The 71059-nt window shown below is 49.5% G+C and overlaps 4 protein-coding genes and 1 pseudogene across 4 annotated transcripts; all 5 read right to left on the reverse strand.

Moving 5' to 3' along the window:
* Positions 1-1490: 1490 nt before the first annotated feature.
* On the reverse strand, positions 1491-2456 carry LOC142002478 (olfactory receptor 52B2-like). The gene has a single exon (XM_074978626.1). The coding sequence runs from the start codon at positions 2454-2456 to the stop codon at positions 1491-1493; it is 966 nt and encodes a 321-aa protein (XP_074834727.1).
* A 10495-nt stretch (positions 2457-12951) lies between these two features.
* Positions 12952-24252, reverse strand: LOC142007602 (olfactory receptor 52B2-like; annotated as a pseudogene).
* Positions 24253-29026: 4774 nt separating this feature from the next.
* Positions 29027-29992, reverse strand: LOC142007603 (olfactory receptor 52B2-like). Its single transcript, XM_074984291.1, has one exon. It carries the CDS (start codon positions 29990-29992, stop codon positions 29027-29029), a length of 966 nt encoding a protein of 321 aa, XP_074840392.1.
* Positions 29993-52247: 22255 nt separating this feature from the next.
* On the reverse strand, positions 52248-53162 carry LOC142002486 (olfactory receptor 52B2-like). The gene has a single exon (XM_074978635.1). The coding sequence runs from the start codon at positions 53160-53162 to the stop codon at positions 52248-52250; it is 915 nt and encodes a 304-aa protein (XP_074834736.1).
* A 13351-nt stretch (positions 53163-66513) lies between these two features.
* Positions 66514-67476, reverse strand: LOC142007604 (olfactory receptor 52B2-like). Its single transcript, XM_074984292.1, has one exon. The coding sequence runs from the start codon at positions 67474-67476 to the stop codon at positions 66514-66516; it is 963 nt and encodes a 320-aa protein (XP_074840393.1).
* Between the last annotated feature and the right edge of the window lie 3583 nt (positions 67477-71059).

The following is a 71059-nucleotide window of genomic DNA, read 5'->3' on the forward strand; positions in this document are numbered from 1 at the left end:
CTATCACTGTCCTGGTTAGGTGGTCGGTAGTATATTCCTAATGCCATATTCATATTAGAGGAATGAATTGTTATCTATAATGATTCTATGGAACATTTTGATTCCTTTAGGATTTTTGCTTCATTTGATTCTATATTATCCTTCACATATAGTACCACTCCGCCACCCGCACGACCTGTTCTGTCTTTCCGATATAATTTATATCCCGGTCTGATAGTGTCCCACTGATTGTCCTCATTCCACCATGTTTCTGAGATGCCTATTATGTCAACTTCCTCCTTTGATATGAGGTACTCCAGTTCACCCATCTTATTAGACAGACTCCTAGCATTAGTGTAAAAGCACATTAAAAAACTACCACTATCTATATGTCCGCCTTTCACAGACGCGTTGGATTTTTTTATATGAGATTGTTTCACATCTGATCTTGCCCATATATTATTTCCCACGTTCCCTATCTGACTAACTTCTAGGGAATCCCTATCTATGGAGCCTCGTGTAAGAGAAGTCTCCGTCCGATCCAGGTGCTCCCCCGCACCAATCGGCTTTCCCCCACCTCTTAGTTTAAAAACTGCTCTCCATCAATCTGCATTGACAACTGTACGTTAGAGGTTGTCCACGAGTTTGTTTACCTCGGGTCCACCATCACTGACACCCTGTCGTTGGAGACTGAGCTAAATAGGAGGATCAGTAAAGCAGCCACAACTCTATCCAGACTCAGCGAAGGAGTGTGGAATAACAACAAGCTGTACACTCACACCAAAATGCAAGTGTACAGGGCCTGCATCCTCAGCACCCTCCTTTTCGGCAGTGAGACTTTGACCCTGTACTCCCACCAGGAAAAGAGGCTGAACGTCTTCCACTTGCGCTGCCTCAGGCGCATGCTTGGAATATCGTGGAAGGACAGAGTGTCCAACACTACCGTCCTTGAGCAAGCTGGAATCCCAACCATGCACACCCTCCTCAGGCAGCGTCAACTCCGCTGGCTTGGCCACGTCCACAGGATGAATGATGGAAGGATCCCAAAAGACATCCTGTATGGTGAGCTAGCCTCTGGCAAAAGACCTCCCGGATACCCCCAGCTGCACTACAGAGATGTTTGCAAGAGAGACCTCAGGGAAGCAGACATCAAGCCAGACAGCTGGGAGGAGCTGGCAGACGATTGCAGCAGATGGAGGCAGGAACTATACAAGGGCCTTCAGAAGGGTGAGTTGAGGATCACACAGTTAGCAAAGGAGAAGCGAGCGCACACAAAGCACAGCAAGGACCTGCCAGACACTCATTACATATGCAACAGATGCAGCAAGGACTGTCACTCTCGTGTGGGTCTTCACAGTCACAGCCGACGCTGCAAATGAGGATGCCAAATGGAGCTACGAAGGGCGCGTTCCATAGTCTATGTAGACTGAAGGATGCTACTACTACTACTAAACATCAAAGGGAAACATGGCTTTAAAGTCCAAATCCCAAAGCGTTTCCTGTTGTCTCCTCTAGCTCTGCAAAGAGCTTCTGCAACGGCAGTGATAAAACATGTTGATCACCCGAATCAGGATCTCTTTTGTTGCCACCCCATAAACAATGGGGTTTAACGTGGGTGGGATGAAAACATGGAGGTTGGCCAGTAGGTTGAGAATATAACCGGGAATGATGTGCCCGTACTGGTGTGCAAAAAAGGAGAAAGCAGCTGGGGTGTAGAACATCAGTATGACCCAGACGTGGGAACTGCAGGTACGCAAAGCCTTGAGCCGGGCCCCCGTTGATGACAGCTGGAAGACAGCTCTGAGAATCAGCATGTAAGATACAGCAATAAGTACAGCATCCAAGTCAACTGATAAAACACTCATAGCAACACCATACCAGATATTGACATTAATGTTCTCACAGGCCAGCCTGGCGATGGCCATGTGCTGACAATAGGTGTGTGGCAGAAGGTTGGTTCTGCAGAACTTTAGCCGTTTCACAAGAAAGATGAGAGGACATAGGAGACAGAAACTTCTTGTGACAATCACCAGCCCTATCTTCCCTATCACGGGCTTGGTTAGCACAGTGGTGTATCTCAGGGGATTGCAGATGGCAACATACCGATCAAACGCCATGGCCACCAGGATGGCCGACTCCGAAATAAAACTGACATGGACGAAGAACATCTGGGTGAGGCAGGCAGCAAAGGAAATTTCCCCATGTTTGAACCAAAATACGGCCAGCATCTTAGGCACTGTGGTAGTTGATAACAGTAGATCAACAGCCGCCAGCATGGAGAGGAAAAGGTACATGGGCTCATGGAGGCTTCGTTCTGTTACTATGATGAATAGGAGGAGAGAGTTCCCAAAAAGTGCCACAATGTACATCAGACAGAAGGGGATGGCGAGCCAGACTTGAGACCCTTCTGTACCAGGGATGCCGGTGAGGATGAAGGTGACAGGGACAAAAAAGGTGTGATTGTCAGCTGGCATCATGTACCATCCCTTGGAGCTCCTATTCGGTAGCCAGGGTCTAACAGCAAAAGAGAAAATCAGTGAGAATTGGCGTGTCAGCCAGGACTTGAACGTATTTGGTGAGAGAATCAGAGAAACATGCAAAAGCTTCCCTATGTGACAGCTGCATCTCGCATGGGACCATCAACCTCGAATCGCTCTCCTGCTGCAGAATATCTCCACTGCCACCTCTGGAAGTTGGGCGGGATGGCTCTGGCCCTGGGCTAAGCAGGACATCCTCCTGGTGTGCTTTTACAATCAGACCCAGCCAATATTCCAGCTCGCAAATAAACCCAGTGACGAGCAACCCTGACTGATTTTACTGGAAATACATGAGGAAAGCTGTGAATTTTTTCAGGATTTGGTCCTAAATATGTGGGCCAATCACAGGTAATGGATGGCCTGTTTCTGCAAAACCAACAGAGGGTCCTGGGGCACCCTAAGGACTAACACACTTACTTGGACACAAGCTTTCATGGGCCTCCAGTATGATTTAGATTTTATTGGATGTCAAAGCTCTCGTCATCAACATCGCACACACAAGTGGCCCACCAGATGTCAGGAACTGTGTCCCAGTGGTGTCCTGGCCCAGCCCGTTGAATTAGCTCATTCACACTTTTGTAACACTCTCATCTCTGCATGGATGTGGGAAACCCTGATACTGGACCCCTTCATTTCCTGCACCTGGCACAGTGAGCTGAAGCGCAGCTGCATATGAGTAGCGCCCAATCATCATGTAGTGACCATATTTTAAAAAATTACCGACAAGCACAATGACCCGACCAAAGAAGAACCCTTTTAAGAGCCCTTTAATAGCTACGCCAACACCTTTTCATTGAAAAACAGTATCTTTGCAGTCATACTACCAGCCCTAGTGACCAAGGCTGTTCCCAGAGGTAATGTGCTGAGGCGGGTGCATATAAATAGTCTCATGTGACTTTACTTGTGGCCAGCCAGCTAGGTAGGAGGGGAAACCCAGCATTTCAGCCAATGGCAGGAGACAAAGACTCATTATCTCTGTCTCAGGTAATTTGTCTGCTCTGGTGGGAGAAGCTGCAAGGTGGGTGGCTAGGGACGGGGCTCCCCATTCACTGTGGGACAGAAGCCCCCTGTAGAAGCCATATGGGAAGAGGGTGGGGCAGGCTGTGCTGGAAGAAGCTCAGGGAGGGTGGCTGAGGTTTCTGGGGGCTGAAGTAGTGCTTGTGTATTCTCTCTCTCTGTTGTGGCTGGGTGGGGTTTGGAGTGTGTGTGACTTCCCTCTATGTGCTGGCTGGCTGGCTGGGATTTGGAGTAGCCCTGGTTGTATGTTAGGGCGGAGGAGGTCTGGAGAAACCCCTCACCCCCTTTTCCTCCTAAGCCCAACTAGGGGACTGAGGAGGGGGACTGGGCTACAAACTGGGGATTTTGGGGTGGGAACCTTTTGATTGTGACCCTCCCCCATCAGCAGGTCATTCTCTTGTCTTCCTGCTTCCCTGGTTGGCTCAGAAGTTTCGCTCAGTTTTTTGGGGTGGATGAGGGGTTGCTGTGAGCAGGGTGAGTGGCTGAAGGGGAGATAACTATTAATGAAATCAGCCCTTCCAGGAGTCCCCTAGAAAAATGAGTCACAGGGGATGATGGCTGGCTGGACTGCTAAAACACATTTACCTTTCATTCCATTCTTGTTGACCTAGCCACCTCAGGTTTCGTTTATGTTCTCTCCACAAGCTGTACTTCTCCATAGGCTGACATATCTTGAGCAAAAGCCTCCTCACCTGAGAAAGTTCTGAGCGCAGTATTATTCTTGCATCAACATTAGGAATAAGGATTTTTCTTTGCTCCCATCTTAATCTGCAAACCTTCATTCTCTGGAAGGATGAGGTGTGGTTGTTGTGGCTTGCAATTTCAATGAGGCACTTAAACACAGCAGAATTTAGTGGAAATATAAGCTCTGCCACATCCCTCCCTCTCCTCTGCCGTGTTTCACCCCTGCTGTTCTAGCTCATGCAAAGGATTGGTGGAATTCACTTTTTATTTTTTATAACTTTTGTGGAATAAGTTTTATGTTTTTTGTCTTTTTATACCTTTCAAAGTTGCGGCAACTTATGGAGGGAGCTCTGATAATTTTTAACGACAGATGAAGTTGAGATTCAAAGAGTTCAAGCTTTAAAGCTGTTAAAACACAGAGACACAAGGTAGGAGAGGTAATACCTTTTTTTTTATTATTTTGAAATGGCTTTGGTTGGTGCAAGGTTAGCCTTTTTGAGCTACACAGACCAGGGGAAGAGCTCTGAGCAGTTCCAAAGGTTGTCTCACTCAGCAACCATTTTGGGCCAATTAAAGATATTACTTCAGTCATTTGTGGCTCTTATCAAGGCACCACTATGACAACAACAAAACAGCAAAATCCACTAGATAACGCATCAAGATATACACAATAAAAACCCTAATTCCAGACATGATTGGCTGATGTAACTATTCATTCACTCGGCCACTTGTAATAAGCCCAGTTCAGAAGTTTATATCATTGAATTTTAACTCTAACAAGTTCTCAAGCTGGATTTTTTGTGTTGTCCCAGTCTATAGATAATGTAATTATTACTGATGGCAATAGTCGGAATCGCTGTGTACTGTGAAATCAGCTAATTTCTGACTTATTTGGAACCCCTCCCCAAAATCCCCCTTCCAACTCTAGACATTTCAGGGGCCCAAGTATCCTCTGGAATGACTGTTAAAGTTGCCTTCCCCAGCCCCACCACAATCTGAAATGGCACCAGCAGTGAGTCAGGAGTGGTCAGAGGGCTGCAGGGGAACCATGGGCAAGTTTCAGCCCCCATCCAACAGCAAAGAGCTCACCATGAGCTGCAGGCCAAGCAGTAGGCATACGGGGTAAGGGAGCTGCCGCTGCTTTTTCTTAGCAGCTCAAACTGTGCAGGTGGACCCCATTGAAGGGTGAGTGACTGCCTCAGTTCTTTCCCATTGGTTCATTTCACAGTCTGATGCCTTTCAAAAACAGCAGCTGCCTTCTGGGTGTTACAGCTGGGGGGAAATATTTAATTCAGGGGCAGGGACTCTTTTGTGTCAAAGGTCACAGTCGAGGGTCACATACAAGTGAGAAGCAATAACCAAAACCAAAACAAAGAGAACCCTCACTGATGTGGTCCCCGACGGAGAAGAAGAAATACGTTCCCCTTGCACTAGCGCCTTGGAGGGCCCAGGGGAGTAGTTTTGTGTGCTCCAGCCCCATGTGGGCATGGCAGGAAGTTGGTGCTCCAGCATGGGCCCCTCAGTGTTGCGGGGTGGAAGCCTTGAGGCTCAGGGGACAGACCTGGGTAAGCCAGGGGCTGCATCCAGCCTTCAAGGCCGTGGGTTCCCCTACCCTGATTTAAGCTAAAATAATCCATTCCCCATGTAGCTCTTAAAGGAAGGTCTTGGCCAAGGAGGACTTAGACAACTCCTTCTGCAAAGGCAGAGAGACAATAGCCTGACAAGGGACTGAACGGCTTCCAGGGGAAGCTGGGGGGAGGCGAGGGGGTGCACCATGCCCAGGATGGGGGCAGGTGCACCAAAATGCAAGTTTGTCCAAGGCACCATTTTCCATAAGGAAGTACTCTGATCATTTTGAAAATCAACTGCTTTTAAGGTTGAACAAGTATTTTTGCAATTAATCATTACGATGCTAAAGTGCTAAAAAGCACGTTTGTGAATGTGGACAAAATAATCTCATTTCTGTACTCTGACTCCTGTATTGCATTTGGTCACTCTTCAGCTTTATAAATGAAGGCTACGACTACATTTAAACTCCAGATTTGAAATCTAAATGCATTGTACGTGTGTATATAATATGAATGCAGGTGTACACACACGTGTGTATGTGTGTGCATGTGTGCGCGTTATGAACTGGGTATACATATATGAAAAAGATAGTGGAGCTCTACGGTAATTCAGGTGGTCAACCATAGATTTCTCTGGGCTGGCTATTTTGTACTTCTAGTACTTTTACTCAGGTGACTTTTGGGGGTACTTTTCCCACCAGGCCAGCCACGGAACTGGAATTCTGCTTCACAGACAATTACCCTGGTCAAGTGCCTCACACATTAACAGTCTTTGCGGTCACTGGGCAGTTGCCTGAGGTCTCTGTGTTAGCTGGCTGTGAGGAGTTGGGGCAACACACAGAAAACACAGCACACAGCCCGACTTGTATATCAACACTCACTGCACACAGGACTGGCCTATACTGGGACAGCTACATGGCTCGGGGCATGTGTGTGAACATCTCACCTTCCTGAGTAGCAGGGTACCACCAGCCTACGTCTCTGTGTGGACACACCTATCACCTACGCTGTGTGGAGACACCTACCATGCTACGCTGAGGCAGAGTGTGATGCTCAGCCACGCCCACCGCACAGCTACAGAGAACTACAGCTGGAGGAGGGGGAACACTGCGCTAACACCAACCCTGGTAATCAGTTGCTCCCACGTTCCACAGTTCACCCAGTCACAGCTCTGCTTCTGGGCACCAGCCAATTTCTGCGACCGCGCTGGACCCAGCCCTGAGTCCCTTGTGGACCTGAGGGAAGTTTCCCTGAGTGCAGCCTGGGGATTTGGGGTGAGGATGTGACAGGACTGGGGGAGATTTCAAAGGAGGTTTTCTCTGAATTGTCCCTCTCACCAACAATGGCCCAGCCCAGAGCCGCTGAGTTCAACAGCCAGAGCCCCAGTGACCTGCGCGGGTGAGGGTCAGTGTAACCCGGCGCCCTCGTCCTGACACAGCCCCTCAGTGCAGGGCTGGGGGCATTGGCTCAGTGCCAGGGGCTGCCATGCTTCCCCCTGCAGTCAGAGTGAGGCAGCCCCAGTCTAGCTCACCCCCTTCCAACACTGCCTCGGTGTCAGGTGTGTGCAGCCGCCCCGGACAGATTCATTCCCTGCCAAGGACTCACCAGGCTCCTGCCCCAGCCGGGGATGAGCAGTCGCTGCCTGGGACTCAGCTGGGAGCTGCAGGTGGTGGGGAATCCGCACTGAGCGGGGCTGAGGTTCAGGGATGTTTATACAGCTGCCCTGGGACTCCCAGGTGGGCTCAGAGCCAGCAGGGAGCCCCAGGAACCTGGCCTGTGGGACTGGCTCAGGTGGGGAAGAGCAGCTGAGAATTAACCCTTTCCTCTCCCTTGTGGTATCTGATCCTTTCTTCATTTGCACATTATTTTAAAAGGCATTTATGACACTTGTGACAAAGTCCCCTGTCAGCCTCTGTGGGTCCCTGCGCTTCCTGGCAGATCTGTGCTGCCTCAGGGACTCACAGGGGCCCCCCTTTTGCCAGGCCCTTCCAAAGGCAGGAGTCTGTGCTTAGCAAGCCACCCTCATCATAGGCAGGACCTGTCCAGGGAGAATAATACCAGTCCCCTTGCAGGCCTGCGCCTGCTCCAGTAAAGTGATCCCTCGGGGAAAGGGTGGGGGGAGTCCAGACCCACCCGCTACCCTGGACTCCGGCCCAGGGCCCCTATGAGAACAAGAGGCAACCGGCAGGGCCTTTACCCCTGCCCCAAAGTAGTAGCATCACCCTGGGCCGCTTCGCCCACCACTTCCCCATGGTACCTTTTCACTGTGCTCCTGCTCCCGCTCTGCTCCTCTGGTGCACCTCCCAAAACCTTCCCCCCGTGACCAGATGGGGAGCCTTTTATAGGGAGCACAGGGACTATCTGACCAATGAAGGTCTGGGCCTAGACAGGGAACAGAAACCCTCTGTCCTCCAGGCTGTGGGGATTCCACCTGGGGAGCCCCACAGTTGGGAGGTGAGTACTGGGGGACAGGCAGCAGCTCTTCTGCCATGACTATACCCGGGGGGCCAGCCGGCGGCGGGATGCGTTGATAGGACAGCTGGAGGAGGAGGTTCTTGAGCTGGAGAGGCGCCTGGCCGCCAACCCCAGAGATCCATCCCTCTGTGGCATGTACCGGGAGAAGCGGGACGAGCTCAAAGCCCTCGATGCCCTTCGGGCACAGGGGGCCTTTGTGAGGTCGCGGATCCAGCTCCTTTGGGAGATGGACCGCGGCTCCCGCTTCTTCTGTGCCCTGGAGAAAAAGAGGGGTGCCAAGAAACATATCCTCTGCCTGCTTGCAGAGGATGGCACCCCTTTTATGGATCCAGTGGAGATGCACGAGAGGGCTCGCGCCTTCTACGCCACCCTTTTCTCCCCGGATCCGACCGATGCCGACGCCTGCAGAGTGCTTTGGGACCAACTCCCTTCAGTCAGCATGGGCGACTGGCACCGGCTACAGCTCCCTCTCACTCTGGCTGAGCTCTCAGAAGCCCTCTGTCTCATGCGCACCAACAAATCCCCAGGCATGGACGGGCTGACCGTGGAGTTCTACCACGTGTTTTGGGACGTCCTCGGTCCAGACCTGCTCAGCGTCTGGGCCGAGTCCTTGCAAAGTGGGGTCCTCCCCCTGCCGTGCAGGCAGGCCATCCTCACCCTGCTGCCCAAAAAGGGGGACCCCTGAGACCTTCGGAACTGGCATCCCATCTCGCTCCTCAGCACGGACTACAAGATTATCGCTAAAGCCATCTCCCGTCGCTTGGGGTCCGTGCCGCAGGACGTGGTCCACCCCGACCAGACCTACACCGTCCCGGGCCGCACCATTTTGGACAACCTATATCTGGTCCGGGATCTCTTGGAGCTCGTGTGTAGGGATGGTCTGTTGTTCGCCCTCCTGTCCCTGGATCAGGAGAAGGCATTCGACAGGGTGGACCACGGGTATCTCCTGGGCACTCTGCGGGCTTTCAGCTTCGAACCCCGTTTCATCGGGTTTCTCCGGGTGCTGTACACTGCCTCAGAGTGTTTGGTCAAGCTCATCTGGATCCTGACTGCTCCGATCAGCTTTGGGCGAGGGGTGCGTCAAGGCTGCCTGCTGTCGGGCCAGCTCTACGCTCTGGCCATCAAGCCCTTCCTCTGTCTCCTTCGATGAAGGTTGATGGGGTTGGTGCTCCATGAGCCAGAGCTGCGGCTGGTTCTGTCAGAGTACACCGACGATGTACTCCTTGTGATCCAGGACCCGGGAGACCTGGTGCGGTTGGAGGCCTGCCAAACCATTTACTCGGCAGCCTCCTCTGCTGGACCAACTGGCTCAAGAGCTCTGGCCTGGTGGTTGGGGCTGGGTGGAAGGCGGGCCACCTCCCACCCGTGCTTCAGGCCATTCGGTGGAGTGCGGGTCCGCTATCCTATCTAGGCGTCTTTCTATCTGCCACCCATCCCTCTCCGCCGGAAAACTGGCAGGGTTTAGAGGGCAGGGTGGCTGAGCGGTTGCGGAGGTGAGCAGGGCTGCTTCAGTGCCTTTCCCTACGGGGGAGGGCACTGGTGCTTAACTAAGTAGTCCTCTCCATGCTCTGGCACCGTCTGAACACCCTTGCCCCATCCCCCGGGTTTCCTGGCCGCCCTCCAGAAGGTAGTTCTGGAGTTCTTTTGGCCAGGACTGCACTGGGTCCCTGCAGGGGTTCTTCATCTCCCCCCGGAGGAGGGAGGGCAGGGCCTGACCTGCCTACGCACTCAGGTCCATGTCTTCTGCCTCCGGGCCCTGCAGGGACTCCTCAACACCAAGAGTGCAGATAGTCCAGCATTGAGGACGCTAGCGCACGCTTTCCTCTGTCGCTTCTGAGGGCTCCGATAACGACCAGCAGCTCCTTTATTTGCCTTTGAGAGGCCATCCACGAGACCTCCCAGAGCTGCCGGCCTTCCACCAGGACCTCCTCCGCACCTGGCGGCTGCTCGCAGTCTCCAGGTCTTTAGGGGCCACCACAGGGGAAGACCTCCTCGTGGAGCCACGCTACACAACCCGTACCTCCGTGTGCAGGTGGCAGAGTCCCCTGTGGTGTGCCAGAGGCTGGTCCTCGGTGGAATCACCAGGGTCGGAGACCTCCTGGACTACGACTGGGGAGACTGGATGGAGGCCCCGGCGCTCGCCCGGTGCATGGGGCTCTCCACCCTACATTCTCCCCGGCACGTACTCAAGGAGGTGAAAGCCACCTTGCCACCCACTGCTCTCGTCTACCTGCACCAGGTCTTGCGAGAGGGTGCACCCCGCCCCCTCTCACTCCTGGCCCTTCGGATCTCTCAGTGGGCCCCCAGCTCCATGAGCCTCCCCACCGCCCTCCCCTGCATCATCCCAGCTGGCTGCACACCTTGCAGCTGGTCCCCTTTCGAACTGCGCCCAGACATCATCTGTACACGCTCGTGCTTCACACGCTGCAATATCCCACCCTCATGTCCTGCCAAGACCACAAGTGGCAGGACCTTCTACCCTCTTCGGTGGGTGGGGAGCCCCGGTGGGCCAGCCTTTATTCTACCCTGGTCCCACGGCCCGCCAGGCACATCAGCTGCAGAATCCTGCATGGGGCGGTGAGCACGGTCTTGTACCTGGTGCGGTTCACTCCCCTCCCAGATACCTGTTTCTGTTGTGGCACGAGGGAGACCCTGGTGCACATTTACATCGAGTGTGTCAGGTTGCAGCCCCTCTTCCAGCTCCTCCAGAACCTTCTGCTGAGGTTCTGGCTGCACTTCTCCCCGCACTTCCTCATTCTAGCACACCCCATCCGTGGCCCCACTAAGTCGCGGGACCTCCTCGTCAGCCTCCTCCTGGCTATGGCCAAGGTAGCCATTTATAACACCCGGCAGAGGAGGCTGGCAGGGGGGAAGCCTGCAACTGTGGGGCCTATTTCTGCTCCTCTCTCCGCTCATGAATCCGGGCAGAGTTCCTTTGGGCGCCGTCCACTGGCTCTCTTGACACCTTCGAGGGACAGTGGGCGCTGTCCGGGGTTCTCTGCTCGGTGTCCCCTTCTGGTTCCCTCGTTTTAAACCTGCGACCTCCATTCCTGTCCCTGTCTTTTCTTCAGTTGTCCCCCGCACTCTGTTGGGGCCATGGTTTTTTTTAAAGGGATCCCCCTTCTATTACGAGTGGCCTTTTAGTCGTGGGCGAGCTGTGCCCGTGCACTCCCTGGTCTCCAAATAGACCCTGTGTCTCCTGTATCTGGGGAGACTCCTGCAGCCTGTCCCCATGGGCTGGGGAGCTGCCACACAGAGCCCATTAGGGCCCCTGTGTCTGGGAGGTCGGGTGCTGGGAGGTGGGCAGCCTTGGCTGCTGGCTTTGGCCACCTTGGGGCTGCTTTTGGCCCCTTCTCTTGGGCCAGCTTCTTCCCTGCCCTAGGCAGGCTGCTTCCTTCCCCCCACCCCCCCCAGCTAGTTCCCTAGAACTGCTGGGTGGGTGGTGTGTGGGGGGACTCCTGCTGCCCTGCATTTTGGTGGGGAGGAGGTACCCCCACTTTCCATCTTCTGGGGGGGAATCTGCTGGCCCCCACTTTGGGCCCACCTTGCCATCTGCTGGCTGCTGCATCCCCACTGCTTCAAAGGAGGTGAGGGGCTTTCTTGGGCGGTGGCCGGGTTTCCCCTCCACAGCTTGCTGTGGTGTGGCTTGGGGGAGGGGTGAATTTGGGTGGGGCCCCTCCCTACCAGGGCTCCACAGGGGTGGCTGCATAATTGGGCGTGGGCTGTAAGGGTGTGGTCTCTGCCCCATCCCTGCAGTCACTGCCTCCTTCCCCACCTCCCCCACCCACACACCCAGCTGCCACTGGGGCCCTCCCCAGTTGGGCCCCACCCAAACCAACTGCCCCTTCCTCCTCCTCCCCGCCCCGCTCTTGTGGGGCTGTACAGCAGGTGCTGTGGGCCCACCCTCAGGCACCCGTGGGCACACTCCTCCCTCTAACCCCCCCCTCCTTTGGCTGGTTCTTCCCCCTTCCTTTTTTGCCCCCCCCTTTTTGGGCCCATGCCCCTCCCCTTTATTTTCTGTTAGGTGCCTGAGCCCCTCCCCTTCCACTCACTCACCCCCCCCTTACATATATTGTACCCCCCACACACATCCCAGTGCCGTCGCAGGAGCCGTTTACCATCTTGTGCTGGGAGTTGTGGCTTCTTGCACCTCCCTTTCCTCCCTCTCTCCTCCTGCCCCACCCCCACCTGGCCAGGTCCTCAGCCTGGCCGGTGGGGGAGAAGTAGGCATCCGCTTCCTCCGTCCCTTCTCCTCCCCTCCCCCAATCTCTCTTAAAGTTCCCCACCCCAATAAAATTCCCTCACCCTTGCACCCCTCATCGTGGCCTCTACAGCCACTGGGGGGTCATCTGCTGATGCCCCCTCCCTCCTCCCTCCACTGGCACCCCCTCCACCCCCGAAATGGCAGCCTCCTTGTCCAGGACTGTGGGGGTCACTGCTTTATTATTGGCCCAGGGCACGGGCTCAGGCTATGGAGCTCCTGCCACCCCCGCCGCGGCGTCCTCCAGCGACCCCACCCCGAACCCAACCCCCCAAAAGGGTAGGAAGGGCCAGGGGAAAAAGAAAGGCAAGAACCCCACCCGGAAGGCCAAACTTCCCGTGGCGGAGACTCTCACCCCAGCTGCTGCAACATCTGGAGCAGCTGCCCCTTCTCCCTGCCCCCCTGTTCCCACCACAGCGCCTGGGGGTTCCTATTCTTTGGCCGCCAGGTCGTCTGCCCAGGCTGCAGCCGCCGCCTCGCACCCTGCTTCTTCCACCTCCACCAGGACTACCACCCCCGACGGTTGTGGCCCCTTCCCTGCGCTCAGCAGGAAGCACAGAGTCCGATGCCACCTGGTGGCTGCCTCACCCCATGTGGAAACCTACGTGCGGGCGTTGGCACGGGTGGTGGGGCCCACGGCCATGGTGGAGGCCTCCTGGATGTTTGGGAAGATCGTCTTCTTCCTGGCTTCAGAGGCCGCCGCCCAGGAGGCGGTGGAGAGGGGCTTGGCGGTAGGGGGCATGCCGTCCGGCGAGGATCCTCCCCAGCCCTCCAAATGGCGCCAATCATCTTTGCCTCATTAAATGCCAGGGGCTGCGGGTCGGGTCTCCGCAGGTGCCGAGTGCTCTCCTTCCTCTGGGAGGGGGGGTACTCGGTCACCTTCTTGCAGGAGACCCACACTACTCTGGCTGCCAAAGCCAGTTGGCGGCTGAAGTGGGGAGACGGGGTCCATCTTAGTCACCTCTAGGCCCGCCGGGCCGGGATGGCGACCCTGTTCTCCCCAGACCTGCAGCCCAGTGTTGTAGCTAAATTTGCCCCCATCACATTGTATGTGTAAGTGGGGTTATTTTTCCCAATGTGCATTACCTTACACTTACCCACATTAAATTTCATTTGCCATTTTGCTTCCCAATCACTCAGTTTGCTGAGATCTTTTTGAAGTTCTTCACAGTCTGCTTTGGTTTTGACTATCCTGAACAGTTTGGCGTCATCTGCAAACTTTGCCACCTCACTGCTCACCCCTTCCTCTAGATCATTGTTGAATAAGTTGAACAGGATTGGTCCCAGGACTGACCTTTGGGGAATGCCACTAGTTACCCCTTCCATTGTGAAAATTTACCATTTATTCCAACCCTTTGTTTCCTGTCTTTTAACCAGTTCCCAATCCATGAAAGGATCTTTCCTCCTATCCCATGACAACCTAATTTACATAAGAGCCTTCGGTGAGGGACCGTGTCAAAGGCTTTCTGGAAATCTAAGTGTATTATGTCTACTGGATCCCCCCATTTGCATGCTTGTTAACCCCTTCAAAGAACTTTAATAGAGTAGTAAGACACGACTTCCCTTTTCAGAAACCATGTTGACTTTTGCTAACAAATCATGTTCGTCTACGTGTCTGACAATTTTATTCTTTACTATTGTTTCAACTAATTTGCCCGGTACTGATGTTAGACTTACTGATCTATAATTGCTAGGGTCTCCTTTACAGCCCTTTTTAAATATTGGTGTTATATTAGCTGTCTTCCAATCATTGGGTACTGAAGCAGATTTAAAGGATAGATTACAAACAACTGTTAATGGTTCCACAATTTCACATTTGAGTTCTTTCAGAACCCTTGTGTGAATACCATCTGGTCCTGGAGACTTGTGACTGTTTAGCTTATCAATTAGTCCCAAAACCTCCTCTAATGACACTTCAATTTGGCACAGTTCCTCAGATTCATCACTTCTAAAGGACGGCTCAGATTTGGGAATCTCTCTAACATCCTCAGCCATGAAGAGTGAAGCAAAGAAATCATTTAGTTTTTCCGCAATAGCATTATCTTCCTTGATTGCTCCTTTTATGTCTCTATCGTCCAGGGGCCCCACTGCTTTTTTAGCAGGCTTCCTGCTTCTAATGTACTTAAAAAACTTTTTACTATTGTTTTTTGAATTTATTGTTAACTGTTCCTCAAAATCTTTTTTGGCTTTTCTTATGACATTTTTACATTTAATTCAGCAGTGTTTATATTCCTTTCTATTTTGATCATTAGGATTTGACTTCCACTTTTTGAAAGATGCCTTTTTATCTCTCACTGCCTCTTTTCCATAGTTGTTAAGTCATTGTGGCTCTTTTTTTATGTCTCTTCCTGTGTTTTTTAATTTGAGGTATACATTTACGTTGGGCCTCTAAAATGGTATCTTTGAAAAGTTTCCACGCAGCTTGCAGGGATTTTACTCTACCTTTTAATTTCTGCTTAACTAACCTCCTCATTATTGTGTAATTCCCCTTTTTGAAATTAAATACCAGAGTGTTGGGCTGTTGCGGTGTTCTTCCCAACACAGGAATATTAAATGTTATTATGTTATGGTCACTATTTCCAAGCGGTCCTGTAATAGTTACCTCTTGGACCAGATCCTGTGTTCCACTCGGTACTAAGTCAAGAATTGCCTCTCCCCTTGTGGGTTCCTGTAGCAGCTGCTCCAAGAAGCAGTCATTTAAGGCATCAAGAAATTTTCTCTCTGAATCCCTTCCTAAGGTGACATGTACCCAGTCAATATGGGGATAATTGAAATCCCCCATTATTAGTGAGTTTTTTATTTTGATAGCCTCTCTTATCTCCCTTAGCATTTCATCATCACTATCACTGCCCTGGTCAGGTGGTTGATAATATATCCCTAGTGCTATATTCCCATGAGAGGAAGGAATTACTATCCAGAGTGATTCTATGGCATTTTGATTCATTTAGGATTTGTATTTCATTTGATTCTATATTATCTTTCACATGCAGTACCACTCCGCCACCCGCTCGACCCATTCTGTCTTTCCGATATATTTTATATCCCGGTATGATAGTTGTAGCCCCACCTAGGGTTCAGGCGGTTTCCGGGAGGAGCCTGATAAGGAAGAGGCCTGTACCTTACAATCGGGGTTTCCAATGAATAAAATTGCACCCACCAAGAAAACCACGACTCCCTGAGGGGTTTCTAGGTCCCAATAATTATTTTAAAACAGTCCAGGCATTATGTTGCGTTGTACTCATTGACCCGTTACCCTTTTGTTTGATAATAAATTCTGATACTTTAAAGATGACAACTGTATTGTTTATTAAGTGAATAAACTACTTAAGATAATAAGCAAGCTTACAGCTATTGGTTGGCTATTACTACAAATATAGTTGGTTTCTCAGTTATTGAGTTTTACTTTCTATATTACTAAACAAGTTCTATGGTTACCAACTTACACTATTAGTATTACTAAACCCTTTCTGTGACTGTGAACTGAAACTTAGCACTCTATTAAATATATACTTATAACCTTATACTTACTAGTCCTATGCTAATTAGCAGAAACATCACACGTTGCAATGGATTCGGTTACGAGGCCTGAGTTGTGCCTGGAGTTCCAGGGGAGGTGGTCAGACAGGTGATCAGTCTGCTTGACCGGCGCTTGGGGATACGTGCGCTGCTACCTCCTCAAGCACCGATTGGGCGGGGTCTTTTATACACTTCCGAACCTCCCCCTCCCCTCATGAAAGTGGGGTGATTTTGATTGGCCAATGAGGGAAATAATTTAGGTGACGTGCTGGGTTGCTACCTAAGTTTGCTTTCCAAAGGTTGAAGCCTGAGATTTAGGCATGAGATTTTGACGCGAAGAACTTTGGTATTCTGCCTGAAAACAGGATGTGGTTTGAGGCCTAGACAGAGTGTGTGGCAATGCCTACCTCGCGAGCATGGCCAGGCCAAACACAGACACTTGTTTAACGATAGCATCCCCCCTGATTGTCCTTATTCCACCAGGTTTCCGTGATGCCTATTATGTCAATTTCCTCCTTTGATATGAGGTACTCTAGTTCACCCATCTTATTAGACAGACTTGTAGCATTTGTGTAAAAGCACTTTAAAAAACTACCACTATTCATATGCCTGCCCTTCCCTGACAAACTGGATTCTTTTACATGTGATTTTTTCTCATCTGATCTGGCCCGTACTCCATCATCTCTCTTCTTCTCTTTCTGACTGAATTCTAGAGAATCTCTATCCATGGAGTCTCGCCTAAGAGAGGTCTCCATCTGATCCACGTGCTTCTCCGCACCAATCGGCTTCCCCCCATCTCTTAGTTTAAACACTGCTCTACAACCTTTTTAATGTTTAATGCCAGCATCTCTTAAACTTATCAGAGAGACAGTTAATTTGGGATGTGGTGTAGATCTTTATAATATTCAGTAGTGGGGAGAAAATGAAAAGAGAAATGTTGTTTACTTGTTGACACAACACAAAACTAGGGGTTACATCGTGTAAACAATACGCAGCAGATTTAATACAAAAAGAGGATTTTTTTTTCTTCCAGTCAGAGCTTCACCTGTAGAATTCATTGCCAACAAACACTGTGAAGGAGAGAAGTATATAACTATGTTGAAAGAAGAACTAGGTGTGTGTATAACTGGGATGAAAAAAGAATAAGGTGACTTGATGGAGAAAAGGTGCCAGAATTACTATGAGTAAAATGATCAGGGACGCAACTCCATTCTACCAGGGTCTTTAAAAAGAAAGAAAAGGAAAACAAGGTGAATGCCAGAAGACAGGAGGAGAAGAGAGGGTGTGGATCACTTCATAGCTGTCCTGCTCTGTTCCTGATACTGACTAGATGAAGCATTGCACTGACCCAGCAAAAGCTGTTGTCTGCTCACTGGAGACATTTCTTATCAACAACTGGCAGCAGGGAAGGTGGGAATAAAGGGGAGAGAGACTCCTCCACCATTTCTGTGACATTAGTAGAAGATTAAACAATCCTCCGGGTCCCAGAAGGAATCAGCACATTATCCTCAGTTGCAAAACATTCTCAAGCTAAAACACAGGAAGTGCGCAGAGCCATTGCTGTTCTCCTCTCCCATGGCTGGGGGGAGTGTAGCCCATGTGCAAATGAGCCCCTCACCTGCTGCACCAGACCACATCTCTCCCAGCCGTTCACCCACAGAGCCCCCTGTGCAGAGAAGAGAGTGAGATCAGCCTTGGTCAGCTAGGCCCATCCATGCAAAATGGGCCATCAGGCAGCCACAAGCCAGGGCTGTGGGACACAGGCCATGACTACAGAACAGCAGGCTAAGGCTGACAGTCAGTGACCCTGAGAAATGCTCAGGACTCTGCATATTGCTGTGGATGGTGCTTTAGGGAAAAATGAGTTATTTGGCTCGGGGGTAAGCGGATGGAATTCTGGGTCCTGTGTCATGAGGGAAGTCACATGGTGGTCCCTTTGGTCTTTAAACGCTGTGAATCTTTTCCTGTGGGGTGGGTGTTACGTGGGGTGCTCTGGTGGGACCCCCCGAGAGAGGAGTTAACCCTCGAGTTAATGACTAACGGGGGAGGGGTGTTTGTTAATGACAAAAGTCCATTACATCTGAGGCTTTACTGTATTCACCACAGCACCTCCCCCGCGCATGGTTCCCCCAGCCCCGCCAAATGAATGATGGTGGCCCACCAGAGCTGCTGAACCTCCCACGAGTATGGGGCAAGTGCGTAAGTTCTGCCTGCCCATGTACAAGCCTCACCCACGGTGGGAGGAGCAAGTGGTGGTTCCAGAGGCAGTGGTGGTCCCAGGCATGGCAGGAGTCCCAGCTGTTGTGGTAGATCCTGCCACGGTAGCAGACCTGGCTGCAGTGGAAACCCTGACTGCCCCTCCAGCCCCAACGGAGGACCCAGACGCTCCGGCGGCCCCAGCTGCAGTGGCAATCCCAGCTGCTCTGCTGCCCCAGACGCTCTGGGGGATCAAGTGGTAGTGGCGGCTCTTATAAGTCACCTGCATTTACAGTACAGTATTTTCTTGGGGTAGCGGGGGCTGGCGGATGTCCATTGTTTCCAAAGTCTGAAAAAAACGAGTGTTTACTGTATTGGATTGACAGCAAACTGCTTTGAGATGGAGCCATAGCTCAGGCGCAGGCTTGTTGCCTTCCACGTTATCCCACACCAGAGCAAAAGGAACTTCTATATCATCCCCATGGCTAAAAGACATTCAAACAAGCATTGTCCTCAGCCTCTCCTGTTCCCTTGCCCTGCGCTGAAGAGCTCTCCTGATACAGGTGAGTGGTTATGAAAACTAATGTCATCCAGTGAAGGGTTCTTCCAAATCCAAAGGATCGGCCACATGCCCAGTTCCATTTATCACTTGAATCTTACTCCAAAACCACAGTTGCCAATCTGTGAGTATCTAAATCTAGAAGTTTATTAACAAAAAGAAAGGGGATAAAGTGAGAATTACATTTGGTTAAATTAACCAAACACATACAGCCATTGCCAACTTTTTGGTTCAGGCTTATAGCAGAGATGGAATAAACCGCAGGCTTAAGTCACGTCTTTGGAATACACTTCTGGCTTGGATGGATTATTCAGTCCTTGATTTAGAGCTTTAGTTTGTCACAGAGTTCCACCAAAGATAAAATGGAAAGGCTTCCGTGGCCTTTTGTATCTTCTGCCATTCAACGAGAACCCCATGGTTCTTGTGGAAAAGTATCGCAACAAGATGGAGTTTGGTGTCACATGGGCAAGTCAAATGTCCATTCCCAACTCAGTTCTTCACAAGTAGCAGCCATTGCTCCTATGCTAGTCTGCAGTACACTGGAAGGCTCATCAGATGTGGACTGGCCCCTCCCAGTGCAACTTCCTTTCTCCCTTGGCTGACCAAATGCTTCATAGGTGCTACTCAAAATCAAGCACATTGACATACAAGTGTATAGCCAAATCTCAGAACTTCATATACAAAAATGATACCTGTATACACATGGCATAATCGTAACCACCAGCTCTTTACAGACCCCTCACTTGACCTATTCTATATAGGATGTGTCACAACTATGTAACAGTGCTCTGTGTGTTCCCATGTCAGTCCAGCAGCATCACAGTGGGAAGGCGGGTCTCTGCTGACCCAGCCATGATCCTGAGGAGGATCTTGAGATTAGGGAGCCCCTGAGGGAGCAGTCACAGCTACCCCCTGTTGTGGTTCTGGACTGTGGGGAGGAGTGTTCCCTGAGGAGGCACTATGGTTACAATGAGTGTTCACTTTTCCAATGAAGGGGGAAAAAACTCACTCCAAGTGGCACAGCTAATACTTGTTAAAACAACCATGGCTATGCCATAGAAGAGGTTAGCTGTGATAATTTGGCAGGCCAGTCGGGATATGGCCATGTATTCACAGTAGGTGTGCGGCAGGAGGCTGGTTCTGCAGAACTTCAGCCGAGTTACGAGAAAGACAACAGGGAAAATAAGACAGAAACTTCTTGTGACAACTGCCAGTCCTATCTTCCCTACCACGGGCTTGGTTAACACGGTGGTGTATCTCAGGGGGTCACAGATGGCGACGTATCAATCAAATGCCATGGCCACCAGGATGGCCGACTCGGCAATAACACTGACATGGATGAAGAACATCTGGGTCAGGCAGGAAGCAAAAGAAATTTCCCCAGCTCTGAACCAGAATAGAGCCAGCATCTTGGGCACTGTCATGGTCGATAACAGCAGGTCATCTGTGGCCAGCATGGAGAGGAATAAGTACATGGGCTCATGGAGTCTTTGTTCTGTTATTATGATGAAGAGCAGGAGGGAGTTCCCGAAAAGTGCTGCAACATATATCAAACAGAAGGGGATGGAGAGCCAAACACAAGACTCTTCTGCACCAGGAATGCCAGTCAGGATGAAGCTTACAGGGACAAAGAACGTCTGATTGTGAGCTGTTGTCGTGTACCATCCTTTGGAGCTTCTATTCAGTTTTCTGGAAGAAAAAGCACATGAGAAAAACAGCGAGAATTGGAGATTCAGCGACAGCTCAGATGGTTATGGTGAAAGAATCAGAAACATCATCATCACTTCCTTGCCTGACAGACACTTGTTGGGTTGGACCTTCAATCTAGAAACATTCTCCTGCTATGGAACATCTCCAGTCCCCCGGAAGAAAGATGAGTTGAAAGGTCCTGTCCTGGGTTAAGCAGGACAAGCCCTCCTGGTGGTGCTGTCCACAGCAGAATCTCACCTCTTCACTTTTCCTTCATTCACTCTTAGGGCTCGAGCTGTGACTCTTTGAGCAAGTTAAAGCAGACAAGTATCAGAGAGGTAGCAGTGTAAGTCTGTAGCTTCAACAACAAGACGTTTTGTGGCACCTTATAGAGCAACAGATATTTTGGAGCATAAGCTTTCATAGGCAAAGACCAGCTTCATTAGATGCATGAGTGGGGGCATGTTTTCAGAGGGGTATTTAAAGAGCCGAGTCCCAGAAAAAGGGAGGACCAGAGCTGACAAGGTCTATTCAGCAAGGTGGAAATGGCCCATTATCAATAGTAGGTATCAAAAGAAGAAAAAACAAGTCAGATCAGACAGGGGGATATGAGCCATTGTCAGAGTCTAATGGGGAGATATTACCACCCAGAGCAGAGAAACTGCCTTTGTAAGCTGTGAGCCACTCCCAGTCTCTGTTTAATCTTTGGTTAATAGAGTCAAATTTGCAAATAAATTGCAACTCAGAGATTTCTCTCCCCATTTGATTTCTGAAATTTCTTTGTTTCAGGACTGCCACCCTTAAATCTGCTACTGGGTGTCCAGGGACATTGAAGTGTTCCCCCAAGGGCTACTGTACATTACCGTTCCTGATGTCTGATTCATCTCCATTTATTCTGGCGCTCCCTTTTTCTGGGACCCCACTCTTTAAATACCCCTCTGAACCCCTCCCCCAACTCATGCATCTGACGAAGCGGGTGTTTGCCCACAAAAGCTTCTGCTACAAAATATCTGTTAGTCTATCAGGTGCCATAAGACTTCTTGTTGTTCTTAAAGCAGACAAAGGTTCTTCATGCCCTTGCTTTGATCTCACACTTACTACTATTACTCAATTGTAAAAAAAAAAAGAGAAGCAGGTAGTCAGCTGGGTTCCCACAGCAGGGGCTTCCAGCGATGCTCCATGCCCCAGTCAGCTTCCAATACTGGGGCTGGTGTGGATCCCACAGCTGAGGCTGCCAAGGTGCTGGTACTCTGTACAGGCATGTACCAGCACTAAAAGCACTGCTTACTACGGTGGATACTGTAGTCTCACCAGCGTTGCTCAGGTTCTTAAGTCAATGTATGTTTAAAAGTAAAAGGAAAATGTACTTGCTTTATTTAAATTAAAGTACTTTAAAAACAATGTTTCATTTTTGGAAATTAATTTTTATTTTGGATTTCTTAAGAAGGGGATTGTTAACATTTTTCTGTTTAATATTTTTTAATGTGGAAATTCCATCAAGGGTATTTTTTTCTTCATTCCTATAAACTCTTATCATTTGCTGTGTTTTAACAAAACTGGCTTAGAGTCAGTTTGGTTTCCAATAATATTTCCTTGTTGTTTGCAAACCTTAAGCAATGATTTTGCTGTGCCAACACAGAGCACAACTGCAAATTTCTTCCGATATCTCTTTTCTGTAAGGTTTATAGAGAAGCAATCCTGTTCCATGTTCATCTTATTTTCCCTTTTTTTTTTAAATTTGGCTCATCTTGGTTCTAGCTCTTTCAACATTTGCTTAGTTATGTCAATTTTAAGGTCTGATTTGGTGATTCTCTCTCTTTTCTGTTTGGTTTTGAGATACAATCCCCTTCCAGGCATCTCCGGTTTCCCTAGCACAGCCAAACCCTTATGTTGCTTTAAGATATAGAGGTAGCAGTATACAGGTTGAATTTCTCTAGTCTAGCACTGTTGGGACCTGACCAGTGCCAGACAACAGGAGGTCAATATTGCCTACCACATAACCAAGGCTTCCACTGCTTACTGGGCTCTTAGAAGACTTTTAGGGGTAAACTACAGCGAAATAACAACCCAGAACATTGAGAACCAGGACAAGGGGCATAAACTAACTTTATGGGACTATGGGAAGCTTGGCTAGACCCATGAACCATGGTCATCCAGATACCTAACATTATGCCAGATTACAGAGTTTGCCACACAAGAGAGTTCCAGATTACAGAGGTTCAACCTGTACCAAATGTGGTAGTCCTGGCTCTTACCATGTCTGAGGAGTTTTTGATCAAACAAACAAACTCTCTAAGATATATACAGGAAAAGCTTTTCAGTCCATCACTTTAATATCCGGAAAATTTGGTTAACCTGCATTTGCCATAGATGGCAATACAATTCCCCCTTCAAGTAAGCGGGAAAATGTTGACAGCTATCCAGCATCATTTTGCAGTGTCTGCGAAAGACATTTGTTTGATGACCCTGAGGCAGGAGAGGAGCAGTCAAGTTCAACAATAGTGTTAAAAGGTGGAGTGTTAAGTGCGGTTATTTCATTTCTCAAACACTTTTTGAGCTGGATGAAATAGCTTGAGTACCTGGCATATTCATAAACCGGAAGCCCCCATTCCCCAGGCGTGCCGGAGAGCAAAGCTTTCACTGTATGAGATAAGCGTAGAGCAGTGGATTTTTTCAGGAGTTGTCCGATGCTCCTGTGGGTCAGTCTGAGATGTGGTCCGTTCTGCACTATACCCTCTATGGGGATAAGTACACTCTCATGGGAGACAAAAATTCACCCCCTTGACAATGCTGATACATGAGCCCTACCCCACAGTTCTAGCTACCTCATGTCAGAATTACAGCTCCTGTAGTGGGAGTGCAGGTCACAATGCAGCCCCCATAATCAGCTGCTTCTGGGCAGTTTGGACATTCATAGCTCTACTCCCTGAAACTGAGTTATTTCTGACAAGCAGCCCTCAGCTTCTTATGGGTATAAGGGAAGTTTCCCTGAGTGGAGCCGGGGATTTGCGGTGAGGATGTGACAAGACTGGAGGAGACTTCAAATGAGGTTTCCTTTGAATCGTCCTGTTCACCAACAACAGCCCAGCCCAGATCCACAGAGTTCAACAGCCAGAGCCCCAGTGACGTGTGCAGGTGGGGGTCAGTGTAACCCGGCGCCCTTGTCCTGACACGGCCCCTCAGCGCAGGGCCGGGGGCATTGGCTCAGTGCCAGGGGCTGCCGTCCTGCCCCTGCAGTCAGAGTGAGGCAGCCCCAGTCTAGCTCACCCCCTTCCAACACTGACTCGGTGTCAGGTGTGTGCGGCCGCCCCGGACAGATTCATTCCCTGCCAAGGACTCACCAGGCTCCTGCTCCAGCTGGGGATGAGCAATCGCTGCCTGGGACTCAGCCGGGAGCTGCAGGTGGTGGGGAATCCGCACTGAGCGGGGCTGAGGTTCAGGGATGTTTATACAGCTGCCCTGGGACTCCCAGGTGGGCTCAGAGCCAGCAGGGAGCCCCAGGGACCTGGCCTGTGGGTCTGGCTCAAGTGGGGAAGAGCAGCCGAGAATTAACCCGTGCCTCTTCTTGGTTGCATCTGAGCCTTCCTCCTTTTGTGGTTCATTTAGAAAGTTTGTTGTGACATGAGGCCTCCGGCAAAAAGTTCCCTGTTCTCTGACATCTGCCGGTAGGTCCAACAAACTCCCTACCCCATACAAGTCTGATGGAAACTTCACCCATACAGAGTAGCATGTCAGGTGCATGCCAACAGCTCGTAACTCATCAGGATTCATGACCAAATAACAGTTAAGCAAGAAGATGCAAATATTGTCTGTGTTATTTATGACCTGGAAGTTGGCCAGCAGGACACAGTGTGTGTGTTGGTGATGTCCATTCCAAGTGGGTGTTCCCACCACATTCTGGTCTAGACAGTACTTGGTCCTGACATGAGGGCAGAGGGCTGGACTCGATGACCTCTTAAGGTCCCTTCCAGTCCTAGCATTCTGTGATTCTATGAGTCTATGATTAGCTTCTATGATGAGGTAATTGGCTCTGTGCACATGAGGAAGTCAATGGGTGTGATATACGTTGACTTTAGCAAAGCTTTTGATACAGTTTCCCACAATATTCTTGCCCATAAATATGGATTGGATCCATGGACTATAAGATGGATAGGAAGCTGGCAAACGGTCAGCTCCAATGGGTAGTGATCAATGGCTCAATGTCTGGATGGTGGTCAGTTTCAAGTGGAGTGCCCCAAGGCTCAGTTGTAGGGCCAATTTTGTTTAACATCTTTAGTAATGACCTGGATGGGGGACTGGATTGCACCCTCAGCAAAGTTGCAGCTGACAGTAAGTAAGGGGGAAAGGTAGATATGTTGAGGGGTAGGGATAGCTTCCAGAGTGACCTAGATAAATTGGAGAATTGGGCGGAAAGAAATATGATGACGTTCAACAAGGACAACGGCAGAGTCCTGCACTTGGGATACAAGAATCCCAAGCTTTGTTGCAAGCTGGGGACTCACTGGCTAAGTGCAGTATAAGAGGTCCTGGAGATTACAGTGGGTGACAGCCTGGGTATGAGTCAGCAGTGTGCCCTTGTAGCCCAAAAGGCTCATGGCTTATTGGGGTATATTAGGAGAAGCATTTCCAGCATATCTAGAAAGGTTATTATTCTCCTCTACTTGGCACTGGTGAGTCCACATCCGGAGTGTTGCATCCAGTGCTGGGGCCCCCAGTATAGAAAGGATGTGGACGTATTGGAGCAGGTTCAGCGGAGAGCAGCAAAAATGATTATGGATCTGGAACATACAACCTTTAAGGTGAGGCTGAGGGATTTGGGGTTATTTCGTTTGCAAATGAGAAGACTGAGGAGCAGTTTGATAGCAGCCGTCAGTTTCCTGAAGGGGGACTCTAAAAAGGATGGAGAGAGGCTGTTCTCAGCGATGGCAGACGGCAGAACAAGAAGCAATGGTCTGAAGTTACAGAGTGGGAAGTGTAGATTGGATATTAGGCTAAACTATTTCTCCAGGAGGGTGGTGAGGCACTGGAATGCTTTACATAGAGAGCTGGTGGAATCTTCATCCCTAAAAGTTTTTAAATCCCAGGTTGACAAAGTCCTGGCTGGAATGATTTAGTGGGAGTTGATCCTGCTTTGTACAGAGGGCTGAACTAGATAACCTCCAAAGGTCCGTTCGAGCCTTAGGACTCTATAGCTGTGTCTACACGTGCACGCTACTTCGAAGTAGCGGCACTAACTTCAAAATAGCGCCCGTCGCGGCTACACGCATCGGGAGCTATTTCGAAGTTAACTTCAACGTTAGGCGGCGAGACGTCGAAGTCGCTAACCTCATGAGGGGATCGGAATAGCGCCCTACTTCGACGTTCAACGTCGAAGTAGGGACCGTGTAGACGATCCGCGTCCCGCAACGTCGAAATTGCTGGGTCCTCCATGGCGGCCATCAGCTGGGGGGTTGAGAGATGCTCTCTCTCCAGCCCCTGCGGGGCTCTATGGTCACCGTGGGCAGCAGCCCTTAGCCCAGGGCTTCTGGCTGCTTCTGCGGCAGCTGGGGATCCATGCTGCAGGCACAGGGTCTGCAACCAGTTGTCAGCTCCGTGTATCTTGTGTTGTTTAGTGCAACTGTGTCTGGGAGGGGCCCTTTAAGGGAGCGGCTTGCTGTTGAGTCCTCCCTGTGACCCTGTCTGCAGCTGTGCCTGGCACCCTTATTTCGATGTGTGCTACTTTGGCGTGTAGACGTACCCTCGCAGATCCTATTTCAATGTGGTGCCGCGCAATGTCGAAGTTGAACATCGACGTTGCCAGCCCTGGAGGACGTGTAGACGTTATTCATTGAAATAGCCTATTTCGATGTTGCTACATCGAAATAAACTATTTCGATATTGGCTTCACGTGTAGACGTAGCCTATGAGTCCCTCACCCTCTGAACAAGACAACCACACTCCGAAACTCTTGCTCAGGAAGTCACCTGCACTAAACCACCTGTGGAAGGAAGAGAGCGGGACCAGCAGGGGGAAGCTGGACCCACCTATGCCCGGCAAAGGAAATGTCATCTTATCTTAGATTTGGATGGTACCTGGAGAGATCAGCAAGTCCAGTCCCCTGCCCTCACAGCAGGAGCTATCACCATTCCTCCAAGATGTTGTTTTTTGTCATTATAAGTCTAACCTGCCCCAGACCCTTGAAAGTCCCTCTCAAGGGCTGAGTTTATAACCCTCCATTTATGAGCCCAATGTTCTAACCACTGAGGTTTTCCCTCCCCCAGTGACTCCAAGGCAGAGGCCATGGCTGTGGAACAGAGGGATGAGATACATTTTGGAGATGACACAGTCAGTCCAGGTGACACAGCAGGTGGGTAGTAGAAACAATCCATAACCCCTCCATCCTGGCATGCTGTGCTGTGCACTTTCCCTGGGACCATGACATGTCTATTGGCTGTTGCTTTGAAAACAACTTGCTCAAGATAGTAAAGAACAAAGCAGACCATGAAGATGTCAGAAAACTAAGTGGTTGGGCTACAAACCTGCAACTGAATTTTAATGTTGATAAATATAAAATAAAAATCCCAATTATACATGCAAAGTGATGTATAATTTAGCTACAATTAGTGATGACTCATTTAGCTACAACTACTCGAGAGAAATATTGAAATCGTTCTGGATAGTTCTCTGAAAACACCCACTCAGTGTCTTGCAGCAGTCAAACAAGCAATGAGAATGTTAGGAACCATGAAAAAGGGGACGGAAAATAAGACAGATATCTCATTGCCTCTATTTAAACCCTGGGTACATCCCTCTTGAATACTTCATGTGGATGTAGTCACCTCCTCTCACAAAAAAGGTGGATTGGCATTGGGAAAGGTTCAGAAAAGTGCAACAAAAATGATGAGGCGTTTGGAACAGCTGTTATATGAGGAAGGATTAAAAAGACTGAGTGTTTTCAGCTCCGGAAAAAGGATACAAAGGGGGGCTATGATAGAGGTTTATAAAATCATCACAGGTGTGGAGAACGTGAATAAGGAAAAGCCATTTACTTGTTGCCATAAGATAAGAACTAGGGATCACCAAGACTGGGTCTACATGTGCCCCTTCCTTTCAAATAGGGTATGTTAATGAGCGGGTTCAAAAGATGCTAATGAGGCTCTGCAATGAATATGCAACACTTCATTAGCATAATGGCGGCCGCGGCAATTCCAAAGTGCAGCTTTTCGAATTGTGCACCACCTGTGGAGACAGGACCTTCCGAAAGGACCCCCCCCAGTTTTTCAAAGCCCTCCTTCCTATCTGGTGATCAGAAGAAGGGCTTTTGAAAACTGGGGGGGGTCCTTTCAGAAGGTCCCGTCTCCTCGGGCTGCACGTGATTTAAAAAGCCACACTTGTGAATCACCGGAGGCACCATTATGCTAAGGAGGTGCTGCATATTCATTGCAGTGCCTTATTAGCATCTTTCAAACCCGATCTTTAACATGCCCCTTTCGAAAGGAAGGGGCACGTGTAGACCCAGAGCAAATGAAATTAATAGGTAGCAAGCTTCAGACTAACAAAAGGAACTTTTTTTTCACGCAGCACACGGATGGCCTGTGGAACTCTGCCAGAGGATGTCGTAAAGATTAGGAATTTGAAAGGTTTCAAATTTATGGTGGGTAGGTCCGTCAATGGCTATTAGCCAGGAGGGGTGGGAATGGTGTCCCTGGCCTCTGCTTGTCAGAGGCTGGAAATGGATGACAGGAGGAGGATCGCTTTGATGAGTACCTGTGCTGTTCACTCCCTCTGGGACATCTATGGGCCACTGTCGGAAGAGAGGATACTGGGCTAGATGGATCTTTGGTCTGACCCAGCATGGCTGTTCTTATGTTCTTAGGCTTTGTGTTGCCATAAAACAATCCAGTTCCGATGCGGCTTGCGCGGAGGAGTGTACGCACTGTGCTCTCTCATATGGTGATGTTTATCTTTCTTCTTTCTTGTTTCGTAGTTTCCCTTCAGATTCGAATGCGACTCGCTGGCTCTGGCTGCCTTTTCCGGCAGTGCGCAGAACTTGGGTGGTTATGTCCATTCCCTGACAGTAGTGAGACAAAGCGGGTGAGAAAATATCTTTCTTTGGACCAAATTCTGTTGGAGATTGAGACCAGATTTGCAGGTCCTGCAGTGGAAGTCCATAGTTAGAACACTCCTACATTCAGGCCCACTGAACAGACTGGAGGAGGAGGCGAAGGAGCAACTGCCTTGGGGCCCAGGGATTTACAGGGCCTGGGATTCTTGCTGCTTCCATGTTGGCGCTCAATGTGGCTCTTAGGGCTGCCTGGGGAGGTAGAGGTGCAGCAAGGCGCACTGCAGGAGGGCTAAGAGGTACACCATGGTCAGGAAGGTGCTTAGAGCTAGCTGCTCTTGGCCTTGCACCTTCCATCCTTTGTCCCACCCCTTCTGGGTTTGTGGAGCCGGGCTTCCTACCCTGATGTCAGGGGCCCAGTGTAGCAGTCCACTCCCCTGCCTACATTTCAAATGAAAACTTGGCTTCAGTTTCTAAACTCCAGGGCATTTTCTCTTGCTCGCTTTACTGCAGCATGAGGCTTTTGCTCCAGCATCGATAAAATACCTTCAGCATACATTTCAGGATCTCTTTTGTTGTCACCCCATAAATGATGGGGTTTAACATGGGCGGGATGAGCACATACAGGTTGGCCAATAGGATGAGAATATAACCTGGGATGATGTGCCCAAACCTGTGTGCAAAAGAGGAGAAAAAAGAAGGTGTGTAGAACATCAGTATAACACAGACGTGTGAGCCACAGGTGCGCAGAGCCTTCACCCGGGCGCCCTTGGATGGGAGCTGGAAAATGGCCTTTAGGATCAGCCCGTAAGACACAGCAATGAGCATAGCATCCAAGCCGATTGCTAAAACAGCCATTGCTACACCGTACCAGAGGTTGACGGTGACGTTGTCGCAGGCCAACCGGGATATGGCCATGTACTCACAGTATGTGTGTGGCAGGAGGTTGGTTCTGCAGAACTTCAGTCGCTTCACGAGAAAGACAACAGGGAAAATGAGACAGAAACTTCTTGTGACAACTGCCAGCCCTATCTTCCCAATCACAGGCTTGGTTAGCACAGTGGTGTATCTCAGGGGGTCGCAGATGGCAACGTACCGATCAAACGCCATAGCCACCAGGATGGCCGACTCAGCGATAAAACTGACATGGATGAAAAACATCTGGGTCAGGCAGGCATCAAAAGAAATTTCCCGTGCTCTGAACCAAAATACAGCCAGCATCTTGGGTACTGTCGTGGTGGATAACACAAGGTCATCTGTGGCCAGCATGGAGAGGAAAAGGTACATGGGCTCATGGAGGCTTCGTTCTGTTCCTATGATGAATAGGAGGAGAGAGTTCCCGAAAAGTGCTGCAATGTACATCAGACAGAAGGGGATGGTGATCCAGATGTTAGATTCCTCCGTCCCAGGAAGGCCTGTCAGAATGAAGGTTATAGGGGCATAAAACGTGTGATTGTCGACTGGCATCATGGCTTATGGCTTGGAGCTTCTATTCAGATTCTAGGAACTAACAGAAGAGGACAAAATCAGTGAGAACCTGGTTGTCAGATAAGACTAGAATATATTTACCATCCAAAACTTCCTTGTGTGACAGCTGCCTGTCAGGTGGGACTATAAACTGAGAAACACTCTCCTTATATGGAATAGCTCCATTCCCACAGAGGGAAGATGATGAGTTGTCCATCAGTGTTCCTGCTTGAAAAGGGAGGCCGTGCTGGTGTTGCTATCCACAGCAGAATTTTTGCTCCATATGCTTGCTACTGTCACTCTCAGAATGTGAGAACAGACAAAGACCGTAAATCTATCTAGCTCACTATCCTGTGTTCCAACGGTGGCCAATGCCAGGTGGCCCAGGGGCATGAGCAGAACAATCAATCTTCACTTGATCTATCCCTTATAACCGACTTCCGAGCTTCTGGTGAAGAGTCTAGGGACCATCCCTGCCCATCCTGGCCAATTGTCCTGTGAATTTACCTAGTTCTTTTCTGAACCCTGTTATTGCTTCATCCTTCACAAAATTCTCTGGTGAAGAATTCCACAGGTTGCCTGTACCTTGTGTGAAGAAATACTTCCTTTTGTTTGTTTTAAACTTGCTGCCGATTAATTTCATTGGGGGATAGTTCTTGTCTAAGAGAAAGGAGTAAATACACTTCTAGTTTTCAATTTCTTCACATTAGTCATGATTTCTTAGACCTGTATCATAACCCTACTTCACCGATTCTTTTCTGCAATAAAGATTCCCAGTTGTATTCATCTCTGCATATGGCAATTGTTCCATACCCCAAAAACATTTGCTACGACTGTCTGAACCTTTACCAATTCTAATATGTCTTTTTTGAACATAGAGAACACATCTGCCTCTGAGTGTATCAGGGATTTGTATGGGTAACATGATACTTTCTGAGTCATCAATCATTTTCTGAATGATTCTCAGCACTTTGTTTGCCTTTCTGACCACCGCTCCACACCGAGTGGATGTTTCCAGAGAACTATTCACAATGACCCAAAATCTCTCGCTTCAGTGGTAACAGCTAGTTTAGACCACATCATTTATTTATTTATTTATTTATTTATTTATTTATTTATTAAGATAAAATTGGGATTCAGTTGTTCCAATGCACATGCATTTGTATTTCTTAACCTTGAATTTCACCTTCCACTTTGTTGCCCATTCCCCCAGTTTAGTGACAAGCTTTTGAAGCTCTTCACAGTCTGCTTGGGATTGAACTATCCCCAGCAGTTTTGTAACACCTGCAAATTTTGAGACCTGAATCTTTACCCCTTTCTCCAGGCCTTCTTTTAATCTTGCTTTAACCCTTTATTCCTACCCTCCATTTTTACCTTTTTAACCAGTTACCAACCCATGCGAGGCAGGGTGACCATATTTCTCTATCCTGAATATGGGACGTCTGGTAAAATAAGTCCCATTCAAGTGAGTTCAATGGCAACCAAGCAGAACTATGTATTACAAACTTTAAAATACCATCAAGTTGGCTGAGATCCTGTTCAAAAGAAACACTGCATCCCTGGAGTCCTTTTATTTACCTTCTGGGCTGGCATGGGGACAGATGACACACACATTCTCATGAACCTCTCACACATGGCGTAGAGGTGAGTGATCACCCTGAGCCAGCCCTCCCTGCCCAGTGCTCTTCACCCTCCTTATCTGGCTGGGCCCCTGGGATGGACCCACCTTTCCTGCCATCTGGTCCCAGGTCTTCTCAAGGCAACATGCAGGGGAAGGGGCACACAGAGTCCCTACCCCAGATATCTCTCTGGATTCACACCAGAGCATGGCCAGCAGCAGCCTTTCAGCACTGTGTGGAAGGGAAGGGGTGGGAGCTGCTTCCAACCAAAGCGGGGTGAGGGTGGTAGTAGGGATGACCTGGTGTAGCCAGACAGCCAGCCCCCTCTCAGACCAGCATTGCTGGGAACACAAGGGAGACAAAACAACAGGGCACTTAACATAAATTCCAGCACAGCCTTTGAAGCTGTGAGAAGCACAGGTGTGCTGCTACAATGTGCCTCTGGGAACATATACAACGATTAGGCTCACAGCAGACAGAGAAGCTGTGACAGACATGGCTCTTAGCCCCTACTAAATAACGTGATGCACACACACCAACATCCTAGGTGGGAAAATATTTACCTTAATAAAAGGAATGTCCAGTAGTCAAAACTTATTGTTTCTCTCCCTTGCAAGTGTAAACTACTCTTGCGAGAGCTGGCGTCACCCAGACAGACCAGCCCCAATTTGGCATAAGAAAGGAGAAAGAGAATAAAGGAGTGCAGAGGTATAAGTATGGGACCTACAGCACCATGATTTTTGAGTGCTTTTCACTATCTATCTGCTGGTCAGATAAGTGACAGCCTCCCAAGGCTTCTGCAGCTAAAAGGGTCCCTAAGCCTTGTCCCTTATTTGTCTTTCCGCGGAATTGAGTGACCGATCCTGGCTTGGCACCGCTGGAATCGAGAGATGCAAGGAGGGTAAGAAGCACCCACACCTGATCTCCTATCTTTAGTGTACACATATTTTGACATAGAGCTCTATACTTTGTTTTCTTTCTTTGGGATCGTGGCTTCAGTTTTGTAACTTGTTTGTGTGTGTAACATCTATACATTTGAATAAGTGGGTACTAGCAATTTTGTAACCACATGATTAGAATCTAGTTTAATAAATTTTGGTAACCGTTTGTGCATAAGCCTGACTTGTTTCTCTGGGTTACTGTAAAGCAGCCAACACAATTAAAGAACCTCAGCCGTTTTGGCTATAAAGCCTGGCCATTAGGTGAGAGTACTAAGAGCCTAGCGTTGAGTTGTGCCGCCTCCATGGGGCAAACTCTTGGGGCGCCTGTCACTCAATCCTGACTGCCCACTGCGAAGGAGCTCTGAGCTCTAGCAGTTAAAGTCACGGGTGTGGAAAGGCTCTTAGTGCTGCCATTGGGGCACCTGTCAGTCAGTGTTGACTGCCCACTGCGAAAGGGCTCTGAGCTCTAGCAGTTAAAGTCACGGGTGTTTACGACCTTGGGGCATCCGTCAGCCTTGCCCGGGCTGCCCGCCGCAAAGGGACAGTGCGTCCTAGCGGTTAAAGTCACGGATGGTATAAAACGGGCATAGCTGGCACCTCACCAAACATCCTTGGCCATTGGCTAACACCTGGCCTCTGTTTTTGTAGAGGTCAACTCTTCCCCTCACCCCTCTCCCCTTGCCCTTCCAGTGACGTAAACCAACCACCTCCTCTCCCTGGCTAAGGTGTGGGCAGGAAGGGGTTCAACCCATTGCCCTCCAGAGCTCAGGAAATCTCTCTGCTGGGGCTTCAGTGTACCTGGCCAGAGAGGTGGCTTAGCAGGGGAAGGTGTCTCAAGGACGGGGGATAGGACCTCAGGTGGGGTCAGTGTGTAAAGAGGGTGCTATGCCCTTCCCAGGGGGCTGTGGGGTCAGGGCACAAAGAGGCTGGAAATAGGTCCCTCCCTGCCATGGTAGAGCCTAGCTGAGGGGCAGAGCAGGTTCCCCAGGCCAGCGCTGTGGGGTTTGGCATATTCCGGGCTTGGCTCCTCCTGACCGGTGCCCTGGGCTGGGGGGTTTGAGTTTTCCATGGACACCAGCCCAGCCAAAGGCAGGGGAGTGGGAGAAGGGATGGAGCACGCCAGCCAGGCTGCTGGTGAACTGAATGATCCAACTAGGGGCTGGTTCTCGGCACAGCACTGGGAGCAGGATGTGCCTCGCCAGGGGCTGGAAGAAGGAGCAGCTCCTGGGCTGGTGGAGTGAATGGGAACAGCACGGTGAGGACAGTAAGAGGGGAAGCACATGAAGGGCCAGTGGGTGGGCAGCAGAGGTCACCTCTAGTCAGCCATGGCCACCTCACACTCCCCAGCCACCACTGCAAGCAGACAGGTCTTCTTGCAATAGCAGGTGAGATGGGGTGACAGTCCATTGGCTGAGAGCCGGGTTGCACCAGAGACTGCACTCAGGGACTGGCTGGGGGAATCCCAGCCCTGCACACTGCAGCTTTGCCTGGTCAACACCCGTGCACTCCCACCCCACCATCAGCCACTGGACTCACTCACCACACATCGGAGAGCAGCTGGTGAGCAAGGAGCCAGCCAGCAGTAGGACCCAGAACTGATGAGAGGGGAGAGACACAAATACAGCATAACTGTCTCATTTAGCAAACAGGGAGACCTGCAGGAGGCTCAGATGCTGAATGATACCCTAGTGAGAGGGCCTTTCCTGTTATCCTGGGACAGTTTACTTTGCTTAGGGACTTGTCCAAGGCATTCTGGAAATCTCAGAACGCTATATCCACTGGACCCCCCTTGTCCACATGCTTGTTGGCTGCCGCAAAGAATTCCAGGAGATTGGTGAAGCATGATTGCCTTTGCCAAAACCATGTTGACTCTTCCTCACAAATGTTGTTCACCTCCGTGTCTCACATTTCTGTTCTTTATTATAGTTTCAACAAGTTTTCCCCATGCTGAGGTCAGGCCTACTGGCCTGTAATTGTCAGGGTCACATCTAGAGCCCTTTTTAAAAACTTAGTAATGCATGCACTGTAGAGCAAAGGCATAACTCTCTTCATATGTGACCTCAGTGCCACCAGATGAGATAGTACATCACACCCAGAATGCATCTGGATTTCACTTGCAGGGATTTCATATTAGGCAGTGGGCCTTTCAATTTCTGTGTAATTAGCCTCCTCATTATTTGGGCAGTCCCACATTCTGAAATTAACTGCAACAGTGCTGTGCTGTATCCAGTGAGCTGCTGGGGTGTTTTCCCCAACACGGGGTTTTTAAATCTAATTATATTATGTTCCCTATTTCCATGTAGTCCAGCTGCAGTCATCTGTTGGACCAGAGCCTATGTTCTAATTAGGATTACATCAAAAATTACTTCTCCCCTGGGGAGTTCCAGGACAACCTGTCCCTAGAAGCCGACATTTAAGGTGTGAAGAAACTATGCTTAAGAACATAAGAACATAAGAATGGCCATACTGGGTCAGACCCAAAGGTCCATCAAGCCCAGCATCCCATCTGCCGACGGTGGCCAATGCCAGGTGCCCCAGAGACGGAGAACAGAAGACAAGTGATTTATCTCCTGCCATCCATCTCCTGCCCTTGTTATGAAGGCTAGGGCACCATACTTTATCCCTGGCTAATAGCCATTTATGGACCTGACCTGCAAAAATTTATCAAGCTCTTTATCAAGCTCTTTATCAAGCTCATAATGCTTATGCCCATTATTGATGAGGTTTTTTTGTTTTGTTTTGTTTTTGTTTTTTTAAATTGTAGTAGCTTCTCTAATTTCCTGGTGCATTTCCTGTGGTCAGGAACTCAGTGGTCTAGCCCTACTTTTTATTCAAGTATGAAATTACCATCCATAAAGATTTGACAATGCAGTTTGGTTAATGTAAGATTTGTGTTTCATTTACTTCTACCCTTTCTTTCATATGCAGTGCAACTCCTGCACTAGCATGACTTGCTCTGTCCTTCTGATATATTTTTTACTCTGGTATTACTGTGTCGCATTGATTATTCTCACTCCAACAAATTTCTGTGATGTCTATTTTTCCAAATCCTCCTTTAATACAAGGAACTCTAGTTCACCCACCATCTGATCTGGACTCTTAGTATTTGTATGCAAGCACTTAAAAAGTGGTCATCTTGCCATTAGTAGTAGCATCCTTCAGTCTACGTAGACTATGGATCGCACCCTTCGTAGTTCCCTTTGGCATCCTCATTTGCAGCGTCGGCTGTGACTGTGAAGACCCACACGAGAGTGACAGTCCTTGCTGCATATGCAATGGGTGTCTGGCAGGTCCTTGCTGTGCTTTGTGTGGGCTTGCTTCTCCTTTGCTAGCTGTCTGATCCTCAACTCACCCTTCTGAAGGCCCTTGTGTAACCCCTGCCTCCATCTGCTGCGATCGTCTGCCAGCTCCTCCCAGCTGTCTGGCTTGATGTCTACTTCCCTGAGGTCTCTCTTGCAAATATCTTTGTAGTGGAGCTGGGGGCATCCGGGAGGTCTTTTGCCAGAGGCTAGCTCACCATATAGGATGTCTTTTGGAATCCCTCCATCATTCATCCTGCGGACGTGGCCAAGTCAGCGGAGCCGACGCTGCCTGAGGAGGGTGTGCATGGTTGGGATTCCAGCTTGCTCGAGGACGTCAGTGTTGGTCACTCTGTCCTTCCATGATATTCCAAGGGTGCACCTGAGGCAGCGCAAGTGGAAGACGTTCAGCCTCTTTTCCTGGTGGGCGTACACGGTCCAAGTCTCACTGCCATAAAGAAGGGTGCTGAGGATGCAGGCTCTGTAGACTTGCATTTTGGTGTGAGTGTACAGCTTGTTGTTATTCCACACTCTCTTGCTGAGTTTGAACAGAGTTGTGGCTGCTTTACCAATCCACCTATTTAGCTCAGTTTCCAAGGACAGGGTGTCAGTGATGGTGGACCCGAGGTAAACAAACTTGTGGATGACCTCTAACGTATAGTTGTCAATGCTGATTGATGGAGAATCAGCAACAACCTGAGCAAGTACATTTGTCTTCCTTAGGCTGATGGAGAGCTCAAAGTCATTGCATGCTTTGGAGAACCGATCCAGCAGCTTCTAGAACATAAGAACATAAGAACGGCCATACTGGGTCAGACCAAAGGTCCATCGAGCCCAGCATCCCATCTGCCGACGGTGGCCAATGCCAGGTGCCCCAGAGAAGGAGAACAGAAGACAATGATCAAGTGATTTATCTCCTGCCATCCATCTCCTGCCCTTGTTCTGAAGGCTAGGGCACCATACTTTATCCCTGGCTAATAGCCATTTATGGACCTAACCTGCAAAAATTTATCAAGCTCTTTTTTAAACCCTAATAGAGTCCTGGCCTTCACAGCCTCCTCGGGCAAGGAGTTCCACAGGTTGACTGTGCGCTCTGTGAAGAAAAATTTCCTTTTATTAGTTTTGAACCTACTACCCATCAATTTCATTTGGTGTCCCCTAGTTCTTGTATTATGGGAAAAGGTAAATAATTTTTCTATATTCACTTTCTCCACACCATTCATGATTTTATATACCTCTATCATATCGCCCCTCAATCGCCTTTTTTCCAAACTGAAAAGTTCCAGTCTCTCTAGCCTCTCCCCATATGGGACCCTTTCCAAGCCCCTAATCATCTTAGTCGCCCTTTTCTGAACCTTTTCTAATGCCAATATATCTTTTTTGAGGTGAGGAGACCACATCTGCACGCAGTACTCGAGATGTGGGCGTACCATAGTTTTATATAGGGGAAGTATGATCTCTTTTGTCTTATTATCGATCCCTTTTTTAATAATTCCTAACATCCTATTTGTCTTACTAACTGCCGCTGCACACTGTGTGGATGTCTTCAGAGAACTATCGACTATAACTCCAAGATCCCTTTCCTGATCTGTCGTAGCTAAATTTGACCCCATCATGTACGTGTAATTTGGGTTATTTTTTCCAACATGCATTACCTTACACTTACCCACATTAAATTTCATTTGCCATTTTGCTGCCCAATCACTCAGTTTGCTGAGATCTTTTTGTAGTTCTTCACAATCCCTTTTGGTTTTGACTGTCCTGAACAACTTGGTGTCATCTGCAAACTTTGCCACTTCACTGCTTACACCATTTTCTAGATCATTGATGAACAAGTTGAACAGGATCGGTCCCAGGACTGACCCCTGGGGAACACCACTAGTTACCCTCCTCCATTGTGAAAATTTACCATTTATTCCAACCCTTTGTTTTCTATCTTTTAACCAATTCCCGATCCATGAAAGGATCTTTCCTCCTATCCCATGACCGCCTAATTTACATAAAAGCCTTTGGTGTGGGACCGTGTCAAAGGCTTTCTGGAAATCTAGGTATATTATGTCCACTGGGTGCCCCTTGTCCGCATGTTTATTAACCCCTTCAAAGAATTCTAATAGATTAGTTAGACACGACTTCCCTCTGCAGAAACCATGATGACTTTTGCCCAACAATTCGTGCTCTTCTACGTGCCTTGCAATTTTATTCTTTACTAGTGTTTCTACTAATTTGCCTGGTACTGATGTTAAACTTATCGGTCTATAATTGCCAGGGTCTCCTCTAGAGCCTTTTTTAAATATTGGCGTTATATTGGCTGTCTTCCAGCCATTTGGTACCAAAGTGGATTTAAAGGATAGGTTACAAACCACTGTTAATAACTCCGCAATTTCACATTTGAGTTCTTTCAGAACCCTTGGGTGAATACCGTCTGGTCCTGGAGACTTGTTACTATTCAGCTTATCAATTAACTCCAAAACCTCCTCTAATGTCACTTCAATCTGAGAGAGTTCCTCAGATTTGTCACCTAAAAAGGCTGGCTCAGATTTAGGAACCTCTGTAACATCCTCAGCCGTGAAGACTGAAGCAAAGAAATCATTTAATCGCTCCGCAATGGCACTGTCTTCCCTGATCGCTCCTTTTATATCTTTATCGTCCAAGGGCCCCACTGCTTTTTTAGCGGGCTTCCTGCTTCTAATGTATTTAAAAAACATTTTACTATCATTTTTTGAATTTTTGGCTAGCTGTTCCTCAAACTCTTTTTTGGCTTTTCTTACTACATTATGACAGTTAATTTGGGAGTGTTTATGTTCCTTTCTATTTTCCTCACTAGGATTTGACTTCCACTTTTTAAAAGCTGCCCTTTTCTCTCTCACTGCCTTTTTAACATGGCTGTTTAGCCATGGTGGTTCTTTGTTAGGTCTCTTACTGTGTTTTTTTATTTGGGGTATACATTTAAGTTGGGCCTCTAGTATGGTGTCTTTAAACAGTTTCCATGCAGCTTCCAGGGATTTTAGTTTAATTACTCTACCTTTTAGTTTCTGTTTAACTAGCTTCCTCATTTTAATGTAATTCCCCTTTTTGAAATTAAATGCCAGAGTGTTTGACCGCTGCGGTGTTCTTCCCAACACAGGAATATTAAAAGTTATTATATTGTGGTCACTATTTCCAAGCGGTCCAGTAACAGTTACCTCTTGGACCAGATCCTGCGTTCCAGTCAAGACTAGATCGAGAATCGACTCTCCCCTTGTGGGTTCCTGTACTAGCTGCTCCAAGAAGCAGTCATTTAAGGCATCAAGAAATTTAATTTCTGAATCCCGTCCTGAGGTGACATGCACCCAATCAATATGGGGATAATTGACATCTCCTATTATTACTGTGTTTTTTATTTTGATAGCCTCTCTAATCTCCCTCATCATTTCAGCATCTCTATCACTGTCCTGGTTAGGTGGTCGGTAATATATTCCTAATGCCATATTCATATTAGAGGAATGAATTGTTATCCATAATGATTCTATGGAACATTTTGATTCCTTTAGGATTTTTACTTCATTTGATTCTATATTATCCTTCACATATAGTACCACTCCGCCACCCACACGACCTGTTCTGTCTTTCCGATATAATTTATATCGCGGTATGATAGTGTCCCACTGATTGTCCTCATTCCACCATGTTTCTGAGATGCCTATTATGTCAACTTCCTCCTTTGATATGAGGTACTCCAGTTCACCCATCTTATTAGACAGACTCCTAGCATTAGTGTAAAAGCACATTAAAAAACTACCACTATCTATATGTCCGCCTTTCACAGACGCGTTGGATTTTTTTATATGAGATTGTTTCACATCTGATCTTGCCCATATATTATTTCCCACGTTCCCTATCTGACTAACTTCTAGGGAATCCCTATCTATGGAGCCTCGTGTAAGCTGGTCTTCTGTGTGTGACACGACAGCAGCGTCTTCTGCGAACAGCATGTCTCTGATGAGGACTTCCCGCACCTTAGATTTAGCTTTCAGCCTTGCAAGATTAAACAGTTTCCTGTCAGACTGTGTGCAAAAAGGTGCCCTCTGTTGAAGATCCAAAGGCATGTTTAAGGAGGAGAGCGAAGAAGATCCCGAACAATGTTGGAGCAAGGACGCATCCTTGTTTGACGCCGCTCCTGATGCTGAAAGCATCTGATAATGTGCCATCATATAGGACGGTTCCTCTCATGTCTTGGGGGAAAGACTGGATCATCTTGAGTAACCGTGGCGGACAACCTATCTTGTGGAGCAGTTTGAAAAGTCCATCCCTGCTGACCAAGTCGAAGGCCTTGGTTAGGTCGAGGAAGGCTATGTAGAGTGGCTTCCTCTGCTCCCTGCATTTCTCCTGCAGTTGCCTCAGAGAGAAGATCATGTCGATGGTCGATCTCTATGCGCGGAATCTGCACTGTTATTCAGGATACACCCTCTCAGCAATCTTTTGGAGTCTGCCGAGGATGACGCGAGCGAACAGTTTACCAGTGATGCTTAGGAGGGAGATTCCACAGTAATTGTTGCAGTCGCTTCTGTCTCCTTTGTTCTTATACAAGGTTATGATGTCAGCGTCACGCATGTCCTGTGGAACCTCTCCCTCTCTCCAGCACAGGCACAGTAGCTCATGTAGGGGTTCCAGGAGAGAGTCTGTGGCACACTTGATTACTTCTGGTGATATACCATCCTGGCCCGGGGCCTTTCCTACTGCAGTGTTGTCAATGGCTTTCTTCAGTTCATCCACAGTTGGTTCCTGATCCAGTTCATCCATTACTTATAGGAGTTGGATGGCATCGAGGGCTGAGTCGACCACAATGTTCTCGTGTGAGTATAGCTCGGAGTAGCGCTTGACCCAGAGCTCCATCTGTTTGGCTTTGTCAGTGATGACATCACCATATTTGAATTTCAGAGGTGCCATCTTGTTCTGGGTGGGTCCTAATGCCTTCTTGATGCCCTCGTACATTCATCTGAGTTTAGCAAAGTCAGCACTACTCTGGATGCTGCTGCATAGCTCGAGCCAGTAGTTGTTGGCACAGTGCCTGGCCATCTGCTGTACTGTTTTTCTGGCTGCTCTGAGCGCTTGCAGGGTATTCTGGCTTGGTGAATGTTTGTACTCCAGGAGTGCAGTACACTTTTTTTTGATGGCTGGAATCATCTCATCGGAATTAGCTTTGAACCAGTCATTTGTGCTTCTAGCTCTTCTTCAAAACAACAACAAGGCCGTGTTTTACATTGTATGCCTCAGATGCTGCCATCTGGATGTCACATCGGCAACCCCAGGGTTGCTGTGCAGATTCTCCTCGAGGGTCGCTCTGAACTTTTCAGCTCTCTCTAAGTTAGCTGTCTTTCTGGCATCAATGCGGGGCCTTCCAGTTGGTTTAGAGCGGTGCAGCTTCTTGGGAATCACCTTGAGTTTGGAGCAAACAAACTAGTGATCTGTATAGCAGTCAGCACTATGATAGCTGCGTGTCAGAAGGACGTTTTTGAGGTTATCACGTCTGGCAATGACCACGTCTAGTTGTTGCCTGTGTTTTGAGCGTGGGTGTCTCCATGACACTCTGTGCTGTGGCTTGATTTGGAAAAAATTGTTTGTGATGCACAGATTGTGGTACGTGCAAAGTTCGAGAAGACGCTGACCATTTTCATTCATTTTTCCCACACCGAAGTGGCCTAAGCAGGAAGGCCATGAGTCACGATCGGCTCCAACTCTCGCATTGAAGTCACCAAAGATGTACAGTTGTTCGCGAGCAGGTATTTGCGCTATGGCAGCACTAAGCACATCATAAAACTTGTCTTTTACTTCCGGTGTGGCGTACAGGGTTGGGGCATAAACGCTGATCAGATGGACAGGACTGGTGAAAGTTTGAAGTATGACCTGAAGGAGTCTTTCTGATCCATCCTTGACTAATTCCACCATTTGTGGAAGGGTGTTTCTGATGGCGAAGCCAACACCATGCTCCCTGGGTTCTTCTCAGGCTTTACCCTGCCAGAAAAAGGTGTAGCCCTTTTCCTTTAGAGATCCTGAATCTGCGAGACGTGTCTCTTGCAGAGCAGCAATGTCTACTTGGAGCCTCTTCAGTTCCTCATCGATGACAGCGGTCTTGCGGGTGTCGCTGATGTCCTGAAGATCTTCAGTCAGACCTGTCAGCATGGTCCGCACATTCCAGCAAGCAAGCTTAAAACTTTGATGGTTTCATTTTCTTGTTGGCTTTCTTATTGGTTTGCCTGGTGCTCAGCTTTCAGGTCACTTGTCAGGTTTGGGAACCTTAAGCCTCACGCAGCCAGTGAGGCAGGTGAATGATTGGCTGAGCAGCAGTCAGAGGGAGGGGCTCTCTCAGGTAGGCCAGAGCTCTAAAGCCCGACTGGCAAGCGACCAGGGAGCATGCGACTGGGTGCATGCGAACAGGGTGCTTGCTAACAGGAGGGAGTTTTGAGAGGGGCTCTCCTGGGGAAGGAGGGAGCAAACTACAGCACCTTTTACATAATCTTGCCAATATGTGGTGTAATTCAATTAGACTCTTTCCCGTTAGACTCTATTTCACCTTCCACCCTCTCCTCCCTACTAAGTCAGAGAAAGTCCATAAATAGATCTTCGCCTTAAGGACGTCTCTGTCTTAACCACGTGCCCCTCTGCACCTGTTGGCTTTCCCCCAGCCCTTAGTTTAAAAACTGCTCTAAGACCTTCTTAATTTTAAGTGCCCCCTTTTCCCAGAGTTTACCCAGTTCCTAATACATCTAATCCCTTCCTCTCTATCGACTCATCTCATTCAGCATTGAGACCATGGAGCTCTGACATCCTCTGTGCACGAGGATACCAAGACTTCATCCAGTAGGAGGGTCTCAAGTATGGGACGATGTCCCTCCACTCCAGCTGGGTTTTCTTCCCTGAGACATTTCCCCTCTTCAACAGCACACAGGTATCTAACCACACTTGAGTCCTTCTACTGTGTCACAGAATTTCTCATTTATGTACCTCTCCTGTTGCCCTTAGTTCCTCCAGTTCAGCTCCCCTGCTGTACAAAACCACGACATAGTTGTTGAGGAGCAGGAGATCTTTTCACTAAGTGCACAGCTATACCACCTGCCCATGCATAGAAAAACCACCTACATGGGGTACTGGGTGCAATAACCTCAAACTCCCTCTCTAAACTCCCATGAAAACTTCCTTGTTAGCTGCTCCTGTTCACTAGCTTGGGGCTTAAATAGTGACTGTGAAAGTGAGTTAAAACAGCCACTTGACAGGTTCTTCTTGCCTTTATGCTGATTTTACAGTCACTATTCTGGAGTCACTCTTACAACCGTGTGAGCACAAAACCTCTTTCTTTCACCAGCCTCCCGCTGACCCCTTCAGGTTTCCAGGGAACCAGCACTCAAGCACATGAGTAAACACAAGCACAAGCAACCCCCAACCGCCATTGACTTTGTGAAAATACTAACAGGAGTAAACTAACAATTTCTTCTGGGTTGGCTCCTGCATATGTGGGACAGTCTGAAGTAAGCTTGGGTCTGTGCTACATCTTGGCTGTCACTCAATGATGAATCATAGAATGCTAGGACTGAAAGGAAACTTGAGAGGTCATCGATTCCAGCCCCCTGCCCTCATGGCAGGACCAAGTACTGTATCGACCATCCAGAGATGGAGATTCCACAACCTCCCTAGGTAATTCATTCCAGTGTTTGACCACCCTGACAGTTAGGAACTTTTTCCTAATGTCCTGCCTAAACCTCCCTTGCTGCAGTTTAAACCTATTGCTTCTCTTTCTATCCTCAGAGGCCAAGAAGAAAAAGTTTTCTCCCTCAAACTTATGACAGCCTTTTAGATACTTGAATTCTGCTATCATGTCCCCACTTAATCTTTTTTCGAAACTAAAAGAAAGTTTTATAATTGGTGATACACATCTCCTGGAGCTGGAAGGGACCTCAGGAGCTCATCTAGTCTAGGCCCTTCTCCTCTTGGCAGGGGTGAAGTACCATCCTGGACAGCTATTTGCTCCCTTCCCCAAATGGCCTTGTCACGGTTTGAGCTCACAGCTGTGGATTTAGCAGGCCGATGCTCAAACCACTGAGCTATCCCTCCCTGAAGCGAGAGTCTTCCTGTCACCTTCCTATCCTGTGACAGTGCTCATGGACGACCAGCCCAATTCTGGAGCGAAGGTGTCTTGCAGAAGGGGCAGGTGTTGGTAGTTGTTGGAGGGGTGCAGGGCAGTTTTTTCTGCTCTTTTCTTTTTCTAAGCCTCTCCTTGCCAGCGCTGCAGTGGGACGTCTCAAACTGCACCACCCCCTCACGCAGTACTGTTCTCCTCTGGGGATGGTCTTCTCCAAGGTCCTCCCAATTGTCAGTACCAATACTGCTCTTTTGCATGTGTGCCTTCAGCATCTCCTTATCCACAGGAAGGCCTGCAGCACCTGAGACGCTAACAGATAATTAGAGCATAAGCTTTCATGGGGAAGCCCTGCTTTGTCAGACGCATCTGATGAAGCGCGTCTTTGCCCATGAAAGCTGAAGCTCGAACTATCTCTTAGTCTATAAGGTGCCATAGGACTTCTTCCTGTTTTTGACAGGAAAAAGAGTTAAGGAACAGACTAACTCAGCTACCCCTTTGATACATGTCCCTATATTGCTTCCTCTGGCCTCCAGCTCTCCTCTCTCCTTCCCCCAACTCAGAAAGCAGAATATGTTTTGGGAGGTGCTGATCAGACATCCAAACGATCTGACCTGTCCTGCACTACATACCTATAGCAGCATAACTATGTTTCTCAGAAGTGTAAACCACCCCCCACTCCGAGACATGGAGTTAGAACAGCCTCACCCTCGTATAGAAACAGCTCCTGCCTCCTGGTGAGCAGGATTAATTATGCAAACAGGAGATGTCTCTCCCATCAGCATAAAGAACCTTCATGAATGCATCTCAGCTGTGCAGCTGCAACAACACAATATTTGAAGCTTACCCCTGCTCAAAGTCACGGCACAGAGAACTACAGCTGCAGGAGAGGGAACATGGGGCTTACACAGCCGTGGTTATCGGTTGCTCCCAGGCTGCAAAATTTGCACAGTCACAGCTCTGCTCCTGGGCACAGCCAATTTCTGCGACCGCGCTGGACCCAGCCCTGAGCCCCTTGTGGATCTGAGGGAAGTTTCGCTGAGTGCAGCCTGGGGATTTGGGGTGAGGATGTGACAGGACTGGGGGAGATTTCAAAGGAGGTTTCCTCTGAATTGTCCCTCTAACCAACAACGGCCCAGCCTAGAGCCACTGAGTTCAACAGCCAGAGCCCCAGTGACGTGCGCAGGTGAGGGTCAGTGTAACCTGGCGCCCTCGTCCTGACACAGCCCCTCAGCGCAGGGCCAGGGGCATTGGCTCAGTGCCAGGGGCTGCCGTCCTGCCCCTGCAGTCAGAGTGAGGCAGCCCCAGTCTAGCTCACCCCCTTCCAACACTGCCTCGGTGTCAGGTGTGTGCGGCCGCCCCGGACAGATTCATTCCCTGCCAAGGACTCACCAGGCTCCTGCCCCAGCCGGAGATGAGCAGTCGCTGCCTGGGACTCAGTCGGGAGCTGCAGGTGGTGGGGAATCTGCACTGAGCGGGGCTGAGGTTCAGGGATGTTTATACAGCTGCCCTGGGACTCCCAGGGGGCTCAGAGCCAGCAGGGAGCCCCAGGGACCTGGCCTGTGGGACTGGCACAGGTGGGGAAGAGCAGCCAAGAATTAACTCTTTCCTCTCCCCTGTTTCATGTGATCTTTTGTTCTTTTGAACATTGTTTCGAAAGTTGATTTTGTCACAGAGGCTCCTTGCAAACAGCTCCCAGTTCTTTGTCGACAACGGCCACCTCAGACCTTACAGTCCCACTACACCCCACACGCGTCGTGTGGAATATTCACCCAGAAAGAGGAACATGTAAGCGATGGGAGGGAGCGGGGGGGAGGGGACTGAAGGGGGGTGTTTGGATCATGGCTGCAGGGTTTTGTGGCGGCCGAGACCTGAGCGACATGGGGAAAGGGGCTGGAGGCCCATCCAGGCGCCCAGAGCGCCCAGCATGACGGAATTAATGGCGGCGTGTTCGATGGGCGGGTGAGTGACCCGCAGGACTCAGCGTAGACGCTGATCTCCATTGGGAATAGGCTGGGGCGCGGTGGCGGGGGACGATCCCAACCCCCATGAGAGAGTCTCCCAGCTTCTCCTGAAGCACCTGACGCCACTGCCGGGCCGGACAGACCCGGCTCTGACCCAGTCGGGGGGGTCCCATGTTCCTCTGAGGGGGCAGAGCTGATGGGCTGTGCAGCGCCTGCGCCTTGTGAGCCCCGACATTTCACCAGCAGGGGAGCTGGCCCCTCCCAACCGCTCCCTGCTGCTCTGGGGGGTCTCTCCGAGCACCCGCCCTGGGACACCCCTCGGCCCTGATTTCCAGAGCGCTGATCACTGGGGGCTCCACTAGCTTGCACTGGAGCTCTGGGTCCTCAGCAGCTGGGACACCCGCCCTGGGCGGCTCGAGCTGGTCCATCACACGGGAGTGATGGAGGCCCAGGGATGGGGAGGGGCACTTGTGCCTGGTACGGAGTTTCAGCATCTGCTTCTGCCCGGGCTCTGACCCGCTCCCACCGCACCCCGGAGTTCCACAACCAATCGCCTCTCTCTGAGCCCCTCACGCTCCACCTCCCCTGGTGCCCTGTCTGCACACCTCCCCTTTGCACTTGGCCCCGCCCCTTCCCCTGAGGCCACACCCAGCATCTCCCACCCCTGCCACACCCTGCACCTTCCGCTCCAACCCCACTGCACCCCTCATCACCCTTCCCCCAAGGCCACACCCAGCATCTTCCACCCCCCGCCTCACTGCACCCTGTGGGAGCACGAGCACCTGGTGGCTGGGCCTCACTTGCAAGGCAGAATGACCATAAACCCCATCCTGGACCGCTATCATACAGCGGCGGGGTGGCCTGAAGCCAGGCCAGGAGAAAGAAATCAGAAAGTTGACAAGTAGTTGGAGAATCCCCAAAGAGAACATCCTGACAATTAGATAGTAAGTCCCCAAAGAGAACAGCTGGGGTGAGTGGCTGGAAGCCCCCCAAAGAGAACATCTTGGTTGTGCAATATCAGAGGGTCCCGGGGAGGGATTTTCGGAAAATGACCAAGGACAGAGGAAATCTTGTAACATGTTCTGACAGGCCGGGAGGATGGAAAGCCCAAATTAGGCAACAAACGCTTTAATTCTCCAGGTATTGAACCCCCAATTAAGAAACAGTATAAAAGGTGATTTAGCAGGGACAAGGGTGTGGGCTCCTGGACACCAGGCGGAGGCCAGCAACTTCCAGTCCAGACAGCAGACCCCGGCCCGATCACCCAGATGTCACCACCATGAAAGGTCCCAACCAAGCCGTATCTCTGACTTGAAGGGCCGCTGTAACGTACTAGTTGGAAAGATATGGGAGCATTGGATGTTACTGTTAAGTTACATGGAAATGTATAGAGCTATATGTAACCTAGGCCATGTCTACACTAGTCCCAAACTTCGAAATGACCACGCAAATGGCCATTTCGAAGTTTATTAATGAAGCGCTGAAATGCATATTCAGCGCCTCATTAGCATGAGAGCGGCTGCGGCACTTCGAAATTGACATGCCTCGCCGCCGAGCGGCTCGTCCCGACGGGGCTCCTTTTTGAAAGGACTCCGCCTACTTCGAAGTCCCCTTATTCCCATCAGCTCATATGAATAAGGGGACTTTGACGTATGCGGGGTCCTTTCGAAAAGGAGCCCTGTCGGGATGAGCCGCACGGCGGTGAGGCGCGTCAATTTCGAAGTGCCGTGGCCTCCCGAATGCTAATGAAGCACTGAATATGCATTTCGGCGCTTCATTAGTAAACTTTGAAATGGCAATTTGCGTGGCCATTTCGAAGTCTGGGGCTAGTGTAGACATAGCCCTAGTGTTTAGCCTATGCCAAATAAATAAATATATTTAAGACAAGTGTTAAGTAGTTCTAGTTACGAATACATGAATCAGGCATGATCAGTAAATACCACTAGCTGGACTAGCTGGGGCTGTATAGAGAATTACTGGCACCTAGAACAGCCACAGGGCAATCGGAGTGTTGTTGTTCCTGGTACTCATAAAGCTGTGGAAACCCGGGGTGTAAAGTAGATACACTGTATCACATATTACTGCTACACTATATAAGGCTGTGAAAGCGGTGGGGTGGTCGGTACCAGGCCATCCATCCCCACCCCACTGTATTAAACCCCACGCGCACCCACGGGACATGGAATAGGTGGGCACATCGTCACACCACACTTCCCCCATCCCCTGAGGCCACGCTCAGAATCTCCCACCCCAGCCCCACTGCACCCCTCTTCCCCCATTCCACTGGTGCGCCTGGGATCATGGGCCATGCTGCTCCTGGACAGGCAGCCCCAGGAGACTGCTGCAGGGACCCTGGGTTATCAGGAAAGAGAGGTCTGAAGATGACTGCCAAGCTCCTGACCCCGGGGTGGGACGACCTCACTCCACGAGCCGCCATGAGATAGAGGCAGGGAACAGCACAACAGACTCACACCCAGCAGTTCTGCACATGGGCATGACCCCAGTGCTGTGTCAGCCCCATTTCTGGGGTCGGCAGGGCCAGCTGCCAGAGTGCAAAGACCTGGCTCCCAGCATGACAGCTGTGGCAGAGACGAGTACCGGTGCCCTCAGTTCTCAGGTGTGGGCTTAGATTCAGGCACTGTGTCTCCTGGGATGACTGAGGCTCCCACCTTGTTCTCCACAGCCGGACTACTGGTGAGAGGATGATGATCTGCATTCCCTGACACAGCTCCCTCGTCCCAGAGCTACCCCAGGTGCAAGCGCAGGATGGTGGAATACCAGTGCCCCCACCTGGTGGAGCTCCAGGCCATGTGCCAGGTGATGCAGAACTGAGCTGATGAGGATCTGCATCTCCACAGCAATTACTCACAGGTGCAGCTGGCCTTGTATGAGGTCCAGAGTGAGGCCCTGGTTGAGACCAGCCAAGCCCTGGTGTGGGGTATGCTGCCCCTTCCTGCAGAGGCCTGTTTCCCCCCACTCACCATCACATCTTTCCCCCTCTCCATCTCTCGCCTCACCCTCCACACCAGAGATGCCTAAGCCTCTACGCCTGAGGCCATCTGACCTACAGGAGCCAGTGCCCTGCTATTCCCAAGCCCTGATCCCTCAAATCAGTGGAACCCTGTTGCTGTTGCCCCCCTCCACACTTCCCCATCCTGCTATTGTTGTTTCCACGCCCCCCTCCCGAGTTTCCCAGACCTCACCCTTTGTAAATAATATAGTTCGTTTATTTTGCAAAAAGAAAAAAAAACTCTTAATTAAGTTGGTGGGAAGTGGGGTGTGGGACCTGCGTTAGGGGGATGGCAAGGATGGGTGTCACTGATTCCCTCGAGAAGACAGCCCAGGGTACAAGGTTTAAGGTCCACCAGGATAAGCTCTATCTTAGGGCCTGCCAGAGGTGTGCAGCCCCCCCCCATAGACCTGCTGAATGGCAGCCATGCACAGCTCCTCATAGGCCTGGCCCAGGTGCTCGGCCTTTGCCATCCACACCAACCGGAAGGTCTCCCCGTTCTTCTCAGGCGGGTTATGCAGCACACAGCATGCTGCCACCACAGAGGGGATGTGCTCCCCATGGACCAGATGGGTGAGGAGGCAATGGTAATATCCCTTGAGGTGGCTGAAGGCATCATTGACCTCCATGTGGGCCCTGGCCAGCCTGCCATTGAGTGCTTCCCACAGGAGGTCAGGGTAGCTGGTGTAGGGTTTCATGAGATGTGGCAGAAGGGGATAGAGTGTATTCCCCACCAGGCAGATGGGCATGTCCATGACCCCACCCCAATAGTCAGAGTGGTCAGGGAAGAGGGTCCTGGCATGCAGCCTCTGGAACAAGCTGGAGCTCTGGCAGATATGTGATTCCTGCATCCTCCCAAGCCACCCAGTGCTTATGGCTGTGAACTGTCCCTGACGGTTGGTTGTGGCATGCAGGACCATCACATGTGCCTCTTGCAGTTGGTGTAGCTGAAGGCGTGGTGGTGTGTGGCCTGGATGCAGATGTGCGACTCTGCAGTGAGGGAAGCCCAGGGCATCGAATCCTGCAAGGCGAGTGTCCGTGCCTGACTCTGCAGCATGATGCCGCTGATGGCTCTGCCCACCAGGAGCGGAGACAGATGCAGTGGCAATCACAGGGGTGCCAGGGCAGCTGCTGGTTCCTCCCCATCCCCTCCCCCCACCCCTCCATCAACAGCGGCTCCCTGAACTCATGCCCACCCCTGGCTGGGCTTTGCAATGGTGGAATGCAGAGCACTGTCCTGGGGAGGGGCTAGCATCACCCACACCTCCACACACACAACCCATTCCATAGGCCCACCTGTCCCGTCTGCCCACCCCGTCCCGGGCCAGTGGCCTGAAACCCCCGTACCTGCAAGAGCAGGAACCTGTTTCTAGACCTCCCCAAGCCGAACTAGTTCCTGACTAATGGGGAGCTGCCCATCGTGGCAAATGTCCACACCGCAATGGTGACTCCCTTCTGCAGGGGGACGGTGGGCCTCATGTTCGTATCCTTTCACCGTCGGGCAGGGGAAAGCCCCTGACAGAGCCCGAGGAAGGTGGCCTTCTTCACCTTGAAGTTCTGCAGCTATTGCTGCTCTTTCCAGTGCCTCTGGAATAACGTGGTCCTGCTAGTCCACACTAGTGTCCACGTGCCAGATGCCAAGAGGCATGTGGTCCAGTCTGCTGTGGGTGGCCTCCAGCTACCAGCTCTGCTCCCCCGGATATCCGCTGAGGGTCTGCCACCAGGTCTTGGGGTCAGGTTCCAGAGGGCCTGCAGGAAGCGTTGCATAACTCACAACAAGTGCATGAGGGGCTGATGAGTGCCCGGAGGGGAGGGGCAGAGGTAGTATGCCTGGATTCTAGTAAAGAATCTCATAAACTCTTGTGTGTCCATTGTATAAATAAATGGGGTAAATACTATGCAGATGGGGCTGCTCTAAGGTCTGATCTCAGCTGGTTAGGAAACTGTAGCCAACCAGGCTCGGGTTCCCCAGAGACGAGGCTGTACCCAGAAAGCGATTGCTATATTTGGTTTATTGAAAGCGCGTGACACCCGCGATGGGAGCCCCAGAGACGCCGCAGTCACCAGTGTGGGAAAACCCGATGCGTTGGAGCTTCGCTCGGGGAGAGGCTCTGTAACAGGCCTCCTAACACTAGCTGATAAGCTGAGCCCATTAACATAAGATTGCCTAAAATTGCCTGTGCATTCCTTATCACTATCTCTAGTGGCCTACTGCCAGCGTAGCCTTGGAGTTTTTGCAGGCGCAGCTTGTTTCGCAGGTGATGTGAGTTGTTTTGCAGCTTTCACCTTGCACAGACCAGTTCTGGTATCTCTTGTTTGTTGGCAGCGTGCTTCTGTCTATGATTCCTCTAAGAGTGTACAGAAGGGTCGGACTGCTCTCATGAGACCGTTACAAAGTCTTCTCGCACCCTACAGAAACCATTCTCAGAAAGTAGTTATCAATTGTTCATGGTATTGCTGAAAAGGCACAATGTGGAGTTTCACAGGGATCATTTTGGGGCCAATTCTGTTCAGAAACTTCGTAAACTGTTTCGATAATGACATGGAAAATATGCTTGTAAGCTTTGCAGGTGACACCAAACTGGGAGGGGTTGCAATTGCTTTGGAGAAGAGGATTATAATTCAAAACATTTTAGACAAACTTGAAAAAATGGTCTGAGAGAAATAGGATGATGTTCAAGAAGGACAAATGCAAAGAACTCCCCTTCGGAAGGAGCAATCGGTCGCTCACATCCAAAATGGGGAGTGACTCCCATGACCTATAAGGGAAGATGAAAAGATCTTGATCTACCTATTTTGGAAAAGAGAAGACGGAAAGAGGACATTATAATACCTTTCAAATCTTTATTTTTTCTCTTTTTCACAGGGAGGAGGGAGTAAGCTTGTTTCCCATGACCTCTCATGTTAGGATGAGGAACAAAGTGGTTATAATGCAACTGGGGAGATTGAGGATGGACATTGGAAAAGGTTCCTAAATGTCAGATTCATTAAGCACTGGACAACTTTGCCTGGGAAAGAGGTAGTGGAATGTTTATCACTGGAGATATTTAAGAGCAGGTTAAGTAAACATCTGTCAGGGATGACCGAGATGGTGTTTGGTTCCTCCTTGAGTGCAGCACGCTGGAACCTAACCCCTTCCAGTTATAATATTCTGTGATTCCATGAATGTTGAAGCTCAGGCAGGTGCAGTTCATAGTTACAATTCCCCGGATATTCAAGAAAGAATCTGTCTCCAATTTTCAAGTGCATTTTCTGTTGTCTCCATTACCTCAGAAGGTGGCTTCTCCTACAGCAGCAGTAGAACATGCTGATCACTCATTTCAGGATCTCTTTTGTGGTCACCCCATAAATAATGGGGTTTAACATGGGGGGCAGGAGCACGTGGAGGTTGGCCAGTAGGTTAAGAATGTACCCAGGGATGAGGTGCCCATATTGGTTTGCAGATGGGGAGAAAAAAGACGGGGTGTAGAACATGAGTATGACACAGATGTGGGAGCTGCAGGTGCGCAGAGCCTTAAGGCGGGCATTGTTAGAAGGGAGCCGGAAGACAGCCCTGAGAATCAGCAGGTACGACACAGCAATGAGCACAGCATCCAAGATGATTGTTAAAATAGCCATTGCTATGCCGTAAAAGAAATTGACTGTGATGTTGTCACAGGCCAGCTGAGAGATGGTTGTTTGCTGACAGTAGGTGCGCGGCAGGAGGTTGGTCCTGCAGAAATTTAGCTGCTTCACCAGAAAGACAACAGGGAGAACAATACAGAAACTTCTTATGACAACCGCCAGCCCCATCTTCCCAATCACAGGCGTGGTTAGCACAGTGCTGTATCTCAGGGGGTGGCAGATGGCAACGTACCGATCAAACGCCATGGCCAGCAGGATGGCTGATTCAGCAATAAATGTGACATAGACAAAGAACATCTGGGTCAAGCAGGCAGCAAAAGAAATTTCCCCTGCTTTGAACCAGAATACAGCCATCAACTTGGGTACTATAGTAGTTGACAATAGAAGATCAGCAGCCGCCAGCAGGGAGAGAAGAAGATACATGGGCTCATGAAGGCTTTGTTCTGTTCCTATGATGAATAGGAGGAGAGAGTTCCCGAGAAGCGCCACAATGTATATCAGACAGAAGGGGATGGAGATCCAGACCTGAGACTTCTCTGTTCCAGGGATACCATTTAGAATGAAGGTTACTGGAACAAAAAAGGTCTGATTGTTGTCTGGCATCATGTACCACCTCTTGGAGTTGCTGTTCAGATTCCAGGAACTGATAGATAAAGAGAAGATCAGTGAGAGCTGTGTGTCAGCCAGGACTGGAATGCATTTGGTGAGAGAATCAGAAACACCACTGAAAACTTCCTTGTGTGACAACTGCCTGTTGGGTGGGACTATGAATCCCAGCAAACTCTCCTGCTACAGAACAGCCTCATTCCCACTGAGAGAAGATGGTCAGGATGGCTCTGTCCCAGGATTAAGCAGGGGACCCCTTGACGTTGGTGTCCACACAGAATCTCTAATGTTTGCTACTGTCACTCGAGAGACTCAAGGGAAAACGAACAGTCCTTTAGCTCCTTAAAGACTAACAATATTTATTAGGTGATGAGCTGTTGTGAGATAGACCCGCCCCCCAGGTGCTAGAGGACGGCTCTTTTATTTAAAAAAAATACAACATGAGAAAAGTTTTGCCGTTCGCATAAATTGGCTTGGGTAGCACTTTGGTGTATCTCAGGGGGTCACAGATGGCAACAGACCCATCAAATGTCACAGCCAGCAGGATTTGAACCTAAAGATGTGAGTCAATCTCAAGTCTGAGCTGGTCTACAGTGCATTACTGGGATAACTGCATTGAACAGGGGTCTAAAATTGCCATATACCGAACAGGAGCCCAATCCCTGTGTCTACACAACTCCTGCCTCTGGGGGAGCAGGTGTAACTACACAGCGGAGAGTCTTCTCTCCCCTTCCCATGGAGCTTCTTCTTGAATGTTCCATGTCGCACCCTGGAGGTTCATCAGTTCAAACTTTTAAAGCAAGATCTGCCCATTGCCCTGCTTCAGAGAAATACAGCTGCAGCAGGAACAACGTTGGCCCCAAGCACCCCTGAGTACCTGTTGCGCCTGAGCTCCTGGCACTATGGTGGGGACCATACATTGATCACAGAGATCAACCTACTCCCTCCGTGTGGAGGATTTGCAATTTGCAATAACCTTACGTCACAGCAGCCACTTCTGTCTCTGCAGCGGGGGATGGCAGCATTAGCGACTCTTGTGTTAATTGAAAGGGGACCTGGCTTTGTGTAAGCTTTTGGCTGCACGGGAGAGGAGACTCGTTAGGAGCTTAACTGAGTTCAACAGCCAGAGCCCAGTGACGTGCGCGGGTGACAGTCAGTGTAACCCAGCGCCCTCGTCCTGACACGGCCCCTCAGGGCAGGGCTGGGGGCATTGGCTCAATGCCAGGGGCTGCCGTCCTGCCCCTGCAGTCAGAGTGAGGCAGCCCCAGTCTAGCTCACCCCCTTCCAACACTGCCTCGGTGTCAGGTGTGTGCGGCCGCCCCGGACAGATTCATTCCCTGCCAAGGACTCACCAGGCTCCTGATCCAGCCGGGGATGAGCAATCGCTGCCTGGGACTCAGTCGGGAGCTGCAGGTGGTGGGGAATCCGCACTGAGCAGAGCTGAGGTTCAGGGATGTTTATACAGCTGCCCTGGGAATCCCAGGGGGTCTCAGAGCCAGCAGGGAGCCCCAGGGACCTGGCCTGTGGGACTGGCTCAGGTGGGGAAGAGTAGCCGAGAATTAACCCTTTCCTCTCCCTTGTTAAAGCTCAAAAGCCGTTCAGTAAAGACTAACTAACTAATTTATTAGGAGATGAACTTCCATGGGACAGACCCACTTCTTCAGATCATACCCACATTGACACATTAACACGTGGTTTGAACCAGGATGGCAATTTTCTAGGTCATTTTAGGGGCTTTTTTACATACTTTACTTTATCTAATTCCTGACACCCCCCCACACACACTCCTTCTGCCCCTCTGCTCTCTGATTTGCTCACCTTGATAATAATTTTTCTGGTTTGTCAACCTTAATTCCTATTTTGGTTCTCTGTGCCTTAAATATTGAGTCTGTTCTGGTGTGGCTGTGGTCTGAAGAAGTGGGTCTGTCCCACGAAAGCTCATCACCTAATCAATTATTTTGTTAGTCTTTAAAGTGCTACTGGACTGCTTTTATGTTTTGATAGTATATAGACAAGCCTGGCTTTCTATGTTACTCTCCCTTGTTGTATCTGATCCTTTCTTCTTTCTTTCGATCTTTAGACACATCATGGTGGTGCTGAGGCACCCAGCAAAGAGCCCTGTTCTGTGACAATAGCTGCTATCTCTGACCTGAGAAGCTCATTGCACCTCACACAAATCCTACAGAACTTTTCCCCAGGAAAAGCAGCATGTGAGGCGTGTGCAGTCAGCTCGTAACTTGTCACCATTCACAGCCGTTGCAAAGGGCACGTCCAGCTCAGAGTTAGCGATACCGTATGGACACGGTGTGATTTATGGATTGGGAGTAGAAGTCAGTCACCAGGACACTGTGACTGTGTCTACACTGGCAGGTCCCTTCGAAAGGACAGCGCCTACACACAAAACTCGTTCTTTTGAAGGAATTTAAAAAAGGAAATGCTGCCAGCCTTTGGCAATCGCATTGCCCTTCCCGTGTCAGGAAGAGCCCCCCTTTGAAAGGCTTTTCCAAAAGAGAATGTGAGTACAAGCTCTGCAGGCCGCTCTTTCAAAAGTGGGGTGTTCCATGGCCCCGTCCAGCTGGAGCACAGAGACGCCTCTGCCAGCACAATCGGGGCTCTGTGGTCTCTGCCTCTGGCTGCCTTTGAAGACTGAGGGACCCAGAAACCCCATGGCAGGAAGCTGCAAGTGAGCTGGCTGTAGAGACAGCACGAGCCTCCAGCAGAACGCTCACCCGGCGATACCACAACAGTGACAGCCAAAAACCCACCAGCACCATGGCCAGCGCCCAGGAGCCCCGTGCCCCCAGGGATCCCCCTCCCACCCAGCTGAAGTCTCCGAGGACCCCTGCCAGGGGCCAAAGAAGAGGGACCCTCATGGAGTGAGGCCGAGGTGAGCGACCTGCCAGATTGTGTGGGGAGGAGGTGGTCTTCATCCATACCGCTGGCCAGCTCCGGAATGCAGCAGCATGTGGCTGTCTGTCCACTGGCCTGATCTCCCAGGGCCAATCCACCCATGCCCCAGGCAAGGTCCACGCCAAGGTGAAGGAGCTGCAGCAAGCCTACTGCTGGGCCAGGGATGCGGCCAGCTGCTCGGGGACAGTGCCCAACAGCTGCCCCAACTTCACCAACCTGATCCACCTCTTCGGTGCAAAGGAGGCAGCCCCCACCCACAACCCCAAGCCATGATCCTGGGCAACACCAGGCTAGAGACCAAGACCTAGGCCAAAGACCTGGCAAGACCCGTGGGCAGCAGCATCCCACGGTGGATGGGCCAAGAGACTGAGGCCACCAGCGATGACAAGGGCTCCAGCAACAGGGCCTTCATCAATGTCATCCTATCCTGGTTATCCAGCCAGGTCCCCTTCACCCAGGCCTCCCCTGAGTTCCTGGAGGGACCCTTAAGTAGGTTTCGGGCACCTCGGACACCCTAGCATGTGAGGAGAAGGCTCCTGCTCCAGACGTAGCCAGCGGTCGGACACTCATTGGGATGCCCTCCCCAGTCCAGACCCACCCCAGATGGCCATCCTCCCTGGGCCCCATAGGGGGCCTCACATGGCACTCAGCACCTGCCCCCATGGACAGCATCACTGGCCACATGGCCAGGGAGGGAAGAGAAGGGCCCCAACCAAAGCCTGTACATACCCCACCCATGTGGAAACCCCCAGTGAATGGGATCCTCCAGGGGTCCCAGGCCAGCAGGCATTGTGGCAGAGAGGTCTACAGGAGGTGGGGGTCACAGCCCCAGGCACCAGCTCAGGGGACTGATGGGTCACGTCTCTGTCCCCTTATGTCTCCACAGCTCCACTATCCCGGGGGCTGGCTGTCGCCGGAGAGCCTCGCAGCAGCCGGCAAGGGGGTCAGGGCACCCGCTCCTCCCACACCCAAGCAGGGCTGCAGCAGGGCTGCCCAGCAGAGCCATGAAGGGGAGCAGGCTGCCGCCACTCACATGGCTGTCCTAATGGACCAAAATAGCATCCTGTGGAAGTGGGTGGTGATGGAGCGGACCACCTGAGGCCAGGGGGCAGGCGCCCTCAATACCTTCATCCTGTTTGTGACCATTCACCTGTCCTGACCCCTGCTCCGAAGGCTACAGCCTGGTTAGGAAAGATAGACAGGGAAAAAAAGGTGGAGCTGTTGCCTTATATATAAAAAATGTACACACTTGGACGGAGGTGGAGATGGACATAGGAGATGGACGTGTTGAGAGTCTGTGGGTTAGTTTAAGAGGGGTAAAAAACAAGGGTGATGTCCTGTTAGGAGTCTCCTACAGGCCACCTGACCAGGTGGAAGAGGTGGATGATGCTTTTTTAAAGCAACTAACAAAATCATCCAGAGCCCAGGATTTGGTGGTGATGGGGGACTTTAACTATCCAGATATATGCTGGGACACTAATACAGCGGGGCACAGACTATCCAATAAGTTCTTAGACTGCATTGGAGACAATTTTTTATTCCAAAAAGTTGAAAAAGCCACCGGGGAGAAACTGTTCTGGATTTGATTTTGACAAATAAGGAGGACTTGGTCGAGAATTAGAATGTGGGAGGCTGCTTGGGTGAAAGTGATCATGAAATCATAGAATTCACAATTCTAAGGACTGGTAGGAGAGAAAATAGCAAAATAGAGATGATGGATTTCAGGAAGGCAGATTTTGGTAAACTCAGAGAGCTGGTAGGTAAGATCCCACGGGAGGAAAAACTGAGGGGAAAAACAACTGAGGAGAGTTGGCAGTTTTTCAAAGAGACATTATTAAGGGCCCAAAAACAAGCTATTCCCCTATGCAGGAAAGAGTAAATATGGGCAAAGACCGCCTTGGCTTAACAAGGAGATCTTGCATGATCTCAAACTAAAAAAGGAATCCTATAAAAAATGGAAACTGGAACAAATTACAAAGAATGAACACAGGCAAATAACACAGGAATGCAGGAGTAAAATTAGAAGGGCTAAGGCACAAAATGAGCTCCAACTAGCTACAGGCATAAAGGGTAACAAGAAGGCCTTTTACAAATATATTAGAAACAAGAGGAAGACCAAGGACAGGGTAGGGCCATTGCTCAGTGAGGAGGGAGAAACAGTAATGGGGAACTTGGAAATGGCAGAGATGCATAATGACTTCTTTGTTTCGGTCTTCACAGAGAAGTCTGAAGGAATGCCTGACATAGAGAATGCTGGTGGAAAAGGGGTAGAGTTAGTTTTTGAAATAAAAAAAGAACAAGTTAAAAACCATTGGAAAAATTAGATGTCTGCAAGTCACCAGGGCCTGATGAAATGCATCCTAGAATCCTCAAGGAGCTAATAGAAGAGGTAGCTGAGCCGTTAGCTCTCATTTTTGGAAAGTCATGGGAGACAGGAGAGATTCCAGAAGACTGGAAGAGGGCAAATATAGTGCCCATCTACAAAAAGGGGAATAAGAACAACCCAGGAAATTACAGGCCAGTCAGCTTAACTTCTGTGCCAGGAAAGGTAATGGAGCAGGTAGTTAAGGAAGTCACCTGCAAGCACTTGGAAGGTAGTAAAGTGATAGGGAACAGCCAGCATGGTTTTGTAAAAAACAAATAATGTCAAACCAACCTGATAGCTTTTTTTGACACGATAACGAGACTCGCAGATAAGGGAGAAGCAGTGGATGTGGTATACCTAGACTTCAGTAAAGCATTTGATACGGTCTCGCATAATATTCTTATCGACAAACTAGGCAAGTCCAACTTAAATCGCGCTGCAATAAGGTGGGTGCATAACTGGCTGGCTAATCGCACCCAGAGAGTAGTTGTTAATGGTGCTCAATCCAGCTGGAAAAGCATAACAAGTGGGGTTCCGCAGGGGTCTGTTTTGGGACCAATTCTGTTCAATATCTTCATTAATGATTTGGATATTGGCATAGAAAGTACACTTATTCAGTTTGCAGATGATACCAAGCTGGGAGGGGTTGCAACTACCTTGGAGGATAGGGTCATAATTCAGAATGATCTAGATAAATTAGAGAAATGGTCTGAAGTAAACAGGACGAAGTTTAATAAAGATAAATGTAAGGTGCTGCACTTAGGAAGGAATAATCTGTTTCACACATAGAGAATGGGAAAAGACTGTCTAGGAAAGAGTACAGCAGAAAGGGACCGAGGGGCTCTAGTAGATCACAGGCTAAATATGAGTGAACAGTGTGATGTTGTTGCAAAAAAAGCAAACATGATTCTGGGATGCATTAGCAGGTGTGTTGTGAACAAGACACGAGAAATCATTCTTCCGCTCTACTCTGCGCTGGTTAGGCCTCAGCTGGAATATTGTGTCCAGTTCTGGGCACCCCAATTCAAGAAAGATGTGGAGAAATTAGAGAAGGTCCAGAGAAGAGCAACTAGAATGATAAAAGGTCTGGAGAACATGACTTATGAAGAAAGGCTGAAAGAATTGGGCTTGTTTAGCTTGGAAAAAAGAAGATTGAGGGGGGGACATGATAGCGGTTTTCAGATATCTTAAAGGGTGTCATAAGGAGGAGGGAGAAAACTTGTTCTTCTTGGCCTCTGAGGAGAGAACAAGAGGCAATGGACTTAAACTGCAGCAAGGGAAGTTTAGGTTGGACATTAGGAAAAAGTTCCTAACTGTCAGGGTGGTCAAGTACTGGAATAAGTTGCCAAGGGAGGTTGTGGAATCTCCCTCGCTGGAGATATTTAAGAACAGATTAGATAGACATCTATCAGGGATGGTGTAGATAGTGGTCGGTCCTACCGTCGGGACAGGGGACTGGACTCGATGGCCTCTCGAGGCCCTTTCCAGTCCTAGTGTTCTATGATTCTATGATTCTATATGATTATATCCGATGCCAGCCATTCCCGCAGCCCCCCACAGCCCCGTCCTCACTGCTCTGATCCCAGCCCATGTACCTCCAGCTGCCCTGCTGGAACTGGTCCGGCTGCTTGTGGCCGAGGTAGGCCACTTGGAGCCAGCTCCCCCCAGAACTGAAGCTCCCACTGGCCTCTGTGACTCTGCCTCCATTATAGTCTGAGCTCCAGGGACCACAGGTCTGGGGTGCCAGTCACAGGGCCTTGAGGGGCTGGCATGAACCCACGTGCCAGAAGTTGCTAGGCCAGAAGCTGAAACCCCACAGAGGGCTCCAGTCCTAGAACCTGCTGGGAGGATGCTGGGCATCTTGACTGGTCCACAGCTCCTAGAGAAACTGTTCTAGCAGTGGGAAATTGTCCCAGCTTCTGGAATCAACCCTGATCTGGACTATGGGCCATGCGGCTCCATCTCCAGCTCCCACTCTCCAGAGAAACATGAGTTAATAATGATCCTCGTCACTATCATCAGTGGATCACAAGCTCACTACAAGCGATGAAGTATCTTTATTTCCATTTTATAGATGGATAAACTGAGGCCTGGAGAGATGGTGTGACTCCCCTCCATTACCCAGAAAGCAGGTGGCACAGTAAGGAGATACAACCTGTGTGGATGTCATCCAGGCCTGCATCTCCCTGCCAGGGTTACTCTTTGCCCAAGGGTTACAGAGTTAGTCCAGGGAAAAGGGAGGTACCTGCTTTCAACTGTCTTTGTGTGATGTACAGCAGGAGCAGGAGGAAACTAACCAAGAGCCTGTCTGAAAATTATCACTAATTCGATGACCAACTCCTTCCTCCCAGAGCCAGAGAGCTTCCATTCGCCAGCCAGAACCAACAGCAAAAATGGAACCAATTCATGGAGGTACAATCTGTCCCCACTCTGGGCAGCCCTTGGCTGTGACACCTGCACAGTCATCAGACTGAAACGACAACCTTAGGAACTAAAGCCATGTGCTCTACCTCATGAGCGAGAAGCCAGATGGTCTTCATGAGAGGCGTTCGAACACAGAGTTCATTCTCCCTTCTCAGTGGTCTCAGTGCCTCGGGGGCTGCATATGGGTCACCTGCACCTCGAATAATAGGTCCCCTTCTGGTCGCCTCATCTCAGAAATGACATAGTGTAATTGTGAAACCTTGAGAGAAGGTCAACATAGGTAATTAAGGGTATGGAACGGCTCCTGTATGAGGAGAGACCAAGAAGACTCAAACTCTTCAGCTCAGAAATGAGGTACGTATGGCAGAGGTGTTTACAATGACGAATGGTGTGGAGATCTATTTTCCATGCCTGTAACCAGCTGTTACATTACGTAATTAATAGACAGGAGATTTAATACAAACAAAAGGAATTTTTTTTAATGTGACACTCAGCTAACTTGTGGGACTCTTTGCCAGGATAAATTGCGTTGGCCAAGAATGCAACCGAGTTAAAAAGGAAATACAAATATAACTGGTATCAAAAAAGAATTAGGTAACTTGATGAAGGGTTATGAGAAGTCCTGTGACACCTTATACACGAGCAGATATTTTGGAGCATAAGTTGTCGTGGGTAAAGACCCGCCTTGGCAGATGCGTCTGATGAAGCAGGTCTTTCCTCACGAAAGCTTATGATCCAAAATATCTGTTGTCTATAAGGTGCCGCAGGACTTCTTGTTGTTCTCAAAGCTACAGACTAACACGGCTCCTCTCTGATACTCGATGAAGGATTGGTCCACAAAAGGCTATTAACCAAGAAGACTGGGGAAGTAACCCCATGCTGCTGGTGTCCCAAGACCTCTAAAAGGGAGATGTTCTGAGGGAAGGACAGGAATGGATCACACCATAACTGTCACTTCTGTTGACACCCCAAACCTCTGGAACAGGCCACTGCTGGAGACAAGTTGGTGTTCTACATGGAGCATAGACCTGACCCAGTACAGGCTGTTCTCTGTTCCTCTGAGATATTCCTTCCCCACAGCTGCAGGGAGGGAAGGTGGGAATAAAAGAGAAAAAGACTCCTGAAGCAGAAAGCTAAACACGCCTCCCACTCCCAGCAGGAATCAGCACACTTTCTGCAACATCAAAACCCTTCTCTAGGAACGGATGAATCGCTGCCCTCACACACACACACACATACACGTTAATATTCTGCCCATCCAAGAGCCATTAGTTACCATCTTGTAAATGTCTCGGAAGATGGGAAGATTCTGGAAAACTGGAAAAGGGCGCAGATAGGGACCCTCCATGAAAGGGAAATCTGGACAACACAGGAAACTACAGATTAATCAGCTCAACTGCTGTGTCAGGAAAGATAATAGAGCAAATAAGTAATAAACTAGGAATACCTGTGCAGATAGCACTATTGTAAGATCTGAGCTTCACTAGTCAGATGACCAGTCTCAGGGTGGGTCTACACAGAAAAGCAATTTTGAAATAACAGCTGTTATTCTGAAACAACTATCCTAGGCCGTGGGCTATGGGAATGTTGCACTTCAGGATATGCTAATGAAGCATTGTCATGAATATGCAGCACTGCATTAACAGAATGGCAGCCGCGCACACTTCGGAACTGTCAGTTTCAAAACGCACACTGCCCGTGAAGCCAGGGGTCCTTTTGAAATGTCCCCTTGATTTTGAAAGCCCCTTGTTCCCAAAACCAAATGGGAAGAATCAGAATCATAGAAAAGTAGGACTGGAAGGGACCTCGAGAGGCCATCGAGTCCAGCCTCCTGCCCCCACGGCAGGACCAAGCACTTTCTACACCATCCCTGAAAGCCATCTCTCTAACCTCTTCTTAAATATCTCCAGTGATGGAGATTCTACCACCTCCCTTGGCAATTAGTTCCAGTGTTTGATCACCCTGACTGTTAGGAACTTTTTCCTAATGTCCAACCTGAACCTCCCCTGCTGCAATTTCAGTCCATTGCCTCTTGTTCTATCCTCAGAGGCAAGGAAGAACAAGTTCCCTCCCACTGCCTTATGACACCCTTTTAGATACCTGAAAACTGCTATCATGTCCCCCCTCAATCTTCTCTTTTCCAAACTAAACAAGCCCAATTCTTTCAGCCTTTCTTCATAGGTCATGTTCTCTAGACCTTTGATCATCCTCGTTGCTCTCCTCTGGACCCTCTCCAATTTCTCCACGTCCTTCCTGAACTGCGATGCCCAGAACTGGACACAATACTCCAGCTGAGGCCTAACCAGCGCAGAGTAGAGCGGGAGAATGACTTCTCATGTCTTGTTCACAACACACCTGTTAATGCATCCTAGAATCATGTTTGCTTTTTTTGCAACAGCATCACACTGTTCACTCATATTTAGCTTGTGGTCCACTATAACCCCTCGGCCCCTTTCTGCTGTACTCATTCCTAGGCAGTCCTTTCCCATTCTGTATGTGTGACACTGATTGTTCCTTTCTAAGTGGAGCACTTTGCATTTGTCCTTATTAAACTTCATCCTGTTGACCTCAGCCCATTTCTCCATTTTATCCGGATCCTTTTCAATTATGACCCTATCCTCCAAAGAAAATGCAACCCCTCCCAGCTTGGTATCATCTGCAAACTTAATAAGTGTACTTTCTATGTCAATATCTAAATCGTTAATGGAGATATTGAACAGAACCGGTCCTAAAACAGACCCCTGCGGAACTCCACTAGTTGTACTTTTCCAGCAGCATTGAAAACCATTAATAACTACTCCCCTAGAAAGTTTACCCAGGCAGTTGTTCACCCACCTTATAGTTGTCCCATCTAAGTTGTATTTGCGTAGTTTATTGATAAGTATATTATGTGTGACCGTGTCAAATGCTTTACTGAAGTCTAGGTATACCACAGCCACGGCTTCTCCCTTATCTACAAGGCTCGTTATTGTATCAAAGAAAGCTGTGAGATTGGTTTGACATGATCTGTTTTTAACAAAAACATGCTGGCTGTTCCCTATCACCTTACCGCCTTCCAAATGCTTGCAGATGATTTCTTTAATTACCTGCTCCATTATCTTTCCTGGCACAGAAGTTAAGCTGACTGGCCTGTAGTTTCCCGGGTTATTCTTGTTCCCCTTTTTATAAATGGGTACTATATTTGCCCTTTTCCAGTCTTCTGGAATCTCTCCCGTCTCCCATGATTTTCCAAAAATGATTGTTGAAGGCTCAGATATCTCTTCTATCAGCTTCTTGAGGATTCTAAGATGCATTTCATCAGTCCCTGGTGCTTTAAAGACATCTAATTTTTCTAAGTAAATTTTAATTTGAAGGGGCTTTTCAAATCAGAGGTCGTTTAAAAAGACCCCTGTCTACAAGGGCAGTGTGCGTTTCGAAAGCGGCACTTCCAAAATGCGTGCGGCCACCATTATTCAAATGAGGTTCTACATATTCACAACAGCACCTCTTTAGCATCTGCCAAAGTGGGTCATTAGCATTTTCTTTTCGAAGGGTGGGGGCTCGTGTAGTCGTGGTCTATGTGTGGAGATACTGAGTTTTGAAATAGCTTACAGGTATTTTGAAATGCATTTTTGTGTGTTGCACCGTTATTTTGTAATAAGCTGTTCTGCGACAGCTCCTCCAAAATAGCTTATTTCGAAGTAAGGCTGCTGTGTCGGCATCTCCCCAGAGGTTGTTGTCAATAGTTCACAATCACGCTGAAAGGGCACAAGAGGAGTTCTGCAGGGATCATTTTGGGACTGATTCTGTCAAGAGCTTCATAAATGATTTAGATAATGGCAAAGAAAGTAGGCGGATAAAGTTTGCAGCTGATACCAAGCTGGGAGGGGTTGCGATTGCTTTGGAGAATAGAGGTATTATTCAAAATGATTTGGACAAACTGGAAAGTGGTGTGACATAAGTAGGATGAAATTCAAGAAGGAGAAGTGCAAAGTACGCCACCGAGGAAGGTTATAGGTATGTCAGAAAGGGTGTGCCTATACTTACCTGGCAGTTGGAGCACCACGATCGATCCTCCAGGGATTGATTTTGCTGCACGTGTGAAGATGTGGCAAAATCAGTATCTCTGTGATGGGCCGTTGACTCTGTTGCTCCAGGCTAATGTATAGGGTAAAGGATGTGGTCGCGAGCCCGAAGATTCCGGGTCTACACCAGAGAAGAAAGTTGACCATGATGCATCAATTCTAGCTACACAAATGGCATGGCAAGAATTGCTTATCTGGGATCGGCTTTGATCCCGAGTGTAGAGCAGACCATACAGAAAGGGAAGTGACTATGTGAGAAAGGAGTACCACTGAGACCGAGAAACCATGTCCTCTGAGGGAAGATTAAAAGAATGGAATCTCTTTAGTCTGGAAAACAGAAGACTGAGAGGTGACGTGATAATTGATGTCAACTAACTTTTTTTTACAGGGAGGAGAGAGTAAATTTATCCCGCTTAAACTCTTACAACGGGGTGAGAAGCAATGGGATTATATTGCAACTAGGGAGAACACCTAGATGGTGTTTGGTCCTGCCTTGAGTGCAGCACACTGGAACCTGGTCCCTTCCAGCTATAATATTCTGTGATTCCATGAATGTTGAAGCTCAGGCAGGTGCAGTGAGTGATTGGGCAGCAAAATGGCAAATGAAATTTAATGTGGGTAAGTGTAAGGTAATGCATGTTGGAAAAAATAACCCAAATTACACGTACTACATGATGGGGTCAAATTTAGCTACGACAGATCAGGAAAGGGATCTTGGAGTTATAGTGGATAGTTCTCTGAAGACATTCACGCAGTGTGCAGCGGCAGTTAGTAAGGCAAATAGGATGTTAGGAATTATTAAAAAAGGGATCGATAATAAGACAAAAGATATCATACTTCCCCTATATAAAACCATGGTACGCCCACATCTTGAGCACTGCGTGCAGATGTGGTCTCCTCACCTCAAAAAAGATATATTGGCATTAGAAAAAGTTCAGAAAAGGGCGACTAAGATGATTAGGGGCTTGGAAAGGGTCCCATATGGGGAGAGGCTAGAGAGACTGGGACTTTTCAGTTTGGAAAAAAGGCGATTGAGGGGCGATATGATAGAGGTATATAAAATCATGAATGGTGTGGAGAAAGTGAATATAGAAAAATTATTTACCTTTTCCCATAATACAAGAACTAGGGGACACCAAATGAAATTGATGGGTAGTAGGTTCAAAACTAATAAAAGGAAATTTTTCTTCACACAGCGCACAGTCAACCTGTGGAACTCCTTGCCCGAGGAGGCTGTGAAGGCCAGGACTCTATTAGGGTTTAAAAAAGAGCTTGATAAATTTTTGCAAGTTAGGTCCATAAATGGCTATTAGCCAGGGATAAAGTATGGTGCCCTAGCCTTCATAACAAGGGCAGGAGATGGATGGCAGGAGATAAATCACTTGATCATTGTCTTCTGTTCTCCTTCTCTGGGGCACCTGGCATTGGCCACCGTCGGCAGATGGGATGCTGGGCTTGATGGACCTTTGGTCTGACCCAGTATGGCCGTTCTTATGTTCTTATGTTCTTATGTTCTTATGTTCCAGTTCCCCGGAAGTTCAAGAAAGAATCTCTCTCTAATTTTAAAGGGCTTTTTCTGTTGTCCCCATTACCTCAGGAGGTGGCTTCTCCTACAGCAGCAGAAGAACATGCTGATCACTCGTTTCAGGATCTCTTTTGTGGTCACCCCATAAATGATGGGGTTTAACATGGGGGGCAGGAGCACATGGAGGTTGGCCAGTAGGTTAAGAATGTACCCAGGGATGAGGTGCCCATATTGGTTTGCAGACGGGGAGAAAAAAGATGGGGTGTAGAAGATCAGTATGACACAGATGTGGGAGCTGCAGGTGCGCAGAGACTTGAGCCTGGTGTTGTTAGAAGGGAGCCGGAAGACAGCCCTGAGGATCAGCAGGTAAGACACAGCAATGAGCACAGCATCCAAGATGATTGTTAAAATCGCCACGCACACACCATACCAGAAATTGACTTCAATATTGTTGCAGGCCAGTCGAGCAATGATCATTTGTTGACAGTAGGTGTGTGGTAGAAGGTTGGTCTTGCAGAACTTTAGCGGCTTCAGGAGAAAGATAAAAGGGAAAACGATACAGAAACTTTTTGTGACAACGGCCAGCCCCATCTTCCCAATCACAGGCTTGGTTAGCACAGTGGTGTATCTCAGGGGATTGCAGATGGCGACGTACCGATCAAATGCCATGGCCAGCAGGATGGCCGACTCGGCAATAAAACTGAAATGGATGAAGAACATTTGGGTGAGGCAGGCAGCAAAAGAAATTTCACCAGCTCTGAACCAGAATATGGCCAGCATTTTGGGCACAATAGTAGTTGACAATAGAAGATCAACAGCTGCCAGCATGGAGAGGAAAAGGTACATGGGCTCATGCAGGCTTCGTTCTGTCACTATGATACATAGGAGGAGAGAGTTCCCAAAAAGCGCCGCAACATACATCAGACAGAAGGGGACGGAGACCCAGACTTGAGACTCCTCCGTGCCAGGAATGCCGGTCAGGACGAAGGTTGCAGGGGTAAAAAAGGTGTGATTGTCGGCTGGCATCAGGTACCCTCTCTTGGAGCTTCTGTTCAGATTCCAGGAGCTAACAGCAAAAGAGAAGATCAGACAGAACAGGGGTGTCAGCCAGGACTGGAATGATTTTGCTGAGAGAATCAGAGAAACCAGCAAAAACTTCCTCGCCTAACGGCTGTCTGTTGGGTGGGACCATCCAACTAGAAACACTCTCCTGCCCCTGAACATCTCCATTCCTAACGAGGGAAGATGCTGGAGGTTCCTTTGGCCCTCGATTAAGGAGGGGCCCTCTTGGTGTTGCTGTCCATTGTAGAATCTCTGTGTGTTTACTACAGTCACTCCCAAGACTGAAGTGGTGACTCTGAAACTGGGTTTCAGCAGCTACCGGATTATTTCCTTTGGCAGTTGCCCTGGTTTTGTATCCAGTATATTGAATTATTCTCCAGATACAAAGGTGTGAGAGCAAAACCTCCTCCATTCACAACTCTCCTGCTGGCTCCTTTGGGAGAAGACCCTGCTTTATTACTCGTTTCGACCTAACCAGTGCTCCAGCACATGAATACATTCATTTTGGGGAAATTCCCAATGATTTTATAAAAATACTTACATGAGAAAAGTTGTCTTTTTTTTCAAGATTTAACCCTAAATTTGTGGGTCCATCTCAAATATTGGCTGGTCTACAATACGTTATTGGGATAACCAGGTTGAATAGGGGTCTAAAATTTCCATATACCAGAAAGGAGTTTAATTCCCTTTGTACACACAGCTACTGCCTCTCGGGGAGCAGGAGTGACTACAAGGGGAGAATTCTCTCCCGTTGCCACGAAGCTTCTTCTTTAATGGTCCATGTGGCATCCCAGAGCTTCATAAATTTCACATTTTAAAGCAAGATCTGCCCATCGCCCTGCTACAGAGAACGACAGCAGCAGGAGGGGGAATATTGCGCTCACGGCAGCCCTGGTTATCGGTTGAAGCTTTCCCCTGCTCAAAGCCACGGTACAGAGAACTACAGCTGCAGGAGAGGGAACATGGGGCTTACACAGCCCTGGTTATCAGCTGATCCCAGGCTGCAAAATTTGCGCAGTCACAGCTCTGCTCCTGGGCACAGCCAATTTCTGCGACCGCGCTGGACCCAGCCCTGAGCCCCTTGTGGGCTTCAGGTAAGTTTCCCTGAGTGCAGCCTGGGGATTTATGGTGAGGACGTGACAGGACTGGGGGAGATTTCAAAGGAGGTTTCCTCTGAACCGTCCCTTTAACCAACAACGGCCCAGCCCAGAGCCACTGAGTTCAACAGCCAGAGCCCCAGTGACGTGCGCGGGTGGGGGTCAGTGTAACCCGGAGCCCTTGTCCTGACACGGCCCCTCAGCGCAGGGCCGGGGGCATTGGCTCAGTGCAGGGGCTGCCGTCCTGCCCCTGCAGTCAGAGTGAGACAGCCCCAGTCTAGCTCACCCCCTTCCAACACTGCCTCGGTGTCAGGTGTGTGCGGCCGCCCCGGACAGATTCATTCCCTGCCAAGGACTCACCAGGCTCCTGCTCCAGCTGGGGATGAGCAATCGCTGCCTGGGACTCAGCCGGGAGCTGCAGGTGGTGGGGAATCCGCACTGAGCGGGGCTGAGGTGCAGGGATGTTTATACAGCTGCCCTGGGAATCCCAGCGGGCCTGAGAGCCAACAGGGAGCTCCAGGGACCTGGCCTGTGGGACTGGCTCAGGTGGGGAAGAGAAGCAGAGAATTAACCCTTTGCTCTCCTCTGTTTCATGTGATCTTTTGTTCTTTTGAATATTGTTTCGAAAGTTGATTTTGTCACAGAGGCTCCTTGCAAACAGCTCCCTGTTCTTTTCGACAACGGCCACCTCAGACCTTACAGTCCCACTACACCCCACACACGTCGTGTGGAATATTCACCCAGAAAGAGGAACATGTAAGCGATGGGAGGGAGCCGGGGGGAGGGGACTGAAGGGGGGGTGTTTGGATCATGGCCGCAGGGTTTTGTGGAGGCCGAGACCTGAGCGACATGGGGAAAGGGGCTGGAGGCCCATCCAGGCGCCCAGAGCGCCCAGCATGAAGGAATTAATGGCGACGTGTTTGATGGTCGGGAGACTGACCCGCAGGACTCAGCGTAGACACTGATCCCCATTGGGAATAGGCTGGGGCGCGGTGGGGGGGGGACGATCCCAACCCCCATGATAGAGTCTCCCAGCTTCTCCTGAAGCACCTCACGCCGCTGCCAGGCCGGACAGACCCGGCTCTGACCCAGTCGGGGGGTCCCGCGTTCCTCTGAGAGGGCAGAGCTGATGGACTGAGCAGCGCCTGCGCCCTGTGAGCCCCGACATTTCACCAGCAGGGGAGCTGGCCCCTCTCAACTGCTCCCTGCTGTTCTGGAGGGTCTCCCCGAGCACCCACCCTGGGACACCCCTCGGCCCTGATTTCCAGAGCGCTGAGCACTGGGGGCTCCATTCACCGGCACTGGAGCTGCGGGTGCTCAGCAGCTGGGACACCCACCTGGGCGGCTCAAGCTGGTCCGTCACAGGGGAGTGATGGAGGCCCAGGGAGCGGGAGGGGCACTTGTGCCTGGTAGGGAGTTTCAGCATCTGCTTCTGCCCGGGCTCTGACCCGCTCCCCCCGCACCCAGGAGTTCCACAGCCAATCACCTCTCTCTGAGCCCCTCACGCTCCACCTCCCCTGGTGCCCTGTCTGCACACCTCCCCTTTGCACATGGCCCCGCCCCTTCCCCTGAGGCCCCGCCCAGCATCTTCCACCCTGCCACACCCTGCACCTTCCGCTCCTACCCCACTGCAAACCTCATCACCCTTCACCCAAGGCCACTCCCAGCATCTTCCACCCCCACCCCACTGCACCCTGTGGGAGCACGAGCACCTGGTGGCCGGGCCTCACTCGCAAGGCAGAATTACCATACACCCCATCCTGGAACGCTATCATACAGCGGCGGGGTGGCCTGAAGCCAGGCCAGGAGAAAGAAATCAGAAAGTTGACAAGTAGTTGGAGAATCCCCAGAGGGAACATCCTGACAAGCATATGGTAAGTCCCCAAAGAGAACAGCTGGTGTGAGTAGCTGGAAGCCCCCCAAACAGAACATCTTGGTTGTGCAACATCAGAGGGTCCCGGTGGGGGAGGTTCGGAAAATGACCAAGGACAGAGGAAATCTTCTAACATCTTCTGACAGGCCGGAAGGATAGAAAGCCCAAATTAGGCAACAAACGCTGTAATTGGCCAGGTATTGAACCCCCAATTAAGAACCAGTAAAAAAGGTGATTTAGCAGGGACAAGGGTGTGGGCTCCTGGACACCAGGCGGAGGTTAGCAACTTCCAGTCCAGACAGCAGACCCCGGCCTGATCACCTGGACGTCACCACCAGGAAAGATCCCAACCAAGCCGTATCTCTGACTTGAAGGGCCGCTGTAACGTACTAGTTGGAAAGATATGGGAGCATTGGATGTTACTGTTAAGTTACATGGAATTGTATAGAGCTATATGTAACCTAGGCCATGTCTACACTAGTCCCAAACTTCGACATGGCCACGCAAATGGCCATTTTGAAGTTTACTAAGGAAGCGCTGAAATGTATATTCAGCGCTTCATTAGCATGTCGGCGGC

Source organism: Carettochelys insculpta, chromosome 1 (genome assembly GCF_033958435.1).
Source record: "Carettochelys insculpta isolate YL-2023 chromosome 1, ASM3395843v1, whole genome shotgun sequence".
Taxonomy (NCBI): domain Eukaryota; kingdom Metazoa; phylum Chordata; order Testudines; family Carettochelyidae; genus Carettochelys; species Carettochelys insculpta.

Bases quoted from the DNA above. Each gene is read 5' to 3' on its own strand.
- LOC142002478 (XM_074978626.1), bottom strand. From the start codon at position 2,456: ATGATGCCAGCTGACAATCACACCTTTTTTGTCCCTGTCACCTTCATC.
- LOC142007603 (XM_074984291.1), bottom strand. From the start codon at position 29,992: ATGATGCCAGTCGACAATCACACGTTTTATGCCCCTATAACCTTCATT.
- LOC142002486 (XM_074978635.1), bottom strand. From the start codon at position 53,162: ATGATGCCAGACAACAATCAGACCTTTTTTGTTCCAGTAACCTTCATT.
- LOC142007604 (XM_074984292.1), bottom strand. From the start codon at position 67,476: ATGCCAGCCGACAATCACACCTTTTTTACCCCTGCAACCTTCGTCCTG.